The sequence below is a fragment of the Neoarius graeffei genome, chromosome 13 (assembly GCF_027579695.1).
Source record: "Neoarius graeffei isolate fNeoGra1 chromosome 13, fNeoGra1.pri, whole genome shotgun sequence".
In the NCBI taxonomy this organism is placed as follows: domain Eukaryota; kingdom Metazoa; phylum Chordata; class Actinopteri; order Siluriformes; family Ariidae; genus Neoarius; species Neoarius graeffei.
In genome coordinates, this window is record NC_083581.1 from 24503930 (window position 1) to 24576018 (window position 72089).

Here is a 72089-nt window from a genome sequence, read left to right on the forward strand (position 1 = left end):
TGCTTGAAAGCTTGTGAACCCTTTAGAATTTTCTATATTTCTGCATAAATATGACCTAAACCAATCAGATTTTCACACAAGTCCTAAAAGTAGATAAAGAGAACCCAGTTAACCAAATGAGACAAAATATTATACTTGCTCATTTATTTATTGAGGAAAATGAGCCAATATTACATATCTGTGTGTGGCAAAAGTATGTGAATCTTTGCTTTCAGCATCTGGTGTGACCCCCTTGAGCAGCAATAACTGCAACTAAACGTTTCCGGTAACTGTTGATCAGTCCTGCACACCGGCTTGGAGGAATTTTAGCCCGTTCCTCCGTACAGAACAGCTTCAGCTCTGGGATGTTGGTGGGTTTCCTCACATGAACTGCTCGCTTCAGGTCCTTCCACAACATTTCGATTGGATTAAGGTCAGGACTTTGACTTGGCCATTCCAGAACATTCTTCTTTAACCATTCTTTGGTAGAACAACTTGTGTGCTTAGGGTCGTTGTCTTGCTGCATGACCCACCTTCTCTTGAGATTCAGTTCATGGACAGATGTCCTGACATTTTCCTTTAGAATTCGCTGGTATAATTCAGAATTCATTGTTCCAGCAATGATGGCAAGCCGTCCTGGTCCAGATGCAGTAAAATAGGCCCAAACCATGATACTACCACCACCATGTTTCACAGATGGGATAAGGTTCTTATACTGGAATGCAGTCTTTTCCTTTCTCCAAACATAATGCTTCTCATTTAAACTAAAAAGTTCTATTTTGGTCTCATCCATCCACAAAACATTTTTCCAATAGCCTTCTGGCTTGTCCACGTGATCTTTAACAAACTGCAGATGAGCAGCAATGTTCTTTTTGGAGAGCAGTGACTTTCTCCTTGCAACCCTGCCATGCACACCATTGTTGTTCAGTGTTCTCCTGATGGTGGACTCATGAACATTAACATTAGCCAATGTGAGAGAGGCCTTCAGTTGCTTAGAAGTTACCCTGGGGTCCTTTGTGACCTCACTGACTATTACACGCCTTGCTCTTGGAGTGATCTTTGTTGGTCAACCACTCCTGGGGAGGGTAACAATGGTCTTGAATTTCCTCCATTTGTACACAATCTGTCTGACTGTGGATTGGTGGAGTCCAAACTCTTCAGAGATGGTTTTGTAACCTTTTCCAGCCTGATGAGCATCAACAACGCTTTTTCTGAGGTCCTCAGAAATCTCCTTTGTTCGTGCCATGATACACTTCCACAAACATGCGTTGTGAAGATCAGACTTTGATAGATCCCTGTTCTTTAAATAAAACAGGGTGCCCACGCACACCTGATTGTCATCCCATTGATTGAAAACACCTGACTCTAATTTCACCCTCAAATTAACTGCTAATCCTAGAGGTTCACATACTTTTGCCACTCACAGATATGTAATATTGGATCATTGTCCTCAATAAATAAATGATCAAGGATAATATTTTTGTCTCATTTGTTTAACTGGGTTCTCTTTATCTACTTTTAGGACTTGTGTGAAAATCTGATGATGTTTTAGGTCATATTTATGCAGAAATATAGAAAATTCTAAAAGGTTCACAAACTTTCAAAAACACCACTGTAAATCACAATTCCACCTTACCTTTGAAAAGTTTTAGACCAAACTTCATAGAATCTTTAGTGCTTTGAAGAACAGCATTTTCTTTCATCATTTGTATTTGTTCTTCAGTTACAGTGACAAACTGATCGGCCGCCATTTTGCCGAGTCGCTCGAGGTGACTATCGAAAAATAGTCTGAATCTTTCGACCAATCAGCACGCGCGTTTTATATAATCACCTGTGTATTTATACTAACTCTTTGTTTGCACGTGACATCATAGCTAATTATACACAAACTCACATGGCGCACATTTACTATAGAAGATATGCTCGAGAGGTTGTTATGCTTAAGATTTCCTTTTGTTTCTTCGCTATGCCGACTCTTTGTGCTGTAACTGGTTGCGGGCACAACTCTATTCGTGACAAGGGGACTCTTTAGAATTCCAGCAATTATAAATAATCAAGGGAGAAAAAACAAGAGTTGTCCATGGAGCATAGACGTCAATGGCTGTCCAACGTAAACCGGGCTGATCTAAGTGATGAGAAAGCAAAAACCACAGGAGTCTGCAGTGAACATTTTATCAATGGTAAGTACTACGAACTAGCTATTAAAGTTTGCAATATATCAGAAATATTGGCTCGTTTAATAGCCCAATTGTGCAGAAACTTGCTGCTGTGAAACATGACAAAGCAGCGATCATCGAGTGTGTGAGCCGACAATCAAAGGCTTCAACGATTATTTCATTTTAAAAATAGATATATGTAATTTTTTAATGACGCTGCTTTTATTTTGCTTTTTCTTTCCATTAAAAGAAACCAGCTGATCTCTACAATTTTACGGATCCAGACAGAGCTCCAACACACAATATAGGCCAAAACAAAATTAAAGATGGTACTCAAGCAGTAGCTCAAAATGCTCGGCTTATAGAGCGCAGGAAGAAACGTTAAATTATTGAAGAACCTTTCCAAACGATCACAGACAAGATTCAGGTCAATCCACTACCTCAAATACTGCAGCCTCCTCGCCCAGTGAGTGCTCTTTTATAACTAAATGTGTGTGTTATATAGTGTGTTAGATACCTACAGTGTCTTGCAAAAGTATTCATCCCCCTTGGTGTTTGTCCTGTTTTGTCGCATTACAAGCTGGAATTAAAATGGATTTTTGGAGGGTTAGCACCATTTGATTTACACAACATGTCTACAACTTTAAAGGTACAAATTGTTGTTTTATTGTGACACGAACAATAATTAGGATGAAAAAACAGAAATCTGGAGTGTGCATAGGTATTCACCCCCTTTCGTATGAAACCCCTAAATAAGAGCTGGTCCAAACAATTCACTTCATAAGTCACATAATTAGTTGATTAAAATCCACCTCTGTGCAAAGTGTCACATGATCTGTTACATGATATCTGTATAAATCAACCTGTTCTGGAAGGACCCTGACTCTGCAACACTACTCAGCAAGCAACATGAAAACCAAGGAGCCTCCAAACAGGTCAGAGACAAAGTTGTGGAGAAGTATAGATCAGGGTTGGGTTATAAAAAATATCCCAAAAACTTTGAATATCCTACAGAACACCATTAAATCCATTATAGCAAAATGGAAAGAATATGGCACCACTACAAACCTGACGAGAGAAGGCCGCCCACCAAAACTCACAGACCGGGCAAGGAGGGCATTAATCAGAAATGCAACAAAGACACCAAAGATAACACTGAAGAAGCTGCAAAGGTCCACAGCGGAGATGGGAGTATCTGTCCATAGGACCACTTTAAACCGTACACTCCACAGAGTGGGCAGGGCTTTATGGAAGAGTGGCCAGAAAAAAGCCATTGCTGAAGAAAACATTTTTGGAGTTTGCCCAACAGCATGTGGCAGACTCCCCAAACACATAGAACAACACATGTTCCCATTTCCCATGATGGACAAAGTTCAATTTTAGTCTCGTTTGACTCTGGTCAAACGAGACTAAAATTGAACTTTTTGTCCATCATGGGAAATGTCATGTGTGGCGCAAACCCTTAGAACACCATTCCTACAGTGAAGCATGGTGGTGGCATCATCATGCTGCGGGGATGTTTTTCATCTGCAGGGACAGGAAAGCTGGTCAGGACTGAAGGAAAAATGGATGGCACTAAATACGGTGCAATTCTGGAAGAAAACCTGTTTGAGTCAGCCAGAGGTTTGAGACTGGGACAAAGGTTCACGTTTCAGCAGGACAATGACCCTAAACATACTGCTAAAGCTACAATGGAGTGGTTTAAAGGGAAACATTTAAATGTCTTGGAATGGTCTAGTCAAAGCCCAGACCTCAATCTAATTGAGAATCTGTGGGAGAACTTAAAGAATGCTGTACACCAACGCAATTGATCTAACTTGAAAGAGTTGGACCAGTTTTGCCTCGAGGAATGGGCAAAAATCCCAGTGACTAAATGTGCCAAGCTAATAGAGACATACCCCAAGAGACTTACAGCTGTAATTGCAGCAAAAGATGGTTCTACAAAGTATTGACTTTGAGGGGAAGATATACAATATGTAAGGGCGACACGGTGGTGTAGTGGTTAGCGCTGTTGCCTCACAGCAAGAAGGTCCGGGTTCAAACCCCGTGGCCGGCGAGGGCCTTTCTGTGCGGAGTTTGCATGGTGTCCACGTGGGTTTCCTCTGGGTGCTCCGGTTTCCCCCACAGTCCAAAGACATGCAGGTTAGGTTAACTGGTGACTCTAAATTGACCGTAGGTGTGAGTGTGAATGGTTGTCTGTGTCTATGTGTCAGCCCTGTGATGACCTGGCGACTTGTCCAGGGTGTACCCCGCCTTTCGCCCATAGTCAGCTGGGATAGGCTTCAGCTTGCCTGTGACCCTGTAGAACAGGATAAAGCGGCTAGTGGAGATGAGATATACTATATATATATATATATATATATATAAAATGATATATGTATTTTACATCCTCCAACATGGCACCAGTCAATGATGCAAGCACTTTTGATCACATGGTTGCAAACGAAAAATAATGTATAACGTTCATTCAATTTGCTATTACATTCAAATCTGTAGGTCATGTGACAGTCTTCTAACTCTTCTCAGAGTAGTTTGATTAAAATACTGGCACGTTTTATTGGCACAAAGTCACTTTACGCTCTCCAGTGCATAATGTACTGTACATCACCACTGCAGCACTACTTGTTTATTTGTCCTTTTGTCTAGTATTTGGCTTTTATGTTGCACCACGGGTCTTCGAGAAACATTATTTCTACCCTACTCTGTACTTTTATATGGACGAGCTGAGAAACATCTCTTGAATCTACTGAATCTTGAATATTTAAGAACATACCCAGAATATACTTTTGTCGTCCCCCCCCCAAATTTCTGCAATGGTCATTGCCTACTTCCAAACCTTTACAGCAATTTGATCCCTCAGGCCAAGGCGATGTTCGGCTTCATGAGGTATTCAGTTGAGGTGGGGGTGGACAGGACAGGACAGGACAGGACAAGACAGGACATTTTGAGTCCTGTTTATATATTAATGCATCTTTTTCTTAGCGCAGCATTCTCCCCTTCTGTAAAATTGTACTGTATATACAGTAGTGTGCAAGTCTTAGGCCCATGTAAAGAAATGCTGTTGACCACAAATGGCTTAAACATAATGAAATGAAATGTTTCAACATTAAAAAAGATACCATAAACAGTAATCAGTAAGCCTTAATAAATGAAAGAGTCAGTATTTGGTTTGAGATGACCCTTTGCTATTAAAAAAAAAAAAAAGTCTCAGGTCCAATGAGTTCAGGTTTATGCGGAAATGAGCTGTAGGTTTTACTGAGCATCTTACAGAACCAGCCACAGTTCTTCTGGGCACTTTGTCACAATCGCTTCTTCATTTTGCACCAGCCTTCATTATGTTTTCTTTTTTTTTAAAGTGCCATTCCACCATTGGATGTATTTTTTTGGCATAAAATACAGTATATTTTATGACAACATGACTAGACAGAGAAATCTTTTAGCTTCAAAATGATATATCAAACATAATTTTTTGACGACAAGTATATTAATTTGCGACCAAAGTCACCTACCCTTTTAATTTCCGCACGGTAGTGAAACGTGATGTCATCGGCAGGTTCCCCTTCTTGTGTACCACGTCACGTGTGACGTAGCACAGATTATCAGCAATGGCGGATAGAACGCGATTGTCAGCTTCGGAAAAGAAGCGAAGGAAAATAGCAAGTGATGCCCAAAGGAGACGGTCGATGGTGAATATCGGCACAGCAATCGACAAGTGGAAATCGCGTTCTATCCGCCATTGCTGATGACATCACGTTTCACTACTGTGCGGAAATTAAAAGGGTAGGTGACTTTGGTTGCAAAATTAATATACTTGTCGTTGTCAAAAAATTATATCATTTTGAAGCTAAAAGATTTCTCTGTCTAGTCATGTTGTCATAAAATATATTGTATTTTATGCCAAAGAATACATCCAATGGTGGAATGGCACTTTAATCTGAATAGTGCTCTCTTGTGTAATATGCTGCCCGGATACAAACATTTTTTTTCCTGTAACATTTAATTTTGTGCTGGAAAACGAGCATTTGGACTCTAAAATGTTTTTTTTGTACCGACTCGATAATGTAGACGTCATAAAATAGAAATCTATAACAAAGATTGTATGGAAAATAAATAGGGTGCCTAAGACATACATGTACACACACACACACACACACACACACACACACACACACACACACACATAATAAATATATATAATGCTTTAACAATGCTGATATTTCTTATTTCAGTTTTTGTTTGCTACAACGTGACCAACACAGCAAAAATATCCATGTTCTATCGGCTATAAAACGACAAACAATACCATCTGAATATTTTTTAGCACAGACTAAGATAAAGTGCATGGATATACAAAATGGACTTTTATAGGCACAGACTATTTGCCCTCGTGAACAACCAGACCGAATAAAATTAATGTCATGCTGACTCATTACATCATTACAAGGACTCGGTGCACAGTCTCCCGAGGGCCAATTGCAGCGTTTCAAATTGAAACAAGTCCCATATTACAGATCTTAATCTCAAGCTGCATCTCGAATCAGTTCTGTGGAACAGTCGGATAAAAGCGAACATGCCTTTGGAACCATGCACAGCTGTGAGTCAGCTTGCGACACAGTTGGACAATAGGCCCGAGATGCGTCCAGATCACATTTCCATTGTTTGTTTTTCTTGGATAAAGGTATGCGAGGGCAAAGAAAATATTGGCCTTCACTACTGCCATCTGTCAACTGCAATGGAATCTTCAAAAAAGCTTCATGCTAATTTGTTTGCTTCCCTGCATCTCCTGCATGCTTCGGCAAACTGGCCAAGCTCCAGCTCCGAGAGGCTGACCACATGTCTCAGTGTGCAGTTTAGTTTTGCATACAGATATTAGTTTTGTTTATGAAAATAAACTGCAAACGTTTCCCAGTAAACTTGACCTTCCATTAACGTGGATATGAGGTATCAGTTGAAGCCCCACGTTTACCTTTACACAGCTGCTGCGTGGTAGAAACCCAAACTGCACCGCACTAATAATCACAATCGATTCTGATCATCATCGATCGATCCTTGGCTTTTTTTTTTTTGTACAATGAACATCCCACTCTCCCTCTCTCCATGTGTGTTTTGTAGTGATAACAAAGGTGATCTGTTTTAAAAGAAGCTTTTTTGCTTAGCAAACTTTAAAAAAAAAAAAAAAAAAAAAAAAAAGATCTGCTGACTGGACAAAAAAATAGGTCAAATGTAAAAGCCAGAAAGTTAAAAAAATAAATAAATAAAATTGTGGACCATGTGAAAGGTGAAATGGGCCACAGAATGTCATATAGACGTCCAAACCTGCTAACGCAAGGTATGAAATTACATCTGAAGGGATATGATGTGGATCTGGGAGAAGGAACTTAAAAAATATATATAAAAATTAATAATAATAATAATAATAATAATAATAATAATAATAAAAGATGCAGATATCAGACACCAAACTGTTGTAGTTTCAGTACAAGTATATACTGCTACCTAGGTACATTCACAGCTAATGATTTGGAATAATCTGAATGCTAAACAAAACAAACAAACAAACAAACAAAAAAAAAGCCAGCACCACCATTACAGAAATTATTAATAATAATAATAATAATAATAAATACTTCTACTACTACTACTATTATTATGATTAGGACTATGATCATCATCAATAATATTGTTGTTACTACCGCTACTACACTATTCACCCCAAAAGTTTTGGCACCCCTTCAAGATCATGGGCAAAACCGACCATGCGAAATAAACACAATTCACATATTGCTCACTTAAAGTTCACTGAAAGTTTCTACTCAAACAGCATGTAATCCCCATTATTAAGCTGTATTATATGCGTTACTTCTGCTCCTAGATAAGATTTCTAAGATTCTAGAATCCTAAAGCAAGTGAAATAAATTGGGTTTGATTTCTTTTCGGAATCGGTGCAGATTTATTACTCTCCTAAAAAGATCACACGCAATTTCTCAATGGAATATACGAGAGGTTTGTCAAGTCATGTCAGATTCTATCCAGTATCTCTGCAAGGAGTTTGTGTTTCGTAATAATCTGAAAAAAAGAGTTAAACGCAGAGATTAAAAATGTCTGGTTTCTAACTCTTTGGATGGAACGATCACTGTGTAATGATGGTATCGGTGATTGAAAAAAATAATAATTGACAGCCGAAGATGGTCAGTGTTCATAGCTCATACTGTATCCCACTAAACTGGGCTTTGGAAACCAAATGGAGCCCAGACCACTCAGAATGCCATTACTATGCTGGAGTGGGGAAGAGCATTCCTTTGTCCATGAAAGGACTTTTATTGGGTTGAACCAGCACAGTCAGGTCCTATTCATTGTCTGAAAAACCATACTTATTTTTCTACCCCCTGAGCAACCGTTTTAAAACTCTGCTCCCATCTTGAAAGTCGGTCACATCCTGATGGCCCAGGATGAGTGTGAAACAATAGTGTGATGAATACGCCGGCACACAATAGGCGCAAAGAAGTCTCCGAGTAGCAAAGCTAATTAACATCGCAAAAGAGAATATTCTGGGGATTTTCACATTTCAGAAAATGTCAGAAAGCGATCTGCGGCTCATTCACAGCAAGAGGTTAAAATGGATAATGTTGTTTAAATCGTATCAATTAACTGATATCAATTCACCAAAAATCGAAAAGCCTATACTGGGGGGGGGGGGGGGGGGGGGGGGGAATCCTCACGTATGAATAACAAAGTCCTGAAATTCTCCTGTCATATTAACATAATGTAAATGTGAAGAGTTTCCATCTTATGAACATGGTCTTTCTTTAACGGGTGTAAATCAATAAGCATATCTTAAAAGCACACATGGAGAGCGATGGAATGCGTCTTTTGTCATGAGCCGGGATTGTTCCCACACCCAGTGTGACATTGTGTTCCTGTTTTTTAATAACAATTGTGTCTTTATAACCCAATGCTCCATGCACTGATTAATCCCTTTTACAAATAAACCTCTCTTAATTCATTCAAATGGAAAGCATCCCTTTAAGAACGAGACCTGTAGTGAAATGATGGCATGGCGGCTTGGCGAGCGACGGGCTTTTGTGAATAGTCCAGGTTGTTTTGCTTAACCTCAAGAAGAAAAAAAAAAAGTAGTATTAGTAGAAGAACAACAACAACTGAAATCCTCTCGGGATATATCGATAATTCAATTTCCAAAGGCAGAAAGATCTTTATATGAAGAGAGAGAAAGAAAGAGGGGGAGAAAAAAAAATCCATATCAACATTGACCAGACCGGTTAATTACATTACAGGCCATTCAGTACCTTTTGGTAATGGGCCACCAAATTGCATGCAAACAAAACAAAGGTCAAAAGCATATTGTTATCAAGCTGTGAAAAGAGCAGGGCCCGTGTTGTTGCATAATGCCTGATAAGCAGATCTCCCCTTTCCCACTGATTCCAAAAAACCCTGCTGAGAAGGAAAAAAAAAAAAAAAAAACCCACACACATTACAAACAAATACACACACACACACACAAAAGCAACACCACTGACAACACGTATAGAATGAAGAAGCGGTTTCCCGTCCATCCTACACGTCTTCCTGGACATCTTCAGCGCTTTTTTTTTTGGACATCAGGCACGAACACGAACATGCTCCGAAAACAACTCTGAACAGCTGTGAAGAGGCTCGGGGTCTTTTCTGAACCTGTTTACGGCCACGTTCAAGCACTACCGTTCCACACACACACAGGAAGGAAGGAACCAAGAACCAAAAAAAAAGGAGCCTTATAGTATCGAGAGGTCTGTGGTGTTTGTGTTTTGCTTCCTGTAACCTTTTTAACCAGGCTTAACAGATCTAGAGTACACATGCTGACCATCTATCTATCTATCCATCTAGTCACATCTGATATTTCCTGCTAGAGATAATCAAAGAGGTTGCATCGAGACCAAGAATTCCTCTTGGAGCAGCCTAATTCCTGGGAGCTGAGCGCCTCTTAGTGCTTTGTAATTAGTCAGCGTCGGGACTGTCATTTGCCAGGACACAAGTTCAGTCAAGAAGAACCGAGATGGAACTCACGAAAGGCGTAAAAACCATCCGGCGTCCCATGTGTGAAATGTCATATAATTATAAAATACTGTACTACATATTTGAGAAAATGTATCAAGAGTTGAACAAACCCCCTCCAAAAAAAAAAAAAAGTGAGACAGAAAAGGGAAAAACTCCTCCTCCTCCTTCTTCATCATCTTCTTATGGATGCCTGGGATTAGATTAGGTGCTGGAAGTCTGCGAGATAATAGATCAAAGAGCTGGAGTGCGGAGAACTTCTGGTTTTTTTCCCCTCATGCAACAATCATCTTTACGCTTAATAGTGTTTTACAAGGACTCGGTGGTGAGTGCTTTACTGCAGAGCCAACAAGCCATTCATGTGGGACAATAACGCTGAAGAAAAGTTCCACGTGGATCAATAATGCTCAGGATAAAAAGAAATGGTGCATTTTATCAGCGTACGTAGCAAATGGCCACTCAAAACAATCAATAAGTACATCTTAAAGCTCACTTCGAAATTCTTTTTTTTTTTTGGGGGGGGGGGGGGGGTGTCTGTGTGTTATGAATTAAAATGGAAAGCCAGTAAACAGCTGCAGGGCTCAAAGTGCTCCACAAATATGAATCATTGGTGGGGGGAAATCAATCAATCAATCAATCAATCAATCAATCAATCTTAAAGAAAAAAATAATAATCAAGCAGATGATGGGTCACATTCCAGCATTTCCCTCCACCTGGTGCGAATGGGTGAGGAATGTGTTCACAGTAGAGAGTCACTGACACCTATAGGCAGACTGCAGTCATGTCACTTAATGCCTCCAGTATATGACTCTTTTATTAATAAATAAATGAATGAATAGCCCGGGGTTGCAGACTTTACAGCATTCCTAAGGGTCACTATTTCAAATATTACTCTACAGACATTATGATGATTATTTAATATTTCCTGGACGATTCGGCAGCGTCAGAGATTTCTAACAGTCGGTAAAATGTTCAAATCTGCGTCACATCGTCACACCGCTATGATGTTTATTTCCTAACAGCACAGCCTCCATGATATTCCAGTCCCTAAATGCTCGCTCTCTCATTATATAACACAATACATTATTCTATCCATATTCACTGGATATGTTCAATCGCGTGCTCTGATTGGCTACTCTACTACTAGGATATCAGCTCATATACCATGGGGGGAAAAAAAAAAAAAAAAAAACCATGGCAGAGCGTGTTGCTGAACCAACCGAGGTCGAAATATAAACTCTACTCAAAAACAAAACCCCAAAAAAATACACACACACTTTTTTTTTTAAAATGTTATCTTCATTTTCACTCTACCTTTATATTTCGCATTCCATATGCACTTTATATTTTATATTTCATATTTTATATATAGGGCGGCACGGTGGTGTAGTGGTTAGCGCTGTTGCCTCACAGCAAGAAGGTCCGGGTTCGAGCCCCGTGGCCGGTGAGGGCCTTTCTGTGTGGAGTTTGCATGTTCTCCCTGTGTCCGCGTGGGTTTCCTCCGGGTGCTCCGGTTTCCCCCACAGTCCAAAGACATGCAGGTTAGGTTAACTGGTGACTCTAAATTGACCGTAGGTGTGAATGTGAGTGTGAATGGTTGTCTGTGTCTATGTGTCAGCCCTGTGATGACCTGGCGACTTGTCCAGGGTGTACCCCGCCTTTCGCCCGTAGTCAGCTGGGATAGGCTCCAGCTTGCCTGCGACCCTGTAGAAAAGGATAAAGCGGCTAGAGGAGATGAGATGAGATTTTATCTCATATATATATATATATATATATATATATATATATATATATATATATATATATATATTTATTTATTTATTTATTTATTTATTTATTGGTAAGCGTAGTTTGGTCAGGCAGTTGCAAAATAAGTATTTCATTACCCAATAATAAACCGTTGTGTCTGTTATTGTGTATATGACAAATAAAAATCTTGAATCTTGAAAAAGCAATAAAATATAGAATGAAAAGTATTTGATGGTAAGAACGCATCTTTTTTTTTTTTTAATTTTTCAAGAATTCTTATAACATTTTTCACAAATCGCGACTGTCATTTCGCCGGTTTGTTTACATTCCGAGCGGAAATCATTTTGGACGTTTTGTATAAGAGTTTTTATTTATCGCATTTGCAAAAAATAAAAATGCTGTTTCTCTAAATCCAGGTATTCCTCTCAATCTGGTCGTACATGGCTTATAGCCGACTCAGCGTTAAGTGCCTCGTCAGCTGTCAGCTCATGTAGGAGTCGATTTCATGGAATAACTGTTAAATATATTATTATACATACAGGACACTTTTTCGACAGAATAAAAACGTGTTCTATTCCCTTCTAGCGGGTTTCATTCATTTGCTTTGATAGCATGCAATATTGTTAGCATATCGCTTATCCTGTGTGTATTACATCACTCTATCCAATGGGTAGTGTTGAATATGGTTTACGATATTGCATGGTTGTCAAGACAACAGGACGTCACACGTCAGAGCTGATGCGAATATTCAATGAGAAAGTTTTCTACTGCGCATGCGCAGAGCCATTTCCTGGATATTGGTAAGTTACTTCCTGTTCTTAACTTTTTGTAAAATCTATAATTGTTTCATTTAAATGTGTATGTATGATAATAATAATAATAATAATAATAATAATAATAAATGTTTTTTTTTTTTCATGGTATATCAGATATATTCCATTCAGCTGGCATGATATTGAACTCATCTTCAACTCGTTCGATATCATGCTAGCTGAATGGAATATATCTGATATACCATGGAAAAAAGCGCCAGCCAATATTATTTAAATATTCCAGTGAAAAATACGCTAGTTGGGTCCACAAGCGTTTGGACAGTGACACAATTTTCATAATTTCCCGCTCGACACCACCACGATGGATTTGAAATGAAGCCATCAAGATGTGATTGAAGTGTCGACTTTCACAGCTTCAATTCAATACATTAAAAAAAATAATAAATACTGCATTAAAAGTTTAGAAATTGCAGCCTTTCCCCCCCTCTTAGAGTCCCTCCATTTCCACAAGCTCAAAAGTAAGAAAACAGTTGCCTGATAAACAGGTTCATGGCCAGGCATGGTCAGTTTCCTCATTATTTCATGACAAATTAAAGAACTGAAGTCACTTTTAAACTTGCTTTATGTCTTAATTAATGTGTTATTTCAGTTACGTTTTCGGTTTTAGTAAGTTTATATCGTGACTCGTATTGGCAACCAACTGCAATTAAATATTATACTTATTGGCCTATTCGGTTTTTAGCCACATTGAATTGAGTTCGTTTGGTCCACGGCAGGCGTCGCTTATCCGTGCGATCTTCACGAGACTTATGTGAGACTTCGAAACGTCAAGTTTCAGCGCCGCCATTTTGAAAACTGTTTTCCAAACGAAATACTGCACAAAAACGAGTTTAAATGACGATTACTGCCTACTTTTTTCAAACTTTCCTGATTGCTATCAAAACAAACAAAACTTCCGGCTTGATCACGTCAGCATTCGAAAGAGACCGCGCGCGACTTTTGAAAACGCTGCCAGATGTTGGTCACTTTGATTTCCGCTGTACGTTTTACTTCCGTCCTACGACGTCTCAACGACTCTCGCTTACGGCCGTTGCTTTCACATATTGACCGATATATTACATAGCATATTTCAAACACTCAAAAACTTGGGCGGTACAGATTTGACTTTGCTAGAAAGCATCCAAGAAACCCCACCCAGTTCTGGAACAAGACTATTTGGACAAATGGAACCAAGATTAACTTGGAGCAGAATGATAGGAAAGACATTACCTGTCAAACAGGATGGACATGGTCATGTGTGGCAGCCAGTGAAACTGGGACACTGGTGTTTATTATACCCCAGTTCCAAAGGAGGGGGGTATACTGGTTTACCCCTGTCTGTCCGAAACACCCTTTTTCTCAGCAACCACAAATCATAGCCACTTGGTACGAAACTTCAGCTTGGGGTTCTATACCGTGTATACCATTTTCAGGTCTTTCGCATATCGACTTCCTGTTTACCGACTGAATGTATTTACAAAACATATAGCGTGGATTTACAAAATTTTCGTAACACTTTTCTCAGCAACTACAAATCACAACTGCTTGATATTTGGTACCAAGCTTCAGCTTGGGGTTCTATACGGTGTATACCGTTTTCAGGTCTGTCGCACAGCAACATCCTGTTTACCGACTGAATGTATTTACGAAACATATAGGGTGCTATTTCAAGAAGCAAAATGCTATTTCAAAATGACGGTTTACCAGGATGCTATTTGAAATCCCTGAGGAGAGACACTGCTCTTTACTTGTTTCAGGGTTCATTATTTGTTGACGTCAACATTCATAATAAGTGTCCTATTCCTTCGATCGCTTGCGTTCTGATATAAGCGACAGCGGGGGGGGTGTGTGTGGGGGGTGTGGGGGGTGTGATACGTAAGCGAGCAGTAGCTCACAGTTGATCTTGTTGATGTAACTGCTGACAGAAATAACAGGATGAATTGTGAAGTATACTGAGCTTTACTTTCTGCTCAGATTCAGTCAAATACTGCAAAACTGATAAGGCAGCGCTTCACAGTACAGATGGATAATGACACAAAACATACCACGAAAGGAACCCAAGTGCTTCTTCAGGCAAAAAAACCATAATATTCTTAAAATGTTAGAGTCAGACAACCTAATAGAGCTGCTTTTCATTTACTGAAGGCAGAAAAACCCACAAACAAGCAACAACTGAAGGCAGCTGCAGTAAAGCCTAGGTCACAACCGGACGTACGATTTTTTGGCCGTGCGATTTTTGGTGTTTCCCAAATTGCTGTGTTTTTTTTGTTCGTGGAGAAAGACACATGTTGACCGTAAGTTTGTCTTGCAACCTGAAAAAAACGTAAGCGCCCGTAGAGTTTGTTTGACATGACAAAGAACCTCTGCGGCCGGTCTGCGGCCAGTCTATGGCTCGAAAATCAGCACGTCACACGCGCGCCCTCCGCACGCAGACCGGCCGTAGGAGCACGTACGGCCAGTTGTGACCTAGGCTTAAAGCATCTCGAAGGAGGAAAATCAGCATTTGGTGATGTCTATCCTTGACTTGCAAGTGACGTCAAAGCAAAATAGAAACCTGGATGTCGGCCATGTTGGTGGATATACAAATGCGGGGTCAAGCGACATTCCATACAAAACAGTCATGTGTGCACAACTCTCTTTTTCCACTGCTTTCAGCATTCTTTTAGCTATGCCATATCTTTGTGCTCTATATGGCTATGTTCACAACAGTACTCGTCACCGTGGCACATTCCGATTTTTTAGAATTCTGTCCGTGATTTGGAAAGAGGGTGAGGAAACTCTGAGGCTGATCTAACAGAGGCTAAAACCAAAACAGCTCATGTTTGCAGTAAATCATTTTATCTCAGGTGAGATTCAAAAGCCCTCTCGATAATATCATGGAAGAATTTTTTTCCTGTTGCTAGAATTTTGCTATAAAATGAGCGTTCTCTTGTCGTGGTTCACTCGGTCGTTGTTATTTTAACATGTGTATTACCATTTCGCTTCTAGGAGCGCCAGCAAAATTATATGATAGAAACAATCCAGACTGGGCACCCACTCAGAAAACGGGCTACGTTTCGTCCAAGGTCGGATTTGATTCTTTGGCAGCTGAACCAGATAGAACGCCATATCTCGGTACTCGATGGTCGGTAGAAGCGTCTTATCTTCAGAATAGTCTGACTTTTAAAGATGTATATATTTTTTGGGCTTTTTTCACCTTTATTGGATAGGACAGTGTAGAGACAGGACAGGAAATGAGTGGGAGAGAGAGACGGGGAGGGATCGGTAAATGACCTCTGGTCGGGATCGAACCCGGGTCCCCGGATTTATGGTATGGCGCCTTAGCCACGACGCCCCCAGAATAGTCTGACTTTTTAAAATAATCTGGGTCAAAACCATACATATCTATCTTCTCTTTGTATCGAATCTTCACTTGATCGTTCAAATCATGGTAATACTGAGAAAATTCAGCATTGTTTACAGACACGCTTTCAACGGCTGCCGTCCTAGTTGCTTTGTAGATCCACCATCATGGCAGACGCTCATGACGTAGCACATTTTGATCACATGGTTGCAAGTCATCTATACGGGTTCCAGACTTCAGGTGGTCGCTGACTGCAAAGGATTTGCATCCAAGTATTACAAATGGTGCTCATGTTAATAATTTTGTTGGTTTGTCCATTTGACTAATTACAAATGGCTGTAATTCAACAATTAACATTATATTTTCTTGTGAAATGTTGAAAGTCGACACTTCAATCACATCTTGATGGCTTCATTTCAAATCCACTGTGGTGGTGTAGAGAGGCAAAAATTACACAAATTGCACCACTGTCCAAATTCTTATGGACACATGCCCTCAGAGAAAAGAGAGAGAGGTCAGTAAGAGCTGCTAAAGCTATTAGCAATGCTGGAAAAAAAAAAAAATCAATCACACTTGTTCCTGAGAGTCCCACTCAGATGGAGCCTTAATTTCTTTATAAAAATCCTTAAGAATCGTTCTGTATACAGAGGCAGCGAGGTCACCGAATATTGACCTTTTTCAGTATAGAGCTTGTGCTTTTAGAAATATAATGACTTCTTTTGAGTTGATGAGGTCTTTGAGAAAGCGTCCATTTAATATCATGCACTAATAGTTCTGGACAAATATGATCAGACAGATGCCAAGGCACGATCAAACCATAACCATTTTTATTTTTTTCGCGGTCCGGTTTCCATCAAATCCCGCGCGCTGATTGGCTGGCGAGCGGGTCTGTATCCTCCGGTATGGACCCCGGTTACGGACCTCTGGCGACTCGCTCGTTCACAACAACATACGTGGTAGCAATTTATTTTCGCATTTCTTAAAAGAATAGCATTAATTTTACAGCATGGATAGCAATAACGACAGTCTTCACAGCGAAAGCGAGTTTTACTCCCCTGAGGAAGAAGAAATAAAAGAAAACATTTCAGGAGAAAGCTAAAAACCTCTAACTGTTGCTAAGGCCGAGCAAAAACATGGCTGAATCCTGAATGACTCAATTTTGTATAAGTAGGGCACTACATAGGCGGCAAAATGTAGTTTATTTTTTCCTGCCATGGAAGCGCACTTGTATACCGAGGAGGAAGCCATTTGCATTACAGCCGTGAATGAGGATTCAAAATGGCGGCTCGCCTCAGCTCGGTTTGGTTTTCCCTGTCGGGTGCTCTTGTTTTCTGTTAGAATTTGGTCAAGAAAAAAAAATATTTACTAGCTTAAGGTCAGTCCGTATGGTGAAATACCGTGACCTCGGCCTTGAATACTGACCTCGGCCCAGAGGGCCTCGCTCAGTACTTTCAAGACTTCGTTCACGGTATTTCACGATACGGACCTCCTAGCTGGTAAATTACATACATTTCTTTTTGGTGCATACTTACACTCACAAGGCAAATTTATTAAGAACAGCCATACATCCACCTGCTGTATGTTTTATGCAGTTCTCTAATCAGCCAATCGCTTGACAGCAGCACGATGCATCAAATCAAGAGCTTCAGTTAATGTTCACTTTGAACATCGGAATGGGAAAAATATATATGCGATCTCAAAGTGTGACTTTCACTGTTGGTTTGAGCCAGATGGACTAGTTTGAGTATTTCAGAAACTGCTGATCTCCTGGGGTTTTCACACACAACAGTCTCTCGAGTTTACACAGAATGGTGCGAAAACAAAAAACATTCAGAAGAAACCTTTATTCATCACATGCACACTTCAAGCACAGTGAAATTCATCCTCTGCATTTAACCCATCTGAAGCAGTGAACACACGCGCGCGCACACACCCAGAGCAGTGGGCAGCCACACCAGAGTGCCCGAGGAGCAGTCAGGGGTAGCTCAAGGGCACCTCAGCCCAAGGCCGCCCCACATCAACCTAACTGCATGTCTTTGGACTGTGGGGGAAACCGGAGCACCTGGAGGAAACCCACGCAGACACGGGGAGAACATGCAAACTCCACACTGGGTTCGAACCTGGAACCTTCTTGCTATGAGGCGACCGTGCTACATTAATAGCGAGCGACAGATCTGTGGGTGGAAACAAACATCTTGTTGATGAGAGGTCAGAGGAAAATAGCCAGGTTGGTTCGAGCCTTTTTTTTTTTGCCAGGAAGGCTATAGTAACTCATATAATCACTCTTTACAACCGTGGTGAGCAGAAAAGCATCTCAGCATGCAACAGCAGAACAGAAGACCACATTGGGTTCCAGTCTTGCAGCCAAGAACAGGAATCTTAGACTCAAGAACAAGTTCCTATTAAAGTGGCCGGTGAGTGTATAGAGTGATGTATTTCGGAGCAGTCTTATTTTAATTCAAAAAAAGATCAATCACTGTCCACTTCATGAAAGACCAGATGACACTTTTCCAGTCTTCAGTGGCGAGTCTACTGAAGTGTGAGATTCCTGTTCTTGGTTGAGAGGAGTGGAACCTGATGTGTTTCTGTTGTAGTCCAAACTCCTCAGTGTTCAGCATGTTCTGAGATGCTTTTCTGCTCACCACGGTTGTAAAGAGTGGTTATTTGAGTTACCAGAGCCTTCCTGTCAGCTCAAACCCAAACGTCTTGCTTATCAAGCACACCTGCAGAGCTGCTGCAATTCCTGAAATACTCCAACCAGCACGACCACCACGAAACGGTCAAAGACATCCTCCATTCTGATGTTTGATGTGAACATTAACTGACGCGCTCGAATTGTATGCATGATTAATTTGGGTTTATTATGAGCAACGTCTGAGAAACGACACTCAAATATTTGGTCATGACTCTCTGTAGTGTTCCTGTATTTTGCAGGGACGCGTTCTACAGATCTCTCCTCAGCTATTCTGACAACACCGAGTGGTCCGACAGCTTACGAAGACATTTTCCTTTAATTTGTCGCCCGACAGTAGGAGGATGTCTATACGGAGGAGGTGTCGCATTGCACTAACAAACTGCCAAACGAGAGCTTTGAGAACTGAACTTTCTCTCATCAAAGCGCAATGTTTTCTGGGACTTGGCTGTCATGCAGGCAGAAAGAAGAAGAGAAGAGACAACAAACATTATCAAGGAGGACTTGCTCAGCTTGAGCGTGTGCACATGGCATAGGAAATGGGTCTGATATGAAGCCTGGTGTTCAGGAGGCTGCACAGATATGTTGCAGTCATATTTCATGTGTTTGTCTTTGCATCTCTGCAACTGCCTCAGAGATCTTATCTCCTAACTGTCACCACACGACACACAGGAAACTAGGTTCACACATGCTCCTGAGCGCAGACATGCACAGCAACTGTTCAGATGTGGAGATGAACTTTTATCAGTGCACCAGATCCAGTGCTGTGTTGTGTGTTAATAGCTCTGCTAATGTACTGAGCCCAAAAGATAAAGCTGAATTTATCAGATATCAGTGTTTGAATAGCTTACGTGTCAAAGCAATCACATATTATACTATTAGATTTAAAAACAAAAACAACCCCCCACCCCCCGGAAATATCATAATAATTTACAAGTTAAAACTAAATAAAAGTGAAAGGGACAGTTTAGTACCCGAGAGTGTAATATGATGTTCAAACAAAAGTGTTGTCAAAAAATTATACAGAGATTGTGCACATTTGCAGAACGTTTAACCTAGTTTTACCTGATGAGGTCACTGATCACTAACACTGTAAGGGAAAGAAAATAGCCTCATCTTGAACATCTCCCAGATGAAGCAGCTGATCCAGGATTACAGAAGGAAAGAGGCTCCAAAACCAGCCCGGGTACATCAAGGGTATGGGGTGAGGAGCTGGTCAACTCATACAACTTCATGATCCTCCTACTCATGTGCAACAGAGACTGGTCTATAAACGGAAAACTGGGCCCTGTTTAACAGGAGGAAAGGAAAATAAAGGGAAAAGGAAGGGAAAACAAAAATGAAGGGGAAGGAAGGGGAAAAGGAAAGGAAAAAATGAAGAAAAAAAACAAATGAAGGGGAAATGAAGAGGAAAATAAAAGGAAGGGGGAAGGAAAGGGGAAAATGAAATGAAGGGGAAAGGGAAATAAAGAGGAAAACAAAAGGAAAAGAAAGGAAGGGGGAAGGAAAAGAAAATGAAGGGAAAAGGAAAGGAAAATGAAGGGGGAAAGGAAAATGAAATGAAGGGGAAATTAAGGGAAAAGGAAATTAAAGAGGAAAAAAGGAAAGGAAGTGAAGGGGGAAGGAAAAGGAAAGGAATGGGAAATGAAAGGAAAAGAAAAGGAAAACAAATGAAAGAGAAAGAAAGGGGAACTCAATGGGAAAAGTAAAGGAAAACAAAAATGATGGGGAAAGGAAAAGACAAGGAAAAAGAAAAGGAAAGGGAAACAGAAATGAAGAGGAAAACAAAAGGAAGGAGGAAGGAAAGGGGAAAAGGAAATGAAGGGAAAAGGGAAATAAAGAGGAAAACAAAAGGAAAAGAAAAGGAAATGAAGAGGAAATTAAGGGAAAAGGAAAGGAAGTGAAGGGGGAAGGAAAAGGAAAGGAATGGGAAAAGGAAAGGGAAATGAAAGGAAAAAGGAAAAGAAAAGGAAAACAAATGAAAGAGAAAAAGGGGAACTCAATGGGAAAAGTAAAGGAAAACAAAAATGATGGGGAAAGGAAAAGACAAGGAAAAAGAAAAGGAAAGGGAAACAGAAATGAAGAGGAAAACAAAAGGAAGGGGGAAGGAAAGGGGAAAAGGAAATGAAGGGAAAAGGGAAATACTAAAGAGGAAAACAAAAGGAAAAGAAAGGTAGGGGAAGGAAAAGAAAATGAAGGGAAAAGGAAAGGAAATGAAGGTGAAATTAAGGGAAAAGGCAAGGAAGTGAAGGGAAAAGGAAAATAAAGAGGAAAACAAAAGGAAAGGAATGGGAAAAGGAAAGGGAAATGAAAGGAAAAAGGAAAACACAAATGAAAGAGAAAGAAAGGGGAACTCAATGGGAAAAGTAAAGGAAAAATAAATGATGGGGAAAGGAAAAGACAAGGAAAAAAAAAGGAAAGGGAAATGGGAAAGGAAAACAAATGAAGGAGAAGGAAAGGGGAAAATTGATGGGAAAGTAAACGAAAACGGGAAAGGAAAGAGAAAAGGGAAATGAGGAAAAGAAAAAAAAGGAAGTGGAAATGAAGGAGAAAGGAAAAAGTATGGAAAGGAGAAATTAAAGGAAAAGGCAAGGCATCAGAACTCCATCGGTTCCCTAGAAACCCACCTGTGCCTCAGGAACACACACAGTATCATCAGTGATCCTAACCATCTGGTCACCATATGTTCACCAAGTACAGCCTCAGGACTCAGACCTGAAGAAGTGTCCTCTCCCACAGAGACGGCTCCGCCAACACCACTTCCCTCTCTGCAGTAAGACCTACAGGCAGGAATATCATCTCCAAATCATTTCCCCAATTTTCCGATGCTTGACGTGATCCAACTCAGACTTTTGATCTTGGCTGCTTGGATAATTACACGAATGAGCATGTCTACAGGTGTTCCTATTAAAGTGGCCAGCGTGTATATTGTATCATGTATTTTATCAGTTAGAGCCATTTCAGAAAGTTCAGACAAATAAACTAGAAAAGTTAAGGATTAAATAATTTTACTCAAGGGGGGAAAAAAAAAAATTCCAAAAATTTCTACATTCCATGATCTCTCCATGTTATTTCCAAGAGCTCTAGAGAAGCAGCATGCCATGAAGGAGTATAAAACCTCTGTGTTAAACAAACATCTCAAACAAATCAAAGGATTTATGAAACAGGAATGCGCTCGTCAGTCCTCGATCCTGTCTGGTGGATTAGAGTCGGAGAAGATCTGATGGGGTGAGAGCTGGTAGATGGGAGGCTGTTGCTCCTGCTCTGAAATGGACAAAGTCACATTGTGGACAAGAAGGGAACTCGACGGCTCGATGTTTATATCAGGGACAACCAAACCCTCGTCCAGAGCTGGAGTCTCCTCCCCCGACTGCCTCAGCTCATCCTCAGACGGTGGCCTTTGAGGAACGTCCAGTGGTGATTCGAAGGCGGAGCTTGCTGTTGTTGCTGTAGTGATGGAGGTGTGGCCCTTGGTGACCACCGTGACCTCGGCGCCACCCTGCTGGATGAGGGTGTGCAGGCTGTCAAGGTCCGAGCATGCCGTGATGAACGCGTGGCTGCTTTCTGAAGATGACGTGGAACTGATAAAGCTCTGAGTCTCTATTGGTGCCTGAGAAGAACCATTAGTCTGTAGAAGAGGGCTTTCTTCACTGCCACTCATGTGAGTCAGTAAGACCGTCTGGTGCTCGACGCTGCCCTCAGGTGGAGTCATGTGTTGCACCGGGGTTAACAGACTGACCTGCTGGATGACAGGGTTGAGAATTACATTCTGTCCTTCTGAACTAAGCAGAACTGTTTCAGGTTTCGAATCTGGGACGTCCACCGCTGCCTGGATGAATGCCCCATCCTGACCAAGAGGAGGCGCGACAAAGATCTTAAGCTGCGTGTTTGCGTAGGAAGGAACCGACCTGTTTGTGAGAGCCAACGAAGCCTGCTCGGGCCCTTTATCCGTTTGTTTTGGAACACTATTTTGGAGTCTGAGCTGTTTTTCTGCATTATTATGCTGCCTCTTATGACTTCGCAGCGAATCTTCTCTCACAAATGACGCGTCACACAGGTTGCAGCGAAACGCCCGGGGTGCTTCGAGCCTCACCCGGTACCGTGACCCTGCCGGACTGGGTGACTTGTCTGCTGATTTTCCTCGTTTGGCACCCTTGCTGCGCCCCTCGACGACTTTCTCACCATGGCACTTCCTCATGTGGACGAGCAGGTTGGCACGTTGCTTGCTGGCATAAGGGCAGCGCGGGCAGGTGAACGGGCGCTCGTCCGAGTGCACACGCTCGTGTCTCTTGAGCGCCCCCTTGCTGGTGCAGGAGTACGGGCAGCAGGTGCAGCGTAGCGGGTGGGCGGGTGCATGCTGGCGTGAGTGTGCGCGCAGAGCTGCCTTGGCTGTGCACCGGAAGTCGCATTCTGTGCAGGCGTAGGCGCCGTGGCGCAGCCGGGCATGCGACTTCAGGTTGGCCTTCATGGCACAGCGGTAATCGCAGAGATCGCACGCGTATGGCTTCTCGCCCGAGTGCACACGCGTGTGACGCTTCAAGTCCGAGTTGATTTTGAATTTGGCGCCGCACTCACTACACTGGAACGGGGCATCACCTGGAAGGCAGAATTACCAAAAACTTGGTGGTTCTCATATCAGGACACACACACACACACGCCCAAGTCACCAAGTGATGCAGGTTCATCTTCATGAATTAACAACTAATCAAACTAATGATAGGCAGATCAGGTGAAAATTCAAATTTAATCCAAATTACTTGAAACTGCTCTCATTGAACGCTAAACAACATACTGTTTACAGAATAAAAATATGTTTATCTGTTATTGAAATATTGCAAACCAAAGATTGAAAAAATGGCTTCGTTTTTAGAAAACTGCCGTCATATTCTGTATGAGGATCACATGGTCCAAAATGGGCCTCATTGACCAATGAGATCAAATGTTTTTTCTTAATAACTTTTTATTTTTCACGATATTTACAGGCATGTAGATACTTGCATACGGAATACAAAATTTGAAAAATTAGTACAAAACTATTATGCAAAGTAGCATTTAATTAGCATTAATTATGCTAATTAGGTAAAACCGTTAAATCTGTACACTCTCCAAAGTTTCACCAAACGGCTTTATTTGTGCGATATAAAGCTGATCTTAACTTTCACTTAAAGAAGGAGAAATCAATGTTAATTATAAAATATGCACAAATAAACACTGGACGTCATTCACATCTCTCATTATCAAAAAAAAGTAATAAAAGATTACTTCTAATCCCCTCTTTGTTCTCTGTAGGCCTTTATATTTCTCAAAAGTAGGGCATACTAGTGCTTAGATGAAAGAGTATAAATGATTATTTCGATTAATATTCAGTTTTCAAGGCTAACTTTGGGGGGGGGAAAAAAAAAAAAAAAAACTCTTCCACATCCAATAAACGACTGCATTTAATTGAACTGAAATTGACACTTGCGTTTCTGACTTCCGTTTTTTAAAAATATCTCCACTAAGATCTCAATATTTTTCATCAAAACTACTACGGGTTATATTCTAAACTACAACCCCGATTCCAAAAAAGTTGGGACAAAGTACAAATTTCATGCCAAATATTGGCTCATTTGAAATTTCAGGACAGCAACACATCTCAAAAAAGTTGGGACAGGGGCAATAAGAGGCTGGAAAAGTTAAAGGTACAAAAAAGGAACAGCTGGAGGACCAAATTGCAACTCATTAGGTCAATTGGCAATAGGCCATTAACATGACTGGGTATAAAAAGAGCATCTTGGAGTGGCAGCGGCTCTCAGAAGTAAAGATGGGAAGAGGATCACCAATCCCCCTAATTCTGCACCGACAAATAGTGGAGCAATATCAGAAAGGAGTTCGACAGTGTAAAATTGCAAAGAGTTTGAACATATCATCATCTACAGTGCATAATATCATCAAAAGATTCAGAGAATCTGGAAGAATCTCTGTGCGTAAGGGTCAAGGCCGGAAAACCATACTGGGTGCCCGTGATCTTCGGGCCCTTAGACGGCACTGCATCACATACAGGCATGCTTCTGTATTGGAAATCACAAAATGGGCTCAGGATTATTTCCAGAGAACATTATCTGTGAACACAATTCACCGTGCCATCCGCCGTTGCCAGCTAAAACTCTATAGTTCAGAGAAGAAGCCGCATCTAAACATGATCCAGAAGCGCAGATGTCTTCTCTGGGCCAAGGCTAGGGCTGGGTTCAAAAGATCGATTCACGTTCAACAAATACGAGATCGATTAAAAAAATGTGTGGATCGATCTCTTCCAGGTGGCTATAGGCACTATTTTCTCGACCGCGCAAGGACCGCTATAAAAAGCGGGTGCCGGCAAACGAAACCGAAACCTAAGAACGCGAGGTGGCTGAAGCTGCACAGCTAAAATTACCGCCTGGCCTGAAAGCTGATGTATGGCATTACTTTGGATTCAAACGTTACGAGGACAGAGACGAAGTCGACAGAACAAAAGCAGTGTGCAAACTGTGCCACATAGAGGTAAAATATAGTGGCAATACAACCAATCTCCGCAACCACTTATCCAGGCACCATGCCGACACAGTTTCAGCTAAACCTGCGGCGAATCAAACTGCACTGGAGAAGGCATTTAGTGTTAAATTACATGCACAAACACACATGGGGCTGTTCCTGTCAATAGGGACAGTTTTTACTTTAAAGTGACAAGCCAGCAATATCTAAGTAAATCGATATCGAATCGGATCGTGACCTTATGAATCGGAATTGAATTGATCCAGGAAATCTGGATCGATTCCCAGCCCTAGCCAAGGCTCATTTAAAATGGACTGTGGCAAAGTGGAAAACTGTTCTGTGGTCAGACGAATCAAAATTTGAAGTTCTTTATGGAAATCAGGGACGCCGTGTCATTCGGACTAAAGAGAAGGACGACCCGAGTTGTTATCAGTGCTCAGTTCAGAAGCCTGCATCTCTGATGGTATAGGGTTGCATTAGTGCGTGTGGCATGGGCAGCTTACACATCTGGAAAGACACCATCAATGCTGAAAGGTATATCCAGGTTCTAGAGCAACATATGCTCCCATCCAGACGACGTCTCTTTCAGGGAAGACCTTGCATTTTCCAACATGACAATGCCAAACCACATACTGCATCAATTACAGCATCATGGCTGCGTAGAAGAAGGGTCCGGGTACTGAACTGGCCAGCCTGCAGTCCAGATCTTTCACCCATAGAAAACATTTGGCGCATCATAAAACGGAAGATACGACAAAAAAGACCTAAGACAGTTGAGCAACTAGAATCCTACATTAGACAAGAATGGGTTAACATTCCTATCCCTAAACTTGAGCAACTTGTCTCCTCAGTCCCCAGACGTTTACAGACTGTTGTAAAGAGAAAAGGGGATGTCTCACAGTGGTAAACATGGCCTTGTCCCAACTTTTTTGAGATGTGTTGTTGTCATGAAATTTAAAAATCACCTAATTTTTCTCTTTAAATGATACATTTTCTCAGTTTAAACATTTGATATGTCATCTATGTTCTATTCTGAATAAAATATGGCATTTTGAAACTTCCAAATCATTGCATTCCGTTTTTATTTACAATTTGTACTTTGTCCCAACTTTTTTGGAATCGGGGTTGTAGTTACTTATTTTACATGCATCAGTTTGATTTGAAAAAATAAGCAGGTAAAGCTGTGAAAACTCACTTCAAAGTCTCCCGTAACATCCCATAACATCAAAACTAGCAGACGGAAAATTGTGCTGAACACTTCATCAGAAACAGTGAGAGCAAGAGAACATCTCTAGAAAAGTTATCTGATTGATATTCACGAGTAATCCAGTTGGAAACCAATCAGAAGAGCGAGAGAGAGCGCACCTGGGTGCTTTCCTGCGACTCAAAAAGAAAAATCACTGGCAGTTTCCCGATGTCACATGAGCAGGTTTTTTCTACCTGCCATTACTCTCAAAGTACGGAACAGAGCTTAACGAGATAAATACTACCATTAGAAAGCTTATGTATGATAGAAAATATTCAAGAGTTAAGCAGTGACAGATTTGGAAACTTAAACGAGCGTCTGCATGAATGATTTTCACAGCACGGCCAGCGAGCGTCAGATCTGCCACCAAATGGAGCATCAACAAGGGATAAGAAGCTGTTCTTCCCTTTTCACAGTGCAGCAGTACTGAAAAACTTCCTGTCTGCCCGAGTTTCACCTCTGTCCAATCTACAGCTTGTTTAATTTTATAGACAGGAAACCAGCACCTGAACATACAAAATCAGTGTCTGTGAAACGTTAGGGGTGGAGACGTGGAGGCTCGTGCTTCGGCTGCGTTTACAGCACAGATGACTGTAGGACACTGAATAAAGTGCTGAATTGTGTGCATTCAGATTTAGTATAATTCTTGTACACACACATGCTGTACAATCTGAAAGGAAGTGAAAGGGCGGGGTTTCATCTTTACTGGCTTAAGCATAGAATGTAGGAGTGAAAACTATAAAATGGTGAACGTGTGTGTGTGTGTGTGTGTGTGTGTGTGATTTCAGATGATTTCCTAACCTGTGTGTGAGCGCAGGTGCACGGTGAGTTGGCTGGAGTTGCGGCTGGCGTAAGGGCAGATCTGGCACTTGAAGGGCCTCTCGTCGTAGTGCACGCGCAGGTGCTTCTTCAGGCTGCTGCTGTCCGCCGCGGCGTACGCGCAGTGCTTACACTTGTGCGGCTTCTCCCCCGTGTGTGAGCGGCTGTGCAGGTTCAGCTTGTCCCGCCGGCTGAAGCGCTTATGGCACAGTTCACACTCGTATGGCCTGTCGCCTGGACAACAACCGGCTTTTACTCATCCTCTAAAACTCACTGATGAGATGATAAAGGAATTTCTTCATTTCTTACCGGTGTGAGTCAGCATGTGCCTTTCCATGTCCTTCTGGCCATACTGGGTTTTGAATGTACAGCCTAGGAGAAGGTTATGCATTAAGGTTAACCAGATCTCGCGGGGCAAAGTGTTCGCTCGGAGAAGTGCATTTCGGAGTTGACGCTCACCCAAGAAGCTGCACGTGCGCCGCTTTTGAGCGAGTACAGGTTTCAGGGTTTTGGAGGCCGGTTTCTGGGTTTTTACCGTCTTCTTCATAGCCTTTGACACGCACGTCTGTAAAACCTCCTCCAAAGGAAACTCTTGCACGCTTTCTGTGTAAGACATGAACAAATAAATAAGCGCGTGCACGGGCATATTAATATATTACTTACACACACACACACACACACACACACACACACACACACACACACACACACACAATTCAAAAGTTTAGGGTCAGTTAGAAATTCTCATTTTTGAGAGAAAACAATTTTATCCATTAAAATAACAAAATTGATCAAAAATACTGTCCGGACATTGTTAACGTTGTAAATGTCTATGGTAGCTGTAAATGTCTATGGTAGCTGGAAATGGCTGTAATCTGCATAAATGTAGAGAGGCCCATTATCAGCAACAGTCAGTCTTGCGTTCCAATGGAATGCTGTGTTCACTAATGCAAGTCTGTCACTTTAAAAGGTTAATTGATAATTGCAAAAGGGTTTTCTAATGATCTTAGTACAGCCGAAAACAGTCGCACTGATTACCGAAGCAATAAAACCAGGCTTCTTCAGACTAGTTGAGTACCTGGTGCATCAGCAAATGTGGGTTTGACTACTGACTCAAAATGGGCAGCAACAAAGATCTTTCTCCTGAAACTCGTCAGGCTATTCTTGTTCTGAGAAATGAAGGCGAGAAATTGCCAAGAAACTGAATATCTCCTACAATGCTGTGCACTATTCCCTTCACAGAGCAGCACAAACTGGCTCTAACTGCAATAGGAAGCGGAGTGGAAGGCCCCGACGCACAACTGTGCAAGAGGATAAATCCATTAGCGTGTGTAGTTTGAGAAACGGACACCTCACAGGTCCTCAACTGCCAGCTTCAGTAAAGGGGACCCGCAAAAGACCAGACTCAACATCTACAGTGAAGAGGTGACTCCGGGAAGCTGTCCTTCTAGGGATGTCTGTGAAGATTCTCAGTCATCCAGGTCATGGTAAACTGTGGGTGGTAAAAGAGAGCAACTGGATTTGCTTGAAGATTCTTCACCTCTCATCCGAAAGGCTTCTTCAGTTCTGTCTGACTGGTAGGGAGCATCAACTTCTAGGTAGAGCATCAGTCCTTCTAGGGAGAGTTGCGAAGAAAAAGCCCTATCTGAGAATGGCCAATTAAAACGAAAAGATTGAGATGGGCAAAACAACAGACACTGGACACAAGATTGGGAAAAAAAAAAAGTGTTATGGACAGACAAATCCAAGTTTGAGGTGTTCGGATCACAAAGAACATCATTCGTGAGACGCAGACCAAATGAAAAGATGCTGCAGGAGCGCTTGACACCATCTGTCCAGCATGGGGGAGGGAACATGATGGTCTGGGGCTGCTTTGGTGGTGGTAAAGTGGGAGAGTTGTATAGGGTGAAAGGGACCTTGAAGAAAGAAGGCTATCAGTCCATTTTGCAACACCATGTCATACCCTGTGGACAGCGCTTGGTAGGAGCCAATTTCGTCCTACAACAGGACAATGACCCAAAGCACACCTCCAAAAACTATGCAAGGATTATTTAGAAAAGAAGCAGACAGCTGGCATTCTGTTTATAATGGAGTGGCCAGCACAGTCACCGGATCTCAACCGTATTGAGCCGTAATTGGAGCAGCTTGACCAAATAGTACGCAAGAAGTGCCCATCAAGCCAACCCTACTTGTGGGAAGTGTTCCAGGAAGCATGGGGTCAAATCTCATCAGATTGCCTCAACAAATTGACATCTAGAACGCTCAAGGTCTGCCAAGCCGTAATTGCTGCAAATAGAGGATTCTTTGACTAAAGTAAATTTTGGAAAAAAACCAAACAAAAAAAAACACATTATTTCAAATAAAAATAATTATTTCTAACTTTGTTAATGAATATTTCTTATTTATTTTGTAATATTTTCTATTCAAATTCATTTCATGCTTTTTTTTTCATGGAGAACAAGGACATTTCTAACAGACCCTAAACTATAAGCCTGTGTATGTGTGTGTGATGTGTATACACTACTGTTCAAAAGTTTGGGGTCACTTTGAAATGTCCTTATTTTTGAAAGAAAAGCACTGTTATTTTCAATGAAGATCACTTTAAACTAATCAGAAATCCACTCTATACATTGCTAATGTGGTAAATGACTATTCTAGCTGTAAATGTGTGGTTTTTGGTGCAATATCTCCATAGGTGTATAGAGGCCCATTTCCAGCAACTCTCACTCCAGTGTTCTAATGGTACAATGTGTTTGCTCATTGCCTCAGAAGGCTAATGGATGATTAGAAAACCCTTGTACAATCATGTTAGCACAGCTGAAAACAGTTTAGCTCTTTAGAGAAGCTACAAAACTGACCTTCCTTTGAGCAGATTGAGGTGGTGTTTACATTAGACCGTATCCGTCTCATTTTTGTCGCGGATGCACTGTCTGTTCACATTAAAACGCCGGGAAACGACTCCACAGGCGGAACAACTTGAATCCGCCAGGGCCCACGTATTCAACCCAGTTCGTATCTGATCCGGTGCTGTGTAAACATTGAGATACGAGGAAACGCAGTGCTGAGCTCTAGCTGACGTCGTCATTGGACAACGTCACTGTGACATCCACCTTCCTGATTCGCTGGCGTTGTTCATGCCACGTTGGTCATGTGACGCAACTGCTGAAAAACGGCGCGGACTTCACTTCCTGCTATTGTTTCCGCCTTGTATCACCTTTTTGTTTTTCATTAGAGTATAAAAGTATGAATATAATGCTTTGCCATTCTTAATGTTGTTCATGGTAAGATGCAAATACTGACCATTGTGTAGTTATGATTGTCTTTAGGCTTGCCATCCTTCCACTTGCAAGTGGTGAGTGACTTGCACATGCCCGATATGCACTGGGATCACACACACACAGCGGCTCAGTCCCGAATCACTGCTCGTGCGCTTCACTCGCGCGCTCTATGAGCTGCGCAGGGCCGGAGTGCGCACCCTCCAGAGGGCACTCGCTGTTCAGGGCAGAGTGATTTGGAGCGCAGCCGCTGAGGAGGAAGCGCTGAGCCGCACTGACACATTTCAACTTACGTGCCGTCTAATTAATCATGTGATTAGCGTATCCGTGTATTGGCGTTGCTGTGTGCACGCGAATCGTGTATTGGCGTTGCTGTGTGCACGCAAATCGTTTTAAAAACGTTAATCTGATGATCCGCTGATACGGTCTAATGTAAACACCACCCGAGTTTCTGGAGCATCACATTTGTGGGGTCGATTAAATGCTCAAACTGGCCAGAAAAATGTCTTGATTATATTTTCTATTCATTTTACAACTTATGGTGGTAAATAAAAGTGTGACTTTTCATGGAAAACACAAAATTGTCTGGGTGACCCCAAACTTTTGAACGGTAGTGTATATGCTTCAAAAAGTTAAAAAGTGATGACTGAACAAAGCTGTGCCTTCACAGTATTAATCAGGCTGATTATTTCCAGTGGACGGAGTCAAAACATGGACCAGAATAACACTGGATCGGCTACCTTGTTCTCGGATTGTCACAAACGAAAACCCACAAATCCTGAAGTGTTTTCTGCAGTGAAAAAACATACAGCTCTGACTTTTTCACACACGAAAATATACAGCTCTGAATGTGACAAAGTGCTGACACCAGAGACTCCTTCCAAAAACATTAAACAAACATCTCCATAAATAAAATAAAAAAAAATCATCAAATCAACGTTTACTCGTAGATCAGAACGAGCTCTTTAATATAAACCTGTGACTTGCCTTCCTTGCGTCTATGACCTGAGGAAGAAACCTGGAAAGGAACCAGACACTAAAGAAAAGCTGTAGAGCAAAGGTGCCTTCAGAAATAATGAAATTAAATGTTTCTACATTACAAAAATATTAGGAAGAGCAGTAAAATGTAGTCTCGAGTACAGTGGGTGCAGTTTTATAAAGAAATGAGCTGTAAATTTTACTGACTATCTGACAGAACCACACACAGGTCTTCTAGACATTTTGTCACATCCCCCTTTTAAGGAGGAGGAAGAGGAGGGGGCAGCCATGGTCTAAAGGTTAGAGAAGCAGCCTTGGGTCCAAAGGGTATCGGTTTGATTCACTGGACTGGCAAGAGAAATGTGTGTGGGGGGGGGGAAGTGAATGAACAGTATTTTCCCCCTCCCTTGAACAAGGCACTGAATCCCAGACTGCTCCCTGGGCTCTGTATTCACTACTTCAGATAGGTTAGTTAGATGGGTTAGAGTTTATCTAGACAAATAATAATAATAATAATAAAAAAAAAAAATAATAATAATAATATTACAGGGGCGGCACGGTGGTGTAGTGGGTAGCGCTATCGCCTCACAGCAAGAAGGTCCTGGGTTCGAGCCCCGTGGCCGGCGAGGGCCTTTCTGTGTGGAGTTTGCATGTTCTCCCCGTGTCCGTGTGGGTTTCCTCCGGGTGCTCCGGTTTCCCCCACAGTCCAAAGACATGCAGGTTAGGTTAACTGGTGACTCTAAATTGACCGTAGGTGTGAATGTGAGTGTGAATGGTTGTCTGTGTCTATGTGTCAGCCCTGTGATGACCTGGCGACTTGTCCAGGGTGTACCCCGCCTTTCGCCCGTAGTCAGCTGGGATAGGCTCCAGCTTGCCTGCGACCCTGTAGAAGGATAAAGCGGCTAGAGATAATGAGATGAGATGAGATAATATTACATCCACCAGCACCGTTTATGTTTTCGCCTCCATTTGTCTTCATTTGCCTGATCCCAATGTAACTCAAAAAACAGTGACCAGATTTGGATGAAATTTGGAGGAAAGGTGAGCCATGGGCCAAGGAACAATTGATTAGATTTTGATGTAAATCCAGATATGGATGTGGATCCAGAATTTTGTTAGTCTTTTTCCAACGTAACTCAAAAAGTAGTGAACAGGTTTGGATGAAATTTAATGGACAGCTTTCATATTTCGTAAATGGCTCCAAAGTTCAACCCTGCGTCCACGTCATGGAGCCTAGTAAACACCTTGGTGGCTAAAGGGGCTCTGGTGAAGTCGCGACAGGCCCAGCAAGCTGGCGACAGATTACCTACCTGCTGCAACTACACAAAAAAAAAAAAGCCTCATTATGCACTGGATACACGGAATAATCAGAATCACTTTATTAATGCCCGGAAGGAAATTCAAATTTGCTACCAAGCTCCTGAATCAGAGAAGTAAATATGTCTAAAAATAGAAGATAAAATCGTCTGAAAAAAAGAATAAATAAAATAAAATAAAGTTCAATAACTTCAAGTAAAAGCAAAAAGAAGAGATTCTATATACGATGATTCCTATATACATATATTGCACCTGAGTTAAGGATACATGGTAAGACAGTGTACCACAGTTATACAGTGGCATTGTACAGCTTGACAGCAACAGGTAGGAATGATTTCCTGTGTCTCTCAGCTGTGCAGCGTGGAAGAATCAGCCGTTTACTGAACGTGCTCCTGTGGCTGATCAGCTCCTCATGTAGAGGGTGGGAAGGACAGTTTAAGATTGTTTTTATTTTGGACAGTGTCCTCTTCTCCAACACCACTGTCAGAGAGTCCAGTTCCACGCCTACAACATAGCCGGCCTTCCTGATGATCTTATTGAGTCTGTTAGTGTCCTTCACCCTCAAGCCGCTGCCCCAGCAGACGACAGCGTACAGGATGGCACTGGCCACCACAGACTCCTAGAACATCCGCAGCATCGTTCGGCAGATGTTGAAGGACCTCAGCCATCTCAGAAAATAGAGACGGCTCTGGCCCTTTTTGTATACAGTGTCCACGTTTTTGGACCAGTCCAGTTTATTATCCAAGTACACCCCCAGGTACTTATATTCCTCCACCACGTCCACACTGACCCCTTGGATGTTAACAAGGTTCACCGGCGCCCTGATTCTCTTCAGACCAACCACCAGTTCTTTTATCTTCGTCACGTTGAGCTGTAGGTGTTTTTTCCTGCTCCACGTGACAAAGTTGTCCACCACCATCCTGTACTCGCTCTCATCACCACCAGTAATACATCCAACCACTGCAGAGTCATCAGAAAATTTCTGGAGGTGGCAGGTCTCCATGCAGTAGTTGAAATCAGTGATGCAGAGAGTGAAAAGGAAAGGAGAAAGGACAGTCCCTTGCGGAGCCCCGGTGTTGCTGATCACTCTGTCCGACACACAGCACTGCAAGCGCATGTATTGTGGTCTACCAGTCAAATAATCCACAATCCAGGACGCCAGTGGGGCATCCACCTGCATCGCTAACAACTTCTCACCCAGCACAGCCGGCCGGATGGTGTCAAAAGCACTGGAGAAATAAAAAAACATGATCCTCACAGTGCTGGCTGGCTCGTCCAGGTGGTTGTAGACTTTGTTGAGCAGGTAGATGATTGAGTCCTCTACTACAAGACGGGGCTGGTAGGCGAACTGAAGGGGGTCAAGAAGTGGTTGGACCATAGGCCGGATCTGCTTCAGGATGAGTCTCTCTAGGGTCTTCATGATGTGTGACATCAATGCCACGGGCCTGTAGTCTTTGAGGTCACTGGGACGTGGCTTCTTTGGTACAGAGACAAGGCATGATGTCTTCCACAGCACGGGGACCCTCTGAAGACCCAGGCTTACATTGAAGACATGCTGAAGTACTCAGATCTTCAGGGCCCTGGTGCTAACACCATCCGGGCCTGCTGATTTTCCTGCATGGAGTCTCTTCAGCTGGTCTTCTCACATGCTCCTAGCTGATGATCGGTGTGGAGGTGACGGGTGGGGGAGGGATGGTGTTGTTTCTTGGGAGGGTGTGTGTGTGTGCTCAGCCAGGGGGTTTGTTTAGGAGGTGCGAGAGAGGTCCTGAAATGGGGATGAGGTTGGGCAAGAAGAGGCAGGGAAGGGGAGAGAATGTGAAGTGTGTGGTTGTAGCCATCCCGCAGAAGAGTGGTGGTGGTGGTGGGTTGGGGTCACGCCATCGAATCTGTTGAAGTAAAGATTCAGCTCATTCACCCTTTCCACACTGCCATCCACTCCTTCACTGTTGGTTGGCTTGTAACCAGTGATGGTCTTCATTCCACTCCACACCTCTCTCATGTTGTTCTGGTGGAGTTTCCACTCCAACTTCCTCCTGTACTTTTCCTTGGCCTCCCTGATCGTTGCTCTCAGTTCACGCTGTACTCCTCACACCTCCTCCTTGCTGCTGGCTCTGAAAGCCCTCTTCTTCTCATTTAAGAGGGCTTTGATGTCCTTCGTTACCCACAGCTTGTTGTTGGGGTAACAGCTGACAGTCCTAGCTGGAACAATGGTGTCCATACAGAAGTTGATGTATCCCGTGATGCACTCTGTGAGCCCATCAATGTCGTCTCCGTGGGGCTCACACAGTGTCTGCCAGTCTGTCACCTCGAAGCATCCCTGCAGTGTCTCGTTGGCCTCGTCTGTCCATCTCCTCACTATCTTTGATGTGGTGGGCAGTCTCTTCACCAGAGGCACATAGCAGGGGGAGAGGTAAATCAGGTTGTGGTCTGACCTGCCCAGTGGGGGGAGGGGGGAAGAGCTGTAAGCCTCTTTAATATTAGCATACAGCAGGTCTATAGTTCTTCCCTCTCTGGTAGGACAGTTCACAAATTGGGTGAAAGTGGAAAGTGTTTTGTCCAAATTAACATGATTAAAGTCACTTGAGATAGCAATGAATGCATTCGGGTGTTGAGCCTGTAGCCAGGCTATTGCAGAGTGAATAGTGTCACAAGCAGTGTTCGGGTTTGCAGAGGGGGGAACGTAAACAGCCACCATGATAGCATTAGAAAACTCCCTGGGCAGATAATATGGATGAACTCCGACAGCACACAGTTCAACATCCGGGCTGCAGATGCACTCCTTCATGGTGATGTGAGCTGGGTTACACCACCGGTTATTCACAAGAACGTCAAGCCCTCCCCCGAAGCACATTAAACTACACTCCCGATACTCCATCTGACTCTGGGCCAGTGCCGTCAGCTCGTCCACTTATTCCCGAGGGACCTCACGTTCCCCATGATGATAGAGGAGAGACACGGCTTATAAGATTTTTCAATAAGCTTCCGTTTTCTCAAAGCCACCCTCTTCCTCCGTAGCTTCCTATATCCTCTGCATCCTCTGTGTGTTTTCCGCCAAATTACCACAGGGATCTCCTCCGGTCTTGTTGCTAGAGCGGCCAGCTTCAGTTCGATCAGCTGATCCCTGGTGTAAACAATGTGGGCAGTGTGGAGTTGCATCACTGCGCTGAAAAAAAGTTTTGCGACTGCAAGCAAAAACACCAAAACACTTGCAACCCTCATAGTGACTTGATTACAGTGTTATGGTAATGGAGAAAAATAGCAAAAAAAACCAAACAAAAGCAAACAAACAAACAAACAAAAAAAACCCCGAAGATAAGACAAGTTGGAAAAATAGAGAAAAAGGATCAGGAGCGTTCGTCGCAGGCTGCACGCGAGCTGGCATGGCAATGGACAACAATCTGGACGATGATACCAATTGGATACTAGCCAGAACAGCTATGGACAACGATACAGGAGACGCATGAGGATTGCTATATCAAATGTTGGCACTATAAAGGAAAAGGACAAAGATATATATCAAGAAATGTGAAGGTGGCCTTTTACACCTCCAACTTGCGGCCCATTTTGCTCTACGGCTGCGAGGCATGGTCGCTGACCACAAGGACTAAGAGTTCCGTTCAGGCTGTGGAGATGAGAGCGCTGAGGCTCATTAGAGGAGCGACCAAGCGCGATCGGCTGAGAAATTATTACATCAGGGAGCAGTTCGGGGTCCAGAATGTGTTAAAAATCATTGAGCAGAGCCAGCTACGTTGGTATGGCCATGTCAAGAGAATGGATACCTCCAGGACCCCAGCAAGGTAGCTTGAGTGGTGTCCTAAGACAAAGAGACCTATGAAGAGGTGGATGGACAACATCAAGAACGCTATAAAAGCAAGAGGGTTGACACTGGAGGATGTCGAGAGGGCTGCCCTATACATCAACCAAGATGAATGGAGAGCTTTCTGGCAGACAGGCAGCAATGCCTAACTGGTGTCTGATGATGATGATGAGCTTTCGTATTATCCCAGGTTCAAGTGATTTGATTTGGATGTTGATAATACACTATGTGAATTGGCAGAGGTATGGACTCTATTTTATAGCGCACCCTTCTAGCTTCTGGAGCAGCAGCAAGAAGAACAACAACTTTATTCAACACACACTTGTGAAATTCCTCTCTGCATTTAACCCATCTGAAGCAGAGAACACACACATGCAATGAGAGCAGACATACCCAGAGCAGTGGGCAGCAATGCTAACAGCACCTGGGGAGCAGTTGGGAGTTAGGCGCCTCACTCAAGGGCACCTCAGCCCAAGGCCGTCCTGCATGTCTTTGAACTGTGGGGAAACCCAAGCAGACACGGGCAGAACATGCAAACTCCACACAGAAAGGCCCCCACCCGCCACTGGACTCAAACCCAGAACCTTCTTGGTGTGAAGCGACCGAGCTAACCACTTACACCACTTGTTTTTAATCTGAAAAGTGTTTATGTGATATGCTGCTTTCTTGACATTTTTCTGGAACATTTCACTTTGTGCTGGAAAACTAATGTTTGGAATCTGAACTGTTTTGTATTGACTCGATAATGTAGAAGCCAGTGAATTTCATTTTCATTTATTTGTTTATTTAGACGGGACAATGCGTATTAAATGAACATGAGATCTCATCTCATCATCTCTAGCCGCTCTATCCTGTTCTACAGGGTCGCAGGCAAGCTGGAGCCTATCCCAGCTGACTACGGGCGAAAGGCGGGGTACACCCTGGACAAGTCGCCAGGTCATCACAGGGCCGACACATAGACACAGACAACCATTCACACTCACATTCACACCTACGGTCAATTTAGAGTCACCAGTTAACCTAACCTGCATGTCTTTGGACTGTGGGGGAAACCGGAGCACCCGGAGGAAACCCACGCGGACACGGGGAGAACATGCAAACTCCGCACAGAAAGGCCCTTGCCGGCCCCGGGGCTCGAACCCAGGACCTTCTTGCTGTGAGGCGACAGCGCTAACCACTACACCACCGTGCCGCCCGTGAACATGAGATATGCAGTGTAAATACACCGGAATTAGCAAAATTGCTAAGTTCTATCCGTAGTCCCCAAACAAGAAACATAAAATGCTTAACAATACAAATTCATTAAAAAAAAAAAAAAACATCACAAATCACAAAAGATCAATAAATAAAAAAAAGCCAAAACCATATAAATGTGTACAATCATATATATATATATATATATATATATATATATATATATATATAAAATGTGTGTGTGTGTGTGTGTGTGTGTGTGTGTGTGTGTATACATGACTGCACATATATCGGTTATATAAACATATGAACAAACTCCCCTGTGCGTGCAACATACAGTTACACGCACAAGGAAGATCCCAGACTGAACATGATTACAGATGCTCACAGGTTTGTTTGTCTAAGATCCAATCTGTAAGTTGTACTTAAAGTCCCAAAAGATGGATACTCTCTGATATTGATGGGTAGCTTATTCCATTCCAAACATCCCTGAACTGATAACACGTTTTGGGCAAATGTTGTGTGTCTAAATTGCACCTCGCAGTCTCCTCTTATGACAGCTCTGGTGCCTATGCTCCTATCTGGCTGTTTTTTTATAAACTCTTCCAGGGAAGGTGGGTAGAATCCATGTAGGGATTTATAGCTCACACGTACATGTTTAAAAAGCTTAAAACTGTCAAAACTAAAAAAGTTATATTTTTCCAGGATGTCGCAATAACGGTACGAATATGTTCTTTTACGGGCAGCACGGTGGTGTAGTGGTTAGCGCTGTCGCCTCACAGCAAGAAGGTCTGGGTTCGAGCCCCGTGGCCAGCGAGGGCCTTTCTGTGCGGAGTTTGCATGGTGTCCGCGTGGGTTTCCTCCGGGTGCTCCGGTTTCCCCCACAGTCCAAAGACATGCAGGTTAGGTTAACTGGTGACTCTAAATTGACCGTAGGTGTGAATGTGAGTGTGAATGGTTGTCTGTGTCTATGTGTCAGCCCTGTGATGACCTGGCGACTTGTCCAGGGTGTACCCCGCCTTTCGCTCGTAGTCAGCTGGGATAGGCTCCAGCTTGCCTGCGACCCTGCAGAACAGGATAAAGCGGCTAGAGATAATGAGATGAGATGTTCTTTGATCAGGTACCTTTAGGGCTCTCTTGTAAAGTTGTTCAATTGGTCTGAGAGTCGTGACACCTGTGACGGACCAATTTGAGAAGCAGTAGCTGATGTGAGACAAGATCATAAAATCTATAACAAAAAGTTTCAAAGGAAAGTCGTGGTCTAATGGTTAGAGAAGCAGCTTTGGGACCAAAAGGCCACCGGTTTGATTCCCTGGACCAGCAGGAATGTCTGAAGTGCTCTTGAGCAAGACACTGCTCCGGATAAGAGCATGGATTAAAGCAAAAAAAAATTTGACTGAAAATTTACGGGGGGGTTATGGGTGGATTTCGATGAAATTCTACGGGGGGTTATGGGTGGATTTCGATGAAATTCTGAGAATGATTAACTTAGAACTGATAACTTTATCAATTAATTAATGGATTAATATATTCAATTTATTGCACTCTCTTTCCATTGCTTCCGTATATTATTTGTGGCAAACCACACAAATGCAAGCGCCTGGAATGCTTAGTTTTTTGCACCATGAACTAAATGGCTTTCCGTTTTCACCTATCTCGTACAGCCAAGCCCACCTCCACTTGTTTTACACCTTTATCGATGGCAGACACATCAGTGCCTTCTTTCATGTAAAGCGCATCCATGCTGCCGAAACCGAAAGCAGAACAACATGCTCCTCTGTGCTCGACGTCAATATAGAAAAAAAGTTTGGATCTTCACTTACATTAAAATTAAAATTATAATTTGACCTTACTTTGTGTTGAATACGACTTCAAAAACAATTCAAGATTTTATTAAGAGAAATATTGTGGCCAACACGAGTGTTAAGTTACCTAAAAGATCGCGTGAAGTTGGCTGCTATCTACTTTGCATTCGTTCTCATTTTCCTCCATCATTTCATAGGCCAGAAACAGATGTTTTGACGTAATTTAACTTAGTAGGCTATGATTATTATTTAACCGTAGTCTTCTAGACATTTTGACTGTTTGAGGCATTGAACGCTGGTGTATGATTTTCAGGGAATAAAGTTTAGCGCATGTCGGAACATCATTGCGCTCGCAGCCTCCAACTCCTCAAACTTCCTTTAAATTGTGATATAACGTAGGCTATAAGGCACGGTCCTAACATACCTTCCACATTGGCCTAACGAAAATAATAATTGTTGGGGCGTCTGCTGATTTATTAGCTATAAATTTAGGTCTAATTACTTCTGACAGTCTGCAAGCATCGCACCGTCGGGTCTTCAAGTCTGGCTGAAGCAGAGGAGCGGGCTTTCCGGTGTTTATTTTTTCTTTTTTTTTTTTACATGCTCTATTTCTATATGTCCAGGTTTGAACTAAGTCATTTTGGCAAGATTTAATTTAATACAAAACAGAAATGGTCAGACACAAGCACGCCAAGCACATTGGAATGTATTTTGCCAATTTTGACAGCGCATGTTTTTTTTAATGCCGCACCGTAGACAGCGAACGTTTAAACATGATCAAACATAGGAAATGAACAACACAAAGCAACCCTGCTGATAGTTGGTGTTGCAACACATCAGTGTTATAACCCAATCTCTACCCAGCCACCCGTCATTTTAATTCTCCTCGGATCAGCACCGACCTCACATTTGGCCTTGGGAGAGTTCAGTTGACGGAAATCCGTCACACGACGGAAAACTTTAATCCGTGTAAGAGCGTACTCAAACATGGGGTGCCAAGACTTTTGCACAGTACACTTTTGGCTTGCTTGCTTGCTCTCTCTCCTCACACATTTGTCTGAGTGTTTAGTCTACGGTATGTCTAGTTCCTATGTAGAGTGTTTATACTGGGTTTTTTTTCAATTATTCTATCTCATCTCATTATCTCTAGCTGCTTTATCCTTCTACAGGGTCGCAGGCAAGCTGGAGCCTATCCCAGCTGACTACGGGCGAAAGGCGGGGTACACCCTGGACAAGTCACCAGGTCATCACAGGGCTGACACATAGACACAGACAACCATTCACACTCACATTCACACCTACGGTCAATTTAGAGTCACCAGTTAACCTAACCTGCATGTCTTTGGACTGTGGGGGAAACCGGAGCACCCGGAGGAAACCCACGCGGACACGGGGAGAACATGCAAACTCCGCACAGAAGGGCCCTCGCCGGCCACGGGGCTCGAACCCAGGACCTTCTTGCTGTGAGGCGACAGCGCTAGCCACTACACCACCGTGCCGCCTCAATTATTCTATCTTTATTTTTATTTATTGCATTGCCTGTTTGCACCGTGGGTCAGAGAGGACTGAAATTTCATCAGTGCTGTATGTCGAGCATGTATAGCATATTTGACAATAAAGTTGACTTGACTTGACATTAGTGAGTGTGTATTTGTCATGATGCTGATGACCCCAGGGGCAGCGAACAGACCTACCAGCAGCTGCAGTGCTGCTCACTGAGATGTCACTGGGAGGAAGCTGACATTCATTCTGCTTGTGTGCAAGAAACACTTCAAAATTGTTGTACTGCTGTTTACAGAAGCCACAGATGTGGATGTCAGGGCTCACTTCCATCTGCACAGGATTCATCTCTGGAAAAAAACAAACAAACAGAGGTTTTATCATCCGTCATGGACAACCAGTTACACACTTTAACCACGTGATCAATTATTTTAATTCATACACCTCCTAAAGCTCTCAGCTTTCTCTCTATAAATCACTCTCTCATTGTCCAAGAAAAACAAGATTAATGTCACCGTCTCGACTGAAGGACGCCATTATATCACCTTAACACCACAGACACAACTAAAAACGAAGGATTAACCCGCTAAAACCTTTGCATTTTGCACATATTAACTCTAAATAGTGCATGTTTACGTTTCCTAGCGCTGAGGATACAGCGTTCATATTTCACGACAACTTTACGACAACTTCTTAGCGGCAAATCTCGGCCAAATTCCATCCAGCTCACTCCTCTCTATATAAACGCACTACACAAGGGATGAAACAATGCCTGAAACGCCATACATAGTGCACTATGTATTCAACAAAGACGTATTTGAGATGCAACCATCTTTTTGTTCGCTCGCTCAAACAAACGCCGCATACTCACTGCTGCCCTCTTGTGTTCCGGAGGATTGGGTTAATGTCGTACTAGTATATAACCAGCACCATATATACATTGTTATTATTACTTTATATATTGTAATGTTTATGATAATAATTAGTTAGTGATGCAGTGCAAAGCACAGCATCACTATTGTTCTTCTATGTGTTTCTTCTTATTATTATACTTCATCTTCCGTACAAATTTTGATTTCGAATAACTCAATAACCGTACATCGGACACAGACAAGCCATATATCAAAACGTGCGGCTCGATCGGACTCGGTGTGCTTTTACTTTGTTCATCAAAGGCTACGTTCACACTGCAGGCTGAAGTGACTCAAATCCGATCTTTTCGCCCATATGTGACCTGTATCCGATCTTTTATTGACAATATGAACGACACAGATCCGATTTTTTCAAATCCGACCCAGGCCGTTTGGATATGTGGTGCTAATTCCGATTCCTATCCGCTCTTTTCATATGCGACTTCAGTCTGAACCGCCAGGTCGCATTCATCCGACTTACACGTCATCAACAAGCCACAAACGTCACTATTCTGCGCTGAAGTAGGCGGCGGGTCTCTCAAAAAAAGTTACAACAACATGGCGCATAATCACGGGCGCAGATAGAGGGTGGGACGAGTCAGATTTAAATTCACCTCGTTCGGTCCCCCCCACTTATAGGGAGGAAAAAACGTCTATGCTGTCTTTCTTTGCATAAGGCAAACCTCACGGAAAAATCAAAAGACTAATTACCATTCGGTTTATTGAGGTGCACGGCAGTACATACATAGTTGCAACAACTCACATAAAACAAAACAAAGACTGATATTCGGTTGGTTGAGCTGCGCAGACTGCACAGGTTGCGAGCTCGAGCTTGGTTGCTATGGTTACTAACAACAAGTTTGACAGGCATATCGGGGTTGGGGTTGGTTTGCTGGCAGCTTTGTTCCCCCCCCCCAGTTTTTTGTCCCTCCCAGTTCAAAAACCGTATCTGCGCCCCTGCGCATGACATCAATGCGAGGGACGCTTCGGGCTGTGAAGGTTCTGAATCTTCTCAATGGAAGGACGCAGAGGTTAGGGAGCTGATTTCCATTTGGGGGGATGCAGCTATTCAAGCTAGATTGGATGAGTCATACCGCAACCGGGCGGTTTTACTTCCGTAAACACTGGCCATGCTCACTGCGTGTGACGTCGTCGTATCCTGCAATGCGCATGCGGAACACTTTTAGGTCGCTTTTCGTTCATACTGAGGATCACATACAAGTCGCATATATTTGTTAATGTGAACGACCTCACAAAATAGGATTTCACAAAAAAATCGGAATTGAGCATTAAGCCTTGCAGTGTGAACGTAGCGAAAATGTGATTTTTAGTCGCGAAAAAATCACCCGAAATTTCCCATTCATTTCTATGGAATTTTTAAAAAAAACTTTGCCAGCCCCTACACCGTCTGGCGAAAAGTTGTGAAACTTTACCCACTGATTCTTGACTGCCTCACGGTTCTTTTCTGCAAATTTCAGGTCACCACCTTAAACTCTCTAGCGCCACAAACAGCTTAAAGTCGCATTTCTGTACATTCATACATTTCTGCTTGTAACTTTTGAACCGTTGGGCCGATTTTCAAAAACTTTGTGTCCCTGGAATCCTTGGGCCGAGACGATTCCAACGCACCCTATGACGTCATTTCCCGCCCATATAGTTTTCCCGCCATTTTGAATTATGTGAAAATCAATTAAAATGCTTCTCCTCCCTCAATTTTTGACCAATTTCTCCCACACTTGGTACATGGCAACTTTGGACTTAGCCGCACAAGAAACGTACCCGGTGTTCAGAATTGCTTAAGCGTTTGGCCGTGGCAGCCAATCAAAATTGCACCATGCAGCTCAAAGTCGCAGGTACCTTTCTGCTTGTAAATTTTGAACCGTTGGTCCGATTTTGAAAAACTTGGTATCCCTGGAATCCTTGGGCCAAGACGAATCCAGCGCACCCTCTGACAAAATTTTCAACCTTGGAAAGTTTTCCCACAATTTTGAATTTTGTGAAAATCAATTAAAATGCTTCTCCTCCCCCAATTTTTGACCAATTTCTCCCAAACTTGGTACATGCCGACTTTGGACTAAGCTGCACAAGAAGCTTGACCGCCGTTTAGAATTTCGTAAGCGTTTGGCCGTGGCAGCCGATCAAAATTGCCTGCGTAGATGCGAACAGGAAGTGTGCCCCTTACGAAAATCTACCATGGTTTACTATGGTTTTACCATGGTTTTTATGTAGTAACCATGATTCTACCATGGTATCTCATGGTTATTCTAAGTACTATGAACCAACCATAGTATTACTATGGTTCATCCATGGTAGTAACCATGGATCTACTATGGTATTTCATGATGATTCTAAGTATTATGAACCAACCATAGCATTACTGTGGTTTATCCATAGTACTGCAGTAGCTGTGGTAGCATCATAGTTGTATGTGTAATAGGTCATAGTAACTACGAAATTAGTTTAAAAAGGGATAGTATGGTTTTTAAAAGGATGCACTAACTGTAGTATTACCATGCTTTCGTCCAACAGTCAATGCTGTAGAGAAGGATCTCGATTAACAGCCCAGATACATTAACATTTACTTAGAACCTACAAATTTAAGTGAACATTGAGGTAAAATGCACCATGGTTTTCATGGTTACCCAAAAAACCATGAAAACCATGAATAACTATAAACCATGGTAAAACCATGGTTAGTTTTCATAGTAAATCCATGGTTAATTTTCGTAAGGGGCTCGTATCTTGGCCGCCCTTTGGCGTATCTTCATGAAACTTGGTCGCATTATGCCCCGCCCCACCATAAAGGCCCAGAAAAATTGGAACAAATTGGCCGCTAGGGGGCGCTATACCTAGGAAAAATGGGATTTTTTGGAACAACTACACACATTTTCAGACATCGGCTGCTCTGGCATGCTTTCACCTAGAGGCGTGGCTATGCTCACTGCATCACTCTCACAATTTCCCCCGGGGAATTGTCAACTCTAGTTTAAAGATGTAATAATAGTGAAGATGAATACACTTTTAACAGAAGTAATCTGAAATAATGTCTCTGTGCACCAGTAGGCCTGTATGCAGGACAGGACAGGACAAGGGATTTATTAGTGTTTATATGTAACCTGATTGATCAGAAGGTATTGATTCAGGTTCTATCATTACAGCTCTGACAATAGTGTCAGATACAAGGACATCACTGTATATAAACATGCTTGTTGTATGCGTTATGGTTTCTACAGGAAAGGCATTACTAGGAGAATGGTGAAGTCTTTACGTAAGCCGAATAAAAAGATGTTAGGAAATGGAAAGGAAGACAAAGAACACATAGATGGTGAAGATTTCAGTAAGGAGATGTTTATTTAACAAGAAGCCTTTATTTGTCACACGTACGCTCAAGCACAGACTTAAGCACACAGTGAAATCTGCATTTAACCCATCTGAAGCGGCCAACACACACATGCACACACAAGTGAGCAATGAGCACACACATATACATACATACAGTGGTGCTTGAAAGTTTGTGAACCCTTTAGAATTTTCTATATTTCTGCATAAATATGACCTAAAACATCATCAGATTTTCACACAAGTCCTAAAAGTAGATAAAGAGAACCCAGTTAAACAAACAAGACAAAAATAGTATACTTGGTCATTTATTTATTGAGGAAAATGATCCAATATTACATATCTGTGAGTGGCAAAAGTATATGAACCTCTAGGATTAGCAGTTAATTTGAAGGTGAAATTAGAGTCGGGTGTTTTTGATCAATGGGATGACAATCAGGTGTGAGTGGGCACCCTGTTTTATTTAAAGAACAGGGATCTATCAAAGTCTGATCTTCACAACACATGTTTGTGGAAGTGTATCATGGCACAAACAAAGGAGATTTCTGAGGACCTCAGAAAAAGCGTTGTTGGTGCTCATCAGGCTGGAAAAGGTTACAAAACCATCTCTAAAGAGTTTGGACTCCACCAATCCACAGTCAGACAGATTGTGTACAAATGGAGGAAATTCAAGACCATCGTTACCCTTCCCAGGAGTGGTGGACCAACAAAGATCCCTCCAAGAGCAAGGCGTATAATAGTCAGTGAGGTCACAAAGGACCCCAGGGTAACTTCTAACCAACTGAAGGCCTCTCTCACATTGGCTAATGTTAATGTTCATGAGTTCACCACCGGGAGAACACTGAATAACAATGGTGTGCATGGCAGGGTTGCAAGGAGAAAGCCACTGCTCTCCAAAAAGAACATTGCTGCTCGTCTGCAGTTTGCTAAAGATCATGTGGACAAGCCAGAAGGCTATTGGAAAAATGTTTTGTGGACAGATGAGACCAAAATAGCAGTTTTTGGTTTAAATGAGAAGTGTTATGTTTGGAGAAAGGAAAACGCTGCATTCCAGCATAAGAACCTTATCCCATCTTTGAAACATGATGGTGGTAGTATCGTGGTTTGAGCCTGTTTTGCTGCATCTGGGCCAAGACAGCGTGCCATCGTTGATGAAACAATGAATTCTGAATTATACCAGCGAATTCTAAAGGAAAATGTCAGGACATCTGTCCATGAACTGAATCTCAAGAGAAGGTGGGTCATGCAGCAAGACAACAACCCTAAGCACACAAGTCGTTCTACCAAAGAATGGTTAAAGAAGAATAAAGTTAATGTTTTGGAATGGCTAAGTCAAAGTCCTGACCTTAATCGAATGGAAATGTTGTGGAAGGACCTGAAGCGAGCAGTTCATGTGAGGAAACCCACCAACATCCCAGAGTTGAAGCTGTTCTGTATGGAGGAATGGGCTAAAATTCCTCCAAGTCGATGTGCAGGACTGATCAACAGCTACCGGAAACGTTTAGTTGCAGTTATTGCTGCACAAGGGGGTCACACCAGATACTGAAAGCAAAGGTTCATATACTTTTGCCACTCACAGATATGTAATTTTGAATAATTTTCCTCAATAAATAAATGAGCAAGTATAATATTTTTGTCTCATTTGTTTAACTGGGTTCTCTTTATCTACTTTTAGGACTTGTGTGAAAATCTGATGATGTTTTAGGTCATATTTATGCAGAAATATAGAAAATTCTAAAGGGTTCACAAACTTTCAAGCACCACTGTATCCAGAGCAGTGGGCAGGTATGCTACAGTGCCCGGGGAGCAGTTGGGGATTAGGTGCCTTGCTCAAGGACACTTCAACCATGATACAGAGCGAAAGGAAAGTGCTGTTCATTCACTCAACTCCCCTCACATTTTTCCTGCTGGTTCAGCGAATCAAACCAGTGACCCTTTGGGCCCAAGGCTGCTTTTCTAACCTTCTCTAACCTTCAGGCCATGGCTGTTCCCATAATAATAATAATAATAATAATAATAATAATAATAATATTAGTTATAATACTAATAATAATAATTAGGGTTCGGATATGAGCTCGGGTTCCTCTGTCTGTTGGCTTCCTGTGCATGTTTTCTCCACAATGTCCATCTAGTTTCCTTCCACGTCCCAAAAACACACCTATAAGTGGATTTCCTGTGCTATATTGCCCTTGGAGAGTTTGCATGTTCTCCTCGAGTGTGTGTGTGTGGGTTTCCTCCGGGTTCTCCGGTTTCCTCCTACAGTCCAGAGACATGTTGATTAGGTCAACTGGTTCCTCTAAATCCCCCGTAGGTGTGAATGTGAATGTGAGTGTGATGGTTGTTTATCTCTGTGATCGACTGACAACCTGCCCAGGGTGAACCCCGTGTCTCATCTGAAGTCAGCTCTGATTGGCTCCATTGGCACCATTACTCTGATGAATCAGAGCTATGGATGGATGGATGTCTGGATCAGTGACCCAACTTGGACTGCAAAAAGACTTGAGTGAAAAGTAAGAACTGAGTCGGTGTCATGTTGAGCAGCCAGGAGAGAGCGCCATCGCTCTGGAAACCCTTCAGTAAGTTCAGGGAGCTGATCCTAGACCGAGGATTCATTATTTACACCATTTTTGCATCGATGCAGAAGTTTGACTTCGAAACAGGAGGGAGAAAAGAAACAAACTGAGGTTGGTCAGGGAACTCGGGTTTCACATCACAGCAGTATATACACAACAGTCTATAGATAGTACAGTGTAACTATACACTATGCAGTGTAACTATAAATGGATAAAAAGCACAATGTGTTGTTCAGTAGTAAACAATGAAATTGTAATCAGTGGCAAATTGCTGTCATAAAAACGTACAAATTATTTATTTATTTACTTGCTTGCTTACTTACTTACTTACTTACTGGGTGATGTGACGCGGCCCAGCCTGAGTTCCTCTTATGAAACAATGTCTTTCTGCTTTTTTCATGCACATATAGAGAGCTGGGTATTGTACAGCTGCTGCCTTCTGGACTGTAAGTAAGTAAGGAAGTAAGGTAAGGGTAAGTAAGTAAGGTAAGGGTAAGGAAGGAAGGAAGGAAGGAAGGTAAGTAAGTAAGTAAGTAAGTAAGTAAGTAAGTAAGGAAGGAAGGAAGGAAGGAAGGAAGGTAAGTAAGGTAACTAAGTCAGTAAGTAAGATCAGTAAGCAAGTAAGTAAGGTAAAGTAAGTGTAAGTAAGGAAGGAAGGTAAGTCAGTAAGTAAGGTAAGTGTAAGTAAGTAAGGTAAGTAAGATAACTAAGTCAGTATGTAAGGTCAGTAAGCAAGTAAGTAAGGTAAGTGTAAGTAAGTAAGTAAGTAAGTAAGTAAGTAAGTAAGTAAGTAAGTAAGTAAGTAAGTAAGGTAAGTAAGTAAGGTAAGGATAAGGAAGGAAGGAAGGAAGGAAGGAAGGAAGGTAACTAAGTCAGTGAGTAATGTCAGTAAGCAAGTAAGTAAGGTAAGTGTAAGTAAGTAACGTAAGTGTAAGTAAGGAAGGAAGGTAAGTCAGTAAGTAAGTAAGTAAGTAAGGAAGGAAGGTAAGTAAGTAAGGTAAGGGTAAGTAAGTAAGGAAGGAAGGTAAGTAAGGTAACTAAGTCAGTGAGTAAGGTCAGTAAGCAAGTAAGTAAGGTAAGTGTAAGTAAGTAAGGTAAGTGTAAGTAAGGAAGGAAGGTAAGTCAGTAAGTAAGGTAAGTGTAAGTAAGTAAGTAAGGAAGGTAAGTAAGTAAGGTAAGGGTAAGTAAGTAAGTAAGTAAGGTAAGTAAGTAAGGTAAGTAAGATAACTAAGTCAGTATGTAAGGTCAGTAAGCAAGTAAGTAAGGTAAGTGTAAGTAAGTAAGTAAGGAAGGAAGGTAAGTAAGTAAGGTAAGGGTAAGTAAGTAAGTAAGTAAGGTAAGTAAGTAAGGTAAGTAAGATAACTAAGTCAGTATGTAAGGTCAGTAAGCAAGTAAGTAAGGTAAGTGTAAGTAAGTAAGTAAGTAAGTAAGTAAGTAAGTAAGTAAGTAAGTAAGTAAGTAAGTAAGGTAAGGATAAGGAAGGAAGGAAGGAAGGAAGGAAGGAAGGAAGGAAGGAAGGAAGGAAGGTAACTAAGTCAGTGAGTAATGTCAGTAAGCAAGTAAGTAAGGTAAGTGTAAGTAAGTAACGTAAGTGTAAGTAAGGAAGGAAGGTAAGTCAGTAAGTAAGTAAGTAAGGAAGGAAGGTAAGTAAGTAAGGTAAGGGTAAGTAAGTAAGGAAGGAAGGTAAGTAAGGTAACTAAGTCAGTGAGTAAGGTCAGTAAGCAAGTAAGTAAGGTAAGTGTAAGTAAGTAAGGTAAGTGTAAGTAAGGAAGGAAGGTAAGTCAGTAAGTAAGGTAAGTGTAAGTAAGTAAGGAAGGAAGGTAAGTAAGTAAGGTAAGGGTAAGTAAGTAAGTAAGTAAGGTAAGTAAGTAAGGTAAGTAAGATAACTAAGTCAGTATGTAAGGTCAGTAAGCAAGTAAGTAAGGTAAGTGTAAGTAAGTAAGTAAGTAAGTAAGTAAGTAAGGTAAGTAAGTAAGTAAGGAAGGTAAGTAAGGTAACTAAGTCAGTGAGTAAGGTCAGTAAGCAAGTAAGTAAGGTAAGGTAAGTGTAAGTAAGTAAGGAAGGTAAGTAAGTAAGGTAAGGGTAAGTAAGTAAGGAAGAAAGGTAATTAAGGTAACTAAGTCAGTAAGTAAGGTAAGTGTAAGTAAGTAAGGAAGGTAAGTCAGTAAGTAAGGTAAGTGTAAGTAAGGAAGGTAAGTAAGTAAGGTAAGGGTAAGTAAGTAAGGAAGGAAGGTAAGTAAGGTAACTAAGTCAGTAAGTAAGGTAAGTAAGTAAGGTAAGGGTAAGTAAGGAAACAAGGTCAGTAAGTAAGTTAGTAAGTAAGGTAAGTAAGTAAGTAAGGAGGGAAGGTCAGTAAGGTAAGTAAGTCAGTAAGTAAGGTCAGTAAGCAAGTAAGTAAGTAAGGTAAATAAGTAAGGAAGGTAAGTAAGTAAGTAAGTAAGTAAGTAAGTAAGTAAGTACAGTGCTCAGAGTAAATGAGTACAGCCCCTTTGAAAAGTAACATTTTAAACAATATCTCAATGAACACAAACAATTTCCAAAATGTTGACAAGACAAAGTTTAATATAACATCTGTTTAACTTATAATGTGAAAGTAAGGTTAATAATATAACTTAGATTACACATTTTTCAGTTTTACTCAAATTAGGGCGGTGCAAAAATGAGTACACCCCACAACAAAAACTACTACATCTAGTACTTTGTATGGCCTCCATGATTTTTAATGACAGCACCAAGTCTTCTAGGCATGGAATGAACAAGTTGGCAACATTTTGCAACATCAATCTTTTTCCATTCTTCAACAATGACCTCTTTTAGTGACTGGATGCTGGATGGAGAGTGATGCTCAACTTGTCTCTTCAGAATTCCCCACAGAAAATAATTTCTTTACACCACAAAGGTGAAGGCTACAAGAAGGTCAGCAAAGCTTTACTTATCAGTCAGAATACTGTAGCAAAAGTGGGACAAAAATTTAAGAAAGATGGAACTGCAACCATCTCACAGAGACATCCAGGTCGTCCACGGAAGTTAACACCTCGACAGGAGCGTCTTCTGATGAGAAGGGTTGAAGAAAATCGGCATGCAAGTTCACTGCAGTCATCTAAAGAAGTAGAAAGCCAAACTGGGGTGACTATTTCCCATGACACAATACGGCGTACGGGCGGCACGGTGGTGTAGTGGTTAGCGCTGTCACCTCACAGCAAGAAGGTCTGGGTTTGAGCCCCGTGGCCGGCGAGGGCCTTTCTGTGTGGAGTTTGCATGTTCTCCCTGTGTCCGCGTGGGTTTCCTCCGGGTGCTCCGGTTTCCCCCACAGTCCAAAGACATGCAGGTTAGATTAACTGGTGACTCTAAATTGACCATAGGTGTGAATGTGAGTGTGAATGGTTTTCTGTGTCTATGTGTCAGCCCTGTGATGACCTGGCGACTTGTCCAGGGTGTACCCCGCCTTTCGCCTGTAGTCAGCTGGGATAGGCTCCAGCTTGCCTGCGACCATGTAGAACAGGATAAAGCAGCTAGAGATAATGAAATGAAATGAAATGAAATAAGGCGTACACTGCAGAGGAATGGCATGCATGGATGCCGTCCACGAAAGAAGCCTCTCCTAAAGCCCAGGCACAAAAAAGCCCGCTTAGAGTTTGACAGGGCCCATGCTGACAAAGATGAAGACTACTGGGACTCTATACTCTGGAGTGATGAGACCAAGATAAATGTTTTTGGAACTGATGGCTTCAAAACTGTATGGTGTCGCAAAGGTGAGGAATACAAAGAAAAATGCATGGTGCCTACAGCGAAACATGGTGGTGGCAGTGTCCTTATGTGGGGCTGCATGAGTGCTGCTGGTGTTGGGGAGCTGCATTTCATTGATGGCATCATGAATTCACAGATGTATTGCTCTACACTGAAAGAGAAGATACTACCGTCACTCCATGCCCTTGGTCGTTGTGCACTTTTCCAACATGACTAAACACACATCTAAGGCCACTGTTGGATTTCTGAAGAAGAACAGGGTGAAAGTGATTCAGTGGCCAAGTACGTCTCCTGATCTGAACCCAATCGAACACCTCTGGGGAATTCTGAAGAGCATCACAATTCTGTTGAGCATCACTCTCCATCCAGCATCCAGTCACTAAAAGAGGTCATTGTTGAAGAATGGAAAAAGATTGATGTTGCAAAATGTCGCCAACTTGTTCATTCCATGCCTAGAAGACTTGGTGCTGTCATTAAAAATCATGGAGGCCATACAAAGTACTAGATGTAGTAGTTTTTGTTGTGGGGTGTACTCATTTTTGCACCACCCTAATTTGAGTAAAACTGAAAAATGTGTAATCTAAGTTATATTATTAACCTTACTTTCATGTTATAAGTTAAACAGATGTTATATTAAACTTTGTCTAGTCAACATTTTGGAAATTGTGTTCATTGAGATATTGTTTAAAATGTTACTTTTCAAAGGGGGTGTACTCATTTACGCTGAGCACTGTAAGGTAAGTAAGTAAGTAAGGTAAGCAAGTAAAGTCAGTAAGTAAGTAAGTAAGGTCAGTAAGTAAGTAAGTAAGTAAGTAAGTAAGTAAGTAAGTAAGTAAGTAAGGTCAGTAAGCAAGTAAGTAGTAAGTAAGTAGTAAGTAAGGTCAGTAAGCAAGTAAGTAAGTAAGTAAGTAAGTAAGTAAGTAAGTAAGTAAGTAAGTAAGCTCAGCAAGTAAGGTCAGTAAGTAAGGTCAGCAAGTAAGTAAGATAAGTAAGTAAGTCAGCAAGTAAGGTCAGTAAGTAAGTAAGTAAGTAAGTAAGTAAGTAAGTAAGTAGTAAGTAAGTAAGGTCAGCAAGCAAGCAAGCAAGCAAGCAAGGTAAGTAAGTAAGTAGTAAGTAAGGTCAGTAAGCAAGTAAGCAAGTAAGGTAAGCAAGTAAGGTCAGTAAGTCAGTAAGTCAGTAAGTAAGTAAGTAAGTAAGTAAGTAAGTAAGTAAGTAAGTAAGTAAGTAAGTAAGTAAGGTGTAAGTAAGGTCAGTAAGCAAGTAAGTAGTAAGTAAGGTCAGTAAGTAAGTAAGTAAGTAAGTAAGTAAGTAAGTAAGTAAGTAAGTAAGTAAGTAAGTAAGGTCAGCAAGTAAGGTCAGTAAGTAAGGTCAGCAAGTAAGTAAGATAAGTAAGTAAGTCAGTAAGTAAGGTCAGTAAGCAAGTAAGTAAGTAAGTAAGTAAGTAAGTAAGTAAGTAGTAAGTAAGGTCAGCAAGTAAGGTCAGTAAGTAAGGTCAGCAAGTAAGTAAGATAAGTAAGTAAGTCAGCAAGTAAGGTCAGTAAGTAAGTAAGTAAGTACGTAAGTAAGTAAGTAGTAAGTAAGGTCAGTAAGTAAGGTAAGTAAGTAAGGTCAGTAAGTAAGTAAGGTCAGTAAGCAAGGTCAGTAAGTAAGTAAGTAAGTAAGTAAGTAAGTAAGTAAGTAAGTAAGGTCAGTAAGTAAGGTCAGTAAGTAAGTAAGGTCAGTAAGCAAGGTCAGTAAGTAAGTAAGTAAGTAAGTAAGTAAGTAAGTAAGTAAGTAAGTAAGTAAGTAAGTAAGTAAAGTAAGCTAAGCAAATAAGGTCAGTAAGTAAGGTCAGCAAGTAAGTAAGTCAGTAAGTAAGGTCAGTAAGTAAGTAAGTAAGTAAGTAAGTAAGTAAGTAGTAAGTAAGGTCAGCAAGTAAGGTCAGTAAGTAAGGTCAGCAAGTAAGTAAGATAAGTAAGTAAGTCAGCAAGTAAGGTCAGTAAGTAAGTAAGTAAGTAAGTAAGTAAGTAAGTAAGTAAGTAAGTAAGTAAGTAAGTAAGTAAGTAAGTAAGGTCAGCAAGTAAGGTCAGTAAGTAAGGTCAGCAAGTAAGTAAGATAAGTAAGTAAGTCAGTAAGTAAGGTCAGTAAGCAAGTAAGTAAGTAAGTAAGTAAGTAAGTAAGTAAGTAAGTAAGTAAGTAAGTAAGTAGTAAGTAAGGTCAGCAAGTAAGGTCAGTAAGTAAGGTCAGCAAGTAAGTAAGATAAGTAAGTAAGTCAGCAAGTAAGTAAGGTCAGTAAGCAAGGTCAGTAAGTAAGTAAGTAAGTAAGTAAGTAAGTAAGTAAGTAAGTAAGTAAGTAAGTAAGGTCAGTAAGTAAGTAAGGTCAGTAAGCAAGTAAGTAAGTAAGTAAGTAAGTAAGGTCAGTAAGTAAGTAAGGTCAGTAAGCAAGGTCAGTAAGTAAGTAAGTAAGTAAGTAAGTAAGTAAGTAAGTAAGTAAGTAAGTAAGTAAGTAAAGTAAGCAAATAAGGTCAGTAAGTAAGGTCAGCAAGTAAGTAAGTCAGTAAGTCAGTAAGTAAGGTCAGTAAGTAAGGTCAGTAAGTAAGTAAGGTCAGTAAGCAAGGTCAGTAAGTAAGTAAGTAAGTAAGTAAGTAAGTAAGTAAGTAAGTAAGCAAATAAGGTCAGTAAGTAAGGTCAGCAAGTAAGTAAGTCAGTAAGTCAGTAAGTAAGTAAGTAAGTAAGTAAGTAAGTAAGTAAGTAAGTAAGTAAGTAAGGTCAGTAAGTAAGGGAAGGAAGGAAGGTGAGTGAGTAAGTAAGTAAGGAAGTAAGGTAATAAGTCAGTAAGTAAGGTCAGTAAGGAAGTAAGGAAGGAAGGTCAGTAAGTAAGGTAAGTAAGTAAGGAAGGTAAGTAAGTAAGGTCAGTAAGTAAGGTAAGGATGGACGGAAGGAAGGTAAGTAAGTAAGGTAAGTAAGTCATTAAGTAAGGTCAGTAAGTAAAGTAAGTAAGGTCAGTAAGTAAGTAAGTAAGTAAGTCAGTAAGGAAGGAAGGTAAGTAAGTAAGGTCAGTAAGCAAGTAAGTAAGGTAAGTAAGTCATTAAGTAAGTCATTAAGTAAGGTAAGTAAGTAAGTAAGTGCAGCAGTGTTTAAAACTTCAGTCCCTTTACCAAGACCTGCTTTTATTTCATCAGGAAAACAAACACAGATGTGAAATGGATGTTTGATTATTGAGGAATATTTTCCTGAAATGTGGATCTGCAGCATTCTGAGGTGTGAGAAATGCTTCTGTTTCTTCCTTCAAAATACAGATGTGTTGGAGATTTCAGAGTATTACTGCTATGTTGTTTTTTTCCCTTTGTCTTGATCGTTGTTGTGATGTAACCGTCCCCTGCCTTGTACATCATCATCATCATCATCATCATCATGACTGCATTGAGGAAAAGACATAAAGACAAATGTTTGGTGTGATATCAGAGCGAGTTAAATTCAGGTGATAGAGATGTGTGACGAATTAAAGGAAAAAATCAGCAGGATGATGAGAACAGCTCTGAATCAGGATGATTCTCTCTGCACTGTCCTGGAGTGATGATCACTGATCTTCTGAAAGATCTCTCCTCAGTCCGTGCTCCGATGCTGGTGTTGTATTTGATGATGTTTTTATATAAACTTCACAAACATTTCTTTTCCTTCTGAACAGGTGAAATGATGTTGATTCGAAATGCAAAGGTTTGAGATTTTCCGGAATTTACTGTTCAAGGAAATCAGATGTTTTTTTTTTCTTTTGTTTGTTTGTTCGAGCATCAGGAAATGTAAATGTAAATTAATGGATAAATAAGTGGATAAATAAGAGCAGAAACCGATAAGCTGACAGGAAGCAGCGGGCTCTGCTGGGAGGATTTTATTTTCCGAAAATACTGTCAGTGCATCGTTTTATACTTCAGTAAACAGAAGGTAATTAAATTGGGATAGATTACTTTTGTAGAGTTTTGTATTGCATTTGCATTTCTGATAATCTGTATTATTATTATTATTATTATTATTATTATTATTATTAGGCCTACTCTTGTACCAAGGAAATCAGAAATGGATAAAAATAGAGCGACAGCTACAATTATCGACAGTCCATAATTGACACCTTTTCAGATTTACCAATAAAAAACAATTTTACAAATTTGAGTTTCAGTTACGACAGTTATTATTGGTTAATTCATCAACTGGAAGACCCGCCTTTCCATTTGAGCTTGTCGTCTGATGACTCGTTACCTGAGATGGAATTTTTTTTTTTTTTTAGTACGATCAGCAATTTGAGGAAAACCCGGACGTTATCATTGCAGGTAAGCATGATGGAAAGATCATGGACATGTTTTTACTGATCAAGTTCACCAATATTTCATGATATCTTTGTCGAAACCTACTTTGTTTCTTACTCTTTCATTTGACAGCCACCATTTTGTATCTAAATGCACGTTTGAGAAGTCACGTGAGGTGTTGATAATAGTGATCACTATTATCACCGGTGTCCACCATTATCGACACCCTGTGGAATTAAGTGACATTTACAACTGTTATGGATCGATCTTCGTGTAACGTTGTGGAAGTAGATGAAGTACTTTAAAAAAATAAAAATGCTGTGATTTATAATATTTTTTTTCTGATTCATAACAGAATGGAATGTTTATAGAGGATTTGGAATCCGATTGCAGTAAACAGAATTAGACCAGAATTAAATTCCTAGCATATAAAAAAACCCCACATGCTTGAAATATTCAGATTTTTCAATTCCATTCAGATTTTTTTGGTAAATATTTACCACATATTACAATATCAGTAGATATTTTATACTTTGGTTCGAGGAATGACATGTGACCTTTGACCTGGATGTTCATGTGGTTACAATGTCAATTCCCTGTTGACATTTATTGGTAAACTACAAAACTAAAAATTAATACAAACAACAATGAATGATTAACAAAATGTGATCTACGAAAATACTTAGAAAGTGGGTAGAAAGTGGAAGAAAAAGATTTTCTGACGCAGGTTAAACATGATCATTTGTTTACAACCATTAGAATTACTTCCTCATTTACGTAAACACTGACATCCAGATATTGATATAAAATATATTTTGTACTAAATATGTCTATGTAAAACTAATTTTAAATAAAAACTATGTTTTGTTAACTTAATACCACACACCGATTATTATTATTATTATTATTATTATTATTATTATTATTAATAATAATAATAATAATAATAATAATAAATAATTATCTGGATGTTGATAATTGGGGAACGGTGTCGATAACTGTGGACAAAGGTGTCGATAATTGTGGAATGGTATCAATAACTGTGGACAAAGGTGTTGATAATTGTGGAACGTGTCGATAACTGTGGACAAAGGTGTCGATAATTGTGGAACGGTGTCGATAATTGTAGAACGGTGTTGATAACTGGGGACAAAGGTGTCGATAATTGTGGAACGGTATCAATAACTGTGGACAAAGGTTTCGATACTTGTGGAATGGTGTCGATAATTGTGGAACGGTGTCGATAACTGTGGACAAAGGTGTCGATAATTGTGGAACGGTGTCGATAACTGGACAAAGGTGTCGATAATCATGGAACGGTGTCGATAATTGTGGAATGGTGTCGATAACTGTGGACAAAGGCATCGATAATTGTGGAACAGTGTCAGTAACTGTGGACAAAGGTGTCGATAATTGTGGAACGGCATCACGTGATCTGATATGCTAAGTAATAGGGAATCAACTAATTTTTTTCCAGTGGAAGTTTGATTAACTATTCATGCACAATTTACGTATCGAAAGTCTTTTTTAATTTTGCAATGGCCAAAAGATCGTTAAGGTGTCGATAATTGTAGCCGCTGCCACTTTATCTCATCTCATTATCTGTAGCCACTTTATCCTGTTCTACAGGGCCGCAGGCAAGCTGGAGCCTATCCCAGCTGACTACGGGCGAAAGGCAGGGTACAGCCTGGACAAGTCGCCATCACAGGGCTGACACATAGACACAGACAACCATTCACACTCACATTCACACCTACGGTCAATTTAGAGTCACCAGTTAACCTAACCTGCATGTCTTTGGACTGTGGGGGAAACCGGAGCACCCGGAGGAAACCCACGCGGACACGGGGAGAACATGCAAACTCCGCACAGAAAGGCCCTCGCCGGCCACGGGGCTCAAACCCGGACCTTCTTGCTGTGAGGTGACAGCGCTAACCACTACACCATCGTGCTGCCCGCTGCCGCTTTATACATAAAAAAAAAACCACTACCAGCAGGTTGTGAGCCGATCCTTTCCATTTTGACATGGAATGAACTGTTAAGGTGATGATAAACGGGGCAACTTTTTGGGCATGTTGCCGGGCAATTGTGCTTCAACACTTTCCCACTGAGATTGGGCAACATAACTTCTACCTGAAAGATTTTGATCATTTTGGGCAGCTTTTAAGATCATCCAATCAGAGTGCTAGGAACAAATCACATGACCACTTGAGAGTTTCTGAAATTTTCAAAAAAAGATGGTGGCGTCTCCAGCAGTGGAGCGAAAAAAAGAGAGACAGGGACAACTTGTATATCTTTTTATGCCAGTAAGTTGTTGTGTAAATGCAAAGTGGTGAATTTACCTCATCAAATGCTTAGAAACCCAACAGACATGTATTTTTATGTGCTCAGGATGTAATTAAGACATCAATGTTTGTTTTTTTCAGCCAAGTGTAAACTGCCATTAGCTAACCACCGCTCCACAGAGCTTGGATGGGATTTAGCTAACTAGCGGTGGTTTTTGCTAACAGTTAACTGAAAGTTATTGCTAGCTAGTGGGGCAAAAAAGTATTTAGTCAGTCACCAATTGTGCAAGTTCTCCCACTTAAAAAGATGAGAGAGGCCTGTAATTTTCATCATAGGTATACCTCAACTATGAGAGACAGAATGAGAAAAAAAATCCAGAAAATCACATTTGTCTGATTTTTAAATAATTTATTTGCAAATTATGGTGGAAAATAAGTATTTGGTCAATAACAAAAGTTCATCTAAATACTTTGTTATATACCCTTTGTTGGCAATGACAGAGGTCAAACATTTTCTGTAAGTCTTCACAAGGTTTTCACACACTGTTGCTGGTATTTTGGCCCATTCCTCCATGCAGATCTCCTCTAGAGCAGTGATGTTTTGGGGCTGTCGCTGGGCAACACGGACTTTCAACTTCCTCCAAAGATTTTCTATGGGGTTGAAATCTGGAGACTGGCTAGGCCACTCCAGGATCTTGAAATGCTTCTTACGAAGCCACTCCTTTGTTGCCCGGGCGGTGTGTTTGGGATCATTGTCATGCTGAAAGACCCAGCCACGTTTCATCTTCAATGCCCTTGCTGATGGAAGGAGGTTTTCACTCAAAATCTCACGATACATGGCCCCATTCATTCTTTCCTTTACACAGATCAGTCGTCCTGGTCCCTTTGCAGAAAAACAGCCCCAAAGCATGATGTTTCCACCCCCATGCTTCACAGTAGGTATGGTGTTCTTTGGATGCAACTCAGCATTCTTTCTCCTCCAAACACGACAAGTTGAGTTTTTACCAAAAAGTTCTACTTTGGTTTCATCTGACCATATGGCATTCTCCCAATCCTCTTCTGGATCATTCAAATGCTCTCTAGCAAACTTCAGACGGGCCTGGACATGTACTGGCTTAAGCAGGGGGACACATCTGGCACTGCAGGATTTGAGTCCCTGGCGGCGTAGTGTGTTACTGATGGTAGCCTTTGTTACTTTGGTCTCAGCTCTCTGCAGGTCATTCACTATGTCCCCCCGTGTGGTTCTGGGATTTTTGCTCACCGTTCTTGTGATCATTTTGACCCCACGGGGTGAGATCTTGCGTGGAGCCCCAGACCGAGGGAGATTATCAGTGGTCTTGTATGTCTTCCATTTTCTAATAATTGCTCCCACAGTTGATTTCTTCACACCAAGCTGCTTACCTATTGCAGATTCAATCTTCCCAGCCTGGTGCAGGTCTACAATTTTGTTTCTGGTGTCCTTTGACAGCTAGCTCTTTGGTCTTGGCCATAGTGGAGTTTGGAGTGTGACTGTTTGAGGTTGTGGACAGGTGTCTTTTATACTGATAATGAGTTCAAACAGGTGCCATTAATACAGGTAACGAGTGGAGGACAGAGGAGCCTCTTAAAGAAGAAGTTACAGGTCTGTGAGAGCCAGAAATCTTGCTTGTTTGTAGGTGACCAAATACTTATTTTACCGAGGAATTTACCAGTTAATTCATTAAAAATCCTACAATGTGATTTCCTGGATTCTTTCCCCCCATTCTGTCTCTCATAGTTGAAGTGTACCTATGATGAAAATTACAGGCCTCTCCCATCTTTTTAAGTGGGAGAACTTGCACAATTGGTGGCTGACTAAATACTTTTTTGCCCCACTGTATGCAGGGATAAAGTTAGCGCTCGTGTGTGAAGTTAAAAGTGATGGGCAGCTCATGGTTTCTTTTTTTTTTCCTGAATTGTAATAGAGATTGTCTAACTTATTCTCTGATCTAATTCACATACAGAGCACGAATACGTGTGGAACCCGAGGGCGAAACAGTACAAATTTCAGGATCTAAAAAAGAAAGAAAGCCTTTCAGGATCTCCGTCACCCCCTATTCCTCCTCAGCAGTATCTCCTGGTCCAGGTCCTTTTTTGCTGAGATGAGAATTAAACGATGATGTTTGTGTGATGCATGTGTCTATTAGTTATAGCATATACGATTGAGGGCGGCACGGTGGTGTAGTGGTTAGCGCTGTCGCCTCACAACAAGAAGGTCCTGGGTTCGAGCCCCGGGGCCGGCGAGGGCCTTTCTGTGCGGAGTTTGCATGTTCTCCCCGTGTCCGCGTGGGTTTCCTCCAGGTGCTCCGGTTTCCCCCACAGTCCAAAGACATGCAGGTTAGGTTAACTGGTGACTCTAAATTGACCGTAGGTGTGAATGTGAATGGTTGTCTGTGTCTATGTGTCAGCCCTGTGATGACCTGGCGACTTGTCCAGGGTGTACCCCGCCTTTCGCCCATAGTCAGCTGGGATAGGCTCCAGCTTGCCTGCGACCCTGTAGAAGGATAAAGCGGCTAGAGATAATGAGATGAGATATACGATTGAGGCTAGTAGCATTTTTAAAGAGATTTAAAAAGTGTTTAACAGAATAATGTGGTTATTTTGACTTATAAATGTTAAAATAATGGCAAGTTATCTTTTGGCCAGAGTATCTATTCAGTTTTGATCCAGAAATGATACTTACTTGAGTGAAAGCCAAGACAAAAGAATTGACAGCTGCAAATGTTTCAGTGTCCATCTTTGTGGTGTCCGTCTCCCTGGCAATAGATTTGCTCTTATCTGATTGATTGTTGCCCTGTGTCTCATCTGCTTGCCCGTCGCCGGCAACAAGTTGCCCCATGTATCACAACCTTAAGGATGCACAGCATATCCTGATAAGATACAATAAGAATGATTGAGTGTTGATGATTTGCTCTTGGCCTGATCACTGACTCGGTGGTCTGACTGTGTACATTAACAGCAGATGGGAAAGTGGATTGGATTTAATCAGCGGATTGTCAAACAGACATTTCAGAAGAGCAGTAAAGCTCCCCGCAGGACTGTTTTTAAGTGACTATTAAAGTTCTTGTCGTTTTTAACTTTCCATAATTTCTCAACATCCCATAAACAGATGTTATTCAGTGTTAACATTATTAGTCAAACAGGCCTGTTTGCCCGGTGTTTATGGAAAAAGAGCCCTGTTTGAACTCGCTGTCCCACATCACAAATACAACAAGAGATTAAAGAAAGAAAGAAAGAGTCCACTATCTGTAGGTGATAAATGAAGCACTTGAGAACAGGATGAAGAAGAAGAAGAAGAAACTTGCTGTGATTTCTGATCGAATCTTTGTATAGACATCGTGTTACCAAAAAAAAAAAATCACGCCATCAGAAGTTAGGTTGACCAAGCAGTGTAGATTTAAGATTTGTAGCTGGGTTGGATTTGGCAGGCTGATATGTTTATGACGAATGGAGACACGGGAAAAGGATGTCCTGAAGTTGTTTTAATGTTTTGCTCAGAGCTGCGTGACAAATTATACACACGTGTAGCATGAATTCCTGTAGTCAACAGCTGCCATTGGAGCATCAGATAAAACAGGCAATGTCTGGGAAACATCAGATGCTTCTGACCCTGTCTACATGATCGCACAAGGAGACAACACACACACACATATATATATATTACTCCTTTCTTGCACACACTCATGCACACACATGCATGAAAATACCCCTGGCAGATTTGGGTTGATTGTCCAAACCAAGTGATGCACATGATCTGATCTCAGCGTCGAAACTGAAAGCACATTGAACACAAAGTAATCACATGTGACAACATGCAGCACTGCAAAGCGTGTTAAAAAAAAGACTAAACATGACGTTCAAACTCCACCGGGTGATTCATTATCAACAGCAGAGGTGTCAGACTTCAGTCCTGAAGTCCCACATCGCGCCAGCGCTCCTCCTTTAACACACCTGATTCATCTCCCAGAGCTTCACCTGCTGAAGGTGGTGTGTTACAGGAGGGAACTCACTCATAAAGAAGTCTCCAGGTCAGGAGTTAGTCACTGCTCGTGTACGGGATGTGAAGGATCACAAAGTCCTGTGACACATTCAGGGTCTGAGGAGAAACAGATACTTTAGTTATACGCCAGTTCGAGGTACAACGAACAACGATCAGCAGTGACGGCTTGTAGGTGTGTAACGATTCACCTGACTCACGATTCGATTTGAATCATGATACGGGATTCATGATTCGAATGAACAAAAAAAAAAAGCAACATTTATTTTAATATTCTTCATCTCATCTCATTATCTCTAGCCACTTTATCCTGTTCTACAGGGTCGCAGGCAAGCTGGAGCCTATCCCAGCTGACTACGGGCGAAAGGCGGGGTACACCCTGGACAAGTCACCAGGTCATCACAGGGCTGACACATAGACACAGACAACCATTCACACTCACATTCACACCTACAGTCAATTTAGAGTTGCCAGTTAACCTAACCTGCATGTCTTTGGACTGTGGGGGAAACCAGAGTACCCGGAGGAAACCCACGCGGACAACATGCAAACTCCACACAGAAAGGCCCTCGCCGGCCACAGGGCTCGAACCCGGACCTTCTTGCTGTGAGGCGACAGCGCTAACCACTACACCACCGTGCCGCCCACATTTTACACACCGTACACCTCTGATTAGTGAAGCGATGACATGGCGCAATGATGAAAAACAGACTGTTTATAGACGACTGGACAGAGATGTATGTGTTTATTCTCTCTGCTTCAGGTTCAAAACACATCTGTTCAGATTCCACTTCAAATCAAAACATAACTTCAGGTTGTTGAGTTTTATTTACAGCTATTTATAGCTATAAACTAATCATTAATGCGTAAACATTCAGAGGTGACTGTTGCCACCATTCAGCCATGTGAGTTTGGGGACATTTAGAAGCAAGAAACTGAATACAACTGCAGCTTATACAAAGTTAAATGTAACAATGAAGAGATAAAAATTATAACGTTGCTATTTAATAAGTAAAGAATTGCAATTATTGGAACACTGCTGCGGTATAAGAAGAATAAAGCACAGGTCAAACTACTTTACACACCCTCTAGTGGATGTTTCCGGTCAAAACAATAGCATCAGGAGAACGTACACTCGCTGGCCACTTTATTAGGAACACCCATCAGGTCCACTTGCTGTCTGTTTTATGCAGTTCTCTAATCAGCCAATCCCTCGACAGCAGCACAAGAGCTTCGGTTAATGTTCACTTCAAACATCAGAATGGGAAAAATTGTGATCTCAATTTTTGTGTGACTTTCTTTCACTGTGGCATGGGTGTTGGTTTGAGCCCGATGGACTGGTTTGAGTGTTTCAGAAACTGCTGATCTCCTGGGGTTTTTACACACAACAGTCTCTGGAGTTTATACAGAATGGTGCGAAAAATAAAAAACATTGAGTGGAAAGATATAGTAACTCATATAATCACTCTTTACAACCGTGGTGGGCAGAAAAGCATCTCAGCATGCAACAGCAGAACAACACATTGGGTTCCACTCCTGCAGCCAAGAACAGGGATCTTAGACTCAAGAACAAGTTCCTAATAAAGTGGCCAGTGAGTGTATTCATCAGTCAGGATGATGACTCTGTACCAGTGGCGACTAGTAGTCTTTCAAACAGGGGAGGCTGGTCGGTTACGATATTTCCAGATTTTAAAAGAAAAAAGAAAAAAACACATCAATTTTGCCCATACTCTTGCCTCTGATCTGGCTGATTGTTGGCAGGGTCACAAACTGTGAAATAACAGGTTCTTTTGGCCCATTAGCCTACTGTCCAATATACATGATGGTGGTGTTGGGGGGGGGTATATTTTAACATTTTATATTTTAAAATTGTGGCATGTTGTTTAAAAATTGATCATTATTGAAAGCAGCTCTTTGTCAGGAACCTCAGCAGTAACAGCAGAGTGTTCTGGAATAGGCACAAGCACTGACCTTGGGGAGCCAAACATAGAGCTGCGTGCCACACATTTCATTCAATGACACTTTCCCTATATTTTACTTATTTTGACTGAGAAATGTTTTATTGACAATTTTGATAACCCTTCACTTTTAATCCAGGTCTGTAGTGTGAAATGTTCTCGGCTGTGTTTTTGTTTAAAAATGTTTTCCAAATTGTAGCTGTGTTTAATTCATATCCAGAAAAATATATATTCCAATATAATATACTCAGCATAAACATTTTAAATTCTATATTTTTGGTCCATCCATGACATAAGTAGCCTATTTACTGTTGTTGATGTGGGTCACGTATTATTCCCTACCTTTTTCACCAAGTCAATTTGAGGCGTTGGTCTACCCTGCTCTTTAATTTTAATTTTTTCCTCGAAAGGAAGACTGGCAAATGGCTTCGCCAAAATTAAATCAGCAATGCTCGGCATCCATGTGCAGCTTTCTTGCTAGCTGACTAGCCCCCTCAAGTTCAAGTTCAGTCACTCAAATAAACGAAATTTCTGGAACTAAGATAGCAAACTTGACAACACTATATTTACACTTTATTTACAATGAAAATATATACAAATTAAAAAAGCTGGTAGAAACCGTATATAATGAATGAAATCGAAATGTAAGCTGATCTCTTACAATACACCACAGCACTTGCGAATCCGCATGAGACTGAACTGAAATTCACCGCTGCCTGTCTATATTTGAAACGAGCTGTCAATCAAAGAAAATATCCGGCTGCTTTCACCAATCACCAGTCTCCTCGCGGAAAGCTTTGCCATGTCCCTCCCACTGTGAGGCTCGGAGTCCGTAGGCGGGTGTTTTCGCAGTATTTGTCCAATAACCGTCTTGCATTTTGAGATTGAAAAGCGCATAGCTCCCAAATGCCATTGAAGTCCACTGAGGCTGGGAGTCCGTGGGAGTCCGTGGGCGGGCGTTTTCGCAGTATTTGTCCAATAATCGTCTTGCATTTTGTGATTGAAAAGCACTTAGCTCCCAAATGGCATTGAAGTCCACTGAGGCTGGGCTGCATCGCGCTGTCACGCGGGGGAAAAACTCACGCACACATTAGGCGAACTGGGGAAAGTTATAACGGAATGATTTCGCACTGTAGTTGGGTTGAGCACATATATTTCTATGATTCTGGATCTGAAATAACAATGTTATAAGGTTGGCTATAACATAAGCCTAGCGCAATTCATCCTACATGATGTTCGTCATTTTTAGAGGAGGCTGAGCCTCCCTCGTTGTCTTAGAGTAATCGCCCGTGCTCTGTACTGTACCTCCTCTATGCTTGATGTCATTTCTGGTTCTACAAATCACCAATAAACACCTCAGCTCCAATGTTTTTGCTTTAGATGAGACATAAATGGTGGAAGGCTAGAGATCCAGATATTTAAACACTGAGATTGTGTGTCTGGAAGTAAAACAGAGACGCAACGCAATTAGTAGTACACGTATGTATGTTTGACTTTCCCTGGTGAAATGTAATTTGAAGTACAGACAACAAAAGCTTTTCAGATAATCACTGCCTGTCTCCGCACAGCTCCACTTTAGTGTGAGATTGACTCAGTCCTCATCACCACTCAGAAATAATCCAGCTAGCTGTGGTGCTTCACGGATACGTTCAGAAAATGTGCTGATAAAATGGATGTGTTTGCCATGATGACATTGTCCTTCTCACTTCCACCTACAGCCCTCTTCCACACACACACACACACACACACACACACATACACACACACACACACACACTGACAGGGACCCTCCCCGAACAGTGTGTTTGGCAAATCTGCAGAAATTGAAGGTGGACCTACTCTTTATATCTTTTATGTTGAAAATATTTAAAAACATTCCCTGATTACATTTGGGTATCAGGTGGAGTTTGGGTTTTTCTAAATATGACTAATGTTAAAAATGTATATACAGCGTCCATGTGTTTTTAAGCATGAGGTGAAAAAAAGATAAAATATAATCCCTGAAATAATAATAATAATAATAATAATAATAATAATAATAATAATTAAAGCCGCAAGCGGCCTTGACGGGCCCTCGCGCCAGCGGCCAGTGGGGGCGGGGGCATGCGTCCCCGCGAAATACCGTAAAGAGTCTGCTTGCCAAGTTTGACCAATCAGAAGCTGCAATATCATTTGTGCCATAACCAGCACCCCCAGGGGTGAAAGTGCACAAAATTTGGCGGATATGTCAGGAGAGCTATGAAGAGTTTGCGAATGAAGTTTGATGACAATTGAGTAAATAGAAGATGAGAGATAGATTTTTGAAGAATAAATTTTTTGGTTTTTCCCATGTCAGAAGGTGGCGCTATGCTGTACATGAGCGATTATGAGTTGGAGAAATAAGTGTCTACAACAGCAACGCACTATCACAAGGTAGTGGTGTGAAGGAAAAGCATTATGGAATTATTTACCAAAAACCCGTTTTGGAGCAATTGCGTCGGCCAAAAACAGCGCCCCCCATGGACGAAAATTCCCAAAATGCGGTATACATGACATGGGAGGTAGTAAGAGGGTGGCCGTGAAGTTTGACCAAATTTGAGGAAAGATTGGATTTTTTGCCCAAAAATAGCGCCCCCAGTGGCGAAATATCACAGAAATTGGGTAACATGTCAGAAGCCCAATGAGTGATTTGCGTGTGAAGTATGAGCAGTTTTGAGCAATTAGAAGATTTGTTATGAATTTTTTAGCATGTAAAATTTTGAAGTGAAAATTGATTGACGTATAACTTCTGAACGTTTTATCCTACGTGAAACGTATTTAGTAACTTTTGTCAGCCATGTCTGTAGATGATGTGTATCAATTTTGGTGACATTCCCATGAACGGTCTAGGAGGAGTTGCGCCGTCTTCGTGGCCATGCATTTCGCACAAAAGTAAAATTACCTCACTTCCTGTTGGGCGTGGCTATGCATTCATAGAACGTTTTTTGTTCGTCTCAGTAAGATACATATGTGAACCAAATTTCGTTCCTCTACGACAAACTATATGGCAACCAGGAGCCTTCGAAAAAAGGCAAAATTTTCAAGGCGTTAGGGGGCGCTATAGAGGCCCAGAGCCCCGCCCAGATCTGGGGTTTTGGATCTGAGTAGCGTAGGGGATGCCGATAAAATGATCCAAAATATGCGCGTTTTCGTCCACAGGAAGTGCCCCAAAAAAGGCCGAACAGCGACCGCGACTAAGGAATAATAATAATAATAAGAATAATAATAATAATAATAATAATTAAAGCCGCAAGCGGCCTTGACGGGCCCTCGCGCCAGCGGCCAGGGGGGGCGGGGGCATGCGTCCCCGCGAAATACCGTAAAGAGTCTGCTTGCCAAGTTTGACCAATCAGAAGCTGCAATATCATTTGTGCCATAACCAGCACCCCCAGGGGTGAAAGTGCACAAAATTTGGCGGATATGTCAGGAGAGCTATGAAGAGTTTGCGTATGAAGTTTGATGACAATTGAGTAAATAGAAGATGAGAGATAGATTTTTGAAGAATAAATTTTTTGGTTTTTCCCATGTCAGAAGGTGGCGCTATGCTGTACATGAGCGATTATGAGTTGGAGAAATAAGTGTCTACAACAGCAACGCACTATCACAAGGTAGTGGTGTGAAGGAAAAGCATTATGGAGTTATTTACCAAAAACCCGTTTTGGAGAAATTGCGTCGGCCAAAAACAGCGCCCCCCATGGACGAAAATTCCCAAAATGTGGTATACATGACATGGGCGGTAGTAAGAGGGTGGCCGTGAAGTTTGACCAAATTTGAGGAAAGATTGGATTGTTTGCCCAAAAATAGCGCCCCCAGTGGCGAAATATCACAGAAAATGGGGAACATGTCAGAAGCCCAATGAGGGATTTGCGTGTGAAGTATGAGCAGTTTTGAGCAATTAGAAGATTTGTTATGAATTTTTAAGCATGTAAAATTTTGCATTAAAAATTGATTGACGTATAACTTCTGAGCGGTTTAAGCTACGTGAAACTTATTTAGTAACTTTTGTCAGCCATGTCTGTAGATGATGTGTATCAATTTTGGTGACATTCCTATGAACAGTCTAGGAGGAGTTGCGCCGTCTTCGTGGCCATGCATTTCGCACAAAAGTGAAATTACCTCACTTCCTGTTGGGCGTGGCTAATGCATTGGCATTACATTTTTGTCCGGCTTAGTGAGATACATATGCGTACCAAATGGCATGCCACTCCTACAAACTACATGGCAACCAGGCACCTTAAAGCGGGAGGCCAAAATCACAACGAGTTAGGGGGCGCTATAGAGGCCCTGAGGCCCGGCTGGATCTGGGCTTTTGGTTCTCAGTAGCGGTGGCAGTCTAAGAAAAAGGAGCCAAATTTCGTGCGTTGTCGACCATGGCAAGCGCCCCAATAAGGGTCTTGAAAAGAGTTTGCTTGCCAAGTTTGACAAATCAGAAGCTGCAATATCATTTCCGCCATAACCAGCACCCCCAGGGGCGAAAGTGCACAAAATTTGGCGGACATGTCAGGTGAGCTATGAAGAGTTTGCGTATGAAGTTTGATGACAATTGAGTAAATAGAAGATGAGATATAGATTTTTGAAGAATAATTTTTTTGGTTTTTCCCATGTCAGAAGGTGGCGCTATGCTGTACATGAGCGATTATGAGTTGGAAAAATAAGTGTCTACAACAGGAACGCACTATCACAAGGTAGTGGTGTGAAGGAAAAGCATTATGGAATTATTTACCAAAAACCCGTTTTGGAGCAATTGCGTCGGCCAAAAACAGCGCCCCCCATGGACGAAAATTCCCAAAATGCGGTATACATGACATGGGAGGTAGTAAGAGGGTGGCCGTGAAGTTTGACCAAATTTGAGGAAAGATTGGATTTTTTGCCCAAAAATAGCGCCCCCAGTGGCGAAATATCACAGAAATTGGGTAACATGTCAGAAGCCCAATGAGTGATTTGCGTGTGAAGTATGAGCAGTTTTGAGCAATTAGAAGATTTGTTATGAATTTTTTAGCATGTAAAATTTTGAAGTGAAAATTGATTGACGTATAACTTCTGAACGTTTTATCCTACGTGAAACGTATTTAGTAACTTTTGTCAGCCATGTCTGTAGATGATGTGTATCAATTTTGGTGACATTCCCATGAACGGTCTAGGAGGAGTTGCGCCGTCTTCGTGGCCATGCATTTCGCACAAAAGTAAAATTACCTCACTTCCTGTTGGGCGTGGCTATGCATTCATAGAACTTTTTTTGTTCGTGTCAGTAAGATACATATGTGAACCAAATTTCGTTCCTCTACGACAAACTATATGGCAACCAGGAGCCTTCGAAAAAAGGCAAAATTTTCAAGGCGTTAGGGGGCGCTATAGAGGCCCAGAGCCCCGCCCAGATCTGGGGTTTTGGATCTGAGTAGCGTAGGGGATGCCGATAAAATGATCCAAAATATGCGCGTTTTCGTCCACAGGAAGTGCCCCAAAAAAGGCCGAACAGCGACCGCGACTAAGGAATAATAATAATAATAATAATAAGAATAATAATAATTAAAGCCGCAAGCGGCCTTGACGGGCCCTCGCGCCAGCGGCCAGGGGGGGCGGGGGCATGCGTCCCCGCGAAATACCGTAAAGAGTCTGCTTGCCAAGTTTGACCAATCAGAAGCTGCAATATCATTTGTGCCATAACCAGCACCCCCAGGGGTGAAAGTGCACAAAATTTGGCGGATATGTCAGGAGAGCTATGAAGAGTTTGCGTATGAAGTTTGATGACAATTGAGTAAATAGAAGATGAGAGATAGATTTTTGAAGAATAAATTTTTTGGTTTTTCCCATGTCAGAAGGTGGCGCTATGCTGTACATGAGCGATTATGAGTTGGAGAAATAAGTGTCTACAACAGCAACGCACTATCACAAGGTAGTGGTGTGAAGGAAAAGCATTATGGAGTTATTTACCAAAAACCCGTTTTGGAGAAATTGCGTCGGCCAAAAACAGCGCCCCCCATGGACGAAAATTCCCAAAATGTGGTATACATGACATGGGCGGTAGTAAGAGGGTGGCCGTGAAGTTTGACCAAATTTGAGGAAAGATTGGATTGTTTGCCCAAAAATAGCGCCCCCAGTGGCGAAATATCACAGAAAATGGGGAACATGTCAGAAGCCCAATGAGGGATTTGCGTGTGAAGTATGAGCAGTTTTGAGCAATTAGAAGATTTGTTATGAATTTTTAAGCATGTAAAATTTTGCATTAAAAATTGATTGACGTATAACTTCTGAGCGGTTTAAGCTACGTGAAACTTATTTAGTAACTTTTGTCAGCCATGTCTGTAGATGATGTGTATCAATTTTGGTGACATTCCTATGAACAGTCTAGGAGGAGTTGCGCCGTCTTCGTGGCCATGCATTTCGCACAAAAGTGAAATTACCTCACTTCCTGTTGGGCTTGGCTAATGCATTGGCATTACATTTTTGTCCGGCTTAGTGAGATACATATGCGTACCAAATGGCATGCCACTCCTACAAACTACATGGCAACCAGGCACCTTAAAGCGGGAGGCCAAAATCACAACGAGTTAGGGGGCGCTATAGAGGCCCTGAGGCCCGGCTGGATCTGGGCTTTTGGTTCTCAGTAGCGGTGGCAGTCTAAGAAAAAGGAGCCAAATTTCGTGCGTTGTCGACCATGGCAAGCGCCCCAATAAGGGTCTTGAAAAGAGTTTGCTTGCCAAGTTTGACAAATCAGAAGCTGCAATATCATTTCCGCCATAACCAGCACCCCCAGGGGCGAAAGTGCACAAAATTTGGCGGACATGTCAGGTGAGCTATGAAGAGTTTGCGTATGAAGTTTGATGACAATTGAGTAAATAGAAGATGAGATATAGATTTTTGAAGAATAAATTTTTTGGTTTTTCCCATGTCAGAAGGTGGCGCTATGCTGTACATGAGCGATTATGAGTTGGAAAAATAAGTGTCTACAACAGGAACGCACTATCACAAGGTAGTGGTGTGAAGGAAAAGCATTATGGAATTATTTACCAAAAACCCGTTTTGGAGCAATTGCGTCGGCCAAAAACAGCGCCCCCCATGGACGAAAATTCCCAAAATGCGGTATACATGACATGGGAGGTAGTAAGAGGGTGGCCGTGAAGTTTGACCAAATTTGAGGAAAGATTGGATTTTTTGCCCAAAAATAGCGCCCCCAGTGGCGAAATATCACAGAAATTGGGTAACATGTCAGAAGCCCAATGAGTGATTTGCGTGTGAAGTATGAGCAGTTTTGAGCAATTAGAAGGTTTGTTATGAATTTTTTAGCATGTAAAATTTTGAAGTGAAAATTGATTGACGTATAACTTCTGAACGTTTTATCCTACGTGAAACGTATTTAGTAACTTTTGTCAGCCATGTCTGTAGATGATGTGTATCAATTTTGGTGACATTCCCATGAACGGTCTAGGAGGAGTTGCGCCGTCTTCGTGGCCATGCATTTCGCACAAAAGTAAAATTACCTCACTTCCTGTTGGGCGTGGCTATGCATTCATAGAACTTTTTTTGTTCGTGTCAGTAAGATACATATGTGAACCAAATTTCGTTCCTCTACGACAAACTATATGGCAACCAGGAGCCTTCGAAAAAAGGCAAAATTTTCAAGGCGTTAGGGGGCGCTATAGAGGCCCAGAGCCCCGCCCAGATCTGGGGTTTTGGATCTGAGTAGCGTAGGGGATGCCGATAAAATGATCCAAAATATGCGC

The 72089-nt window shown here is 41.7% G+C and overlaps 1 protein-coding gene across 6 annotated transcripts; it reads right to left on the bottom strand.

Moving 5' to 3' along the window:
- Positions 1 to 21763: 21763 nt before the first annotated feature.
- On the bottom strand, positions 21764 to 41941 carry zfp64 (zinc finger protein 64 homolog (mouse)). Of its 6 annotated transcripts, XM_060937387.1 has the most exons (6): positions 41758 to 41941; positions 41437 to 41592; positions 27816 to 27959; positions 27666 to 27728; positions 27339 to 27590; positions 21764 to 23377 (listed from the first exon to the last, which is right to left on the bottom strand). In XM_060937387.1, the coding sequence occupies exons 1-6, from the start codon at positions 41777 to 41779 to the stop codon at positions 21960 to 21962; spliced, it is 2055 nt and encodes a 684-aa protein (XP_060793370.1). In that variant the 5' UTR covers positions 41780 to 41941; the 3' UTR covers positions 21764 to 21959. The 6 variants fall into 6 exon arrangements, with proteins under 6 accessions (XP_060793370.1, XP_060793366.1, XP_060793367.1 ...); XM_060937383.1 differs by having other exon boundaries at positions 27666 to 27959; XM_060937384.1 differs by having other exon boundaries at positions 27666 to 27959; positions 41687 to 41941.
- Positions 41942 to 72089: the final 30148 nt, after the last annotated feature.

What these genes read in the sequence shown, in the direction of transcription:
- zfp64 (XM_060937382.1), bottom strand. Translation starts at nt 41,626, where the DNA reads ATGATAAAACCTCTGTTTGTTTGTTTTTTTCCAGAGATGAATCCTGTG. An exon ending in GAGCAGCACTGCAGCTGCTG is followed by an intron (nt 27,960 to 41,436) that starts GTAGGTCTGTTC and finishes TGTCTTACACAG; the next exon opens with AAAGCGTGCAAGAGTTTCCT. An exon ending in GCACATGCTGACTCACACCG is followed by an intron (nt 27,591 to 27,665) that starts GTAAGAAATGAA and finishes GTTGTTGTCCAG; the next exon opens with GCGACAGGCCATACGAGTGT.